Source organism: Triturus cristatus, chromosome 8, assembly GCF_964204655.1.
Source record: "Triturus cristatus chromosome 8, aTriCri1.1, whole genome shotgun sequence".
NCBI lineage: Eukaryota > Metazoa > Chordata > Amphibia > Caudata > Salamandridae > Triturus > Triturus cristatus.
The window spans coordinates 571358876-571430964 of record NC_140591.1 but is presented as its reverse complement, the minus strand read 5'-3'; positions in this window follow the sequence as shown (position 1 = coordinate 571430964).

The following is a 72089-nucleotide window of genomic DNA, read 5'->3' as shown; positions in this document are numbered from 1 at the left end:
TAGATAATTAAATAAGCTTGGCTGCTAAACTGAAAACGGCCTGCGCTGTAAATTAAATAATTAAATAGGTGTGGCAGCTATAGTTAAAGCGGACATCGCTATAATTTAAAAATAATTAATATAAAAGCAGGCAGCTGGCTGCAATCCTGTGGGTGAAATATGGGAAGATCATTAAAGGAAAAAGTGCTCACCGACTTATAAAGCAGACTGTGTAACAACACAAGTAAAAAGTAAAGTCGTTATTGTAGGTTACAAATGCAGACAAGGCGGTACTAACAAGAGACTACTACGCCTATTCACAAAGGAAAATCAACAATTTTGCAAGGACAGTAACAGGAGCCAATTGAAAAGATGAGCAGGAAATGGGCGGAACTTCTATGCCATGCCTCAATATAGCATGCCTCGCAGAGCAGCGTATGTGCTGCCCAGGCTCAACATCACAATGAAGTAGGATTTGAGCTGTGTGTGAGCACCTTAAAAATATGAAGTTATGCCAACAAGGGTACAGATCTTGCAGTGCCAGAGCAGCTTGCAGTACAACCAGTGCCAGATAACCTTCAAACCGAGCAAACCCCTACTTTTCAAGTGACTTACCTTGGGACTGTATTTCCTACCTGCCCTTGCCTCGGGTTCCTCCTTGGCTGTAAAGAGGGGTAGGGGGTGCTGCTGGGATATCAGATTCCCCACCAGCACTCCAGGCAGCCACACTCATGCCACTACAGCAGAGCAGTTACAGGGGGCCTACATCATCAGGTCCCCTCCCCATTTTCTTCGTTTCATGCCTCATTGTGATTCTGAGGCATGTATTGAAACAGAAGAAGGGTTGTACGGTCTCATGCTACAGAGAGTGGAATGCTGGACAAACATTTAGTTTTCAGTTGAGTTTTGATTAATTAATTAATTCTGCCTGTGGAGTGGCGGATTTTATTAGTAATTCCACATTACATAAGTAAATTGGAATTACTAATTTTCTCCAATTCTGCCAGAGGAAGAAATATTTCTCCCACCCCTAATTTAAACCTTTTAAAATTACTATCTCCAGGTCCCTTTTTGGATGTCCGTCATTTTGGTGTCATATTTATTAAATATTCTAAATGTATTTATTTTGGAGTGGGAAATTTATTGTGTTGTGTATTTTACTTTTTTAATGTTTTGGTACTTATAAATGTGTACACATTTTTTGGAGTAAAGCCTGCCTGCTGGGTGCCATAGCTACCAGTGGATAAGCTCAGGTTTACATTACATTTACTGGACCTAACAAGTATAATGACATTATTACTTGTGGTGGACTACCTTCCAGCTCAACTAAAATCCACTTTCTCACTAGTTGAGGGTTAGAATAATGAAGGTAGAAAATGAGTGTTTTGTATCCCTGTGTGAATTGTGGTATATTGTGATGACATATGTTTCTATCCTATGGTTAAAAACTATTTATTGTGTTGTGTTTTTTACTTTTTTAATATTTTGGTACTCATAAATGTGTACACATTTTTTTGAGTAAAGCCTGCCTGCTGGGTGCCATAGCTACCAGTGGTTAAGCTCAGGTTTACATTACATTTACTGGACCTAACAAGTATAATGACATTATTACTTGTGGTGGACTACCTTCCAGCTCAACTAAAATCCACTTTCTCACTAGTTGAGGGTTAGAATAATGAAGGTAGAAAATGAGTGTTTTGTATCCCTGTGTGAATTGTGTTTTTTTGTGATGACATATGTTTCTATCTTATGGTTAAAAACAATTTAAAACGTGTTTCTAGAAAGAACGTTTTAGATCTAAATCATTGGTGAAAGTAGAGTTTTGACAACTTCAGCGCAAAAGTAAATTTAGAATTGTGTACTCTGTGCTACCTGAAAAAAAACCGCTTTAAAACTGTCTTACATTCAGCTCTCTCCAGAGACTGTAGAAACATCCTTGGCAAATTTGCTAACATTTCTCATCCTGGAAGAAATTGGCCTGGCCTCTGCCAATGAAGTGGTGGTGTAAACAAATGGTAATTTATGAAGAATTAGACCTCTGGATCTGGGAGGGGTGAATGGCCAGCCGGCAGAACAAAATACATTTAATGCAACAATCATGAAACGACAATTTATAGATATGGTCATTTATCATTCGCAAAGGATTCACAACTTTAAAACTTTCCTTGGAAAACTTGAAGTACATTTAAAGAAATCCAGTCTTGATATATGTACGTGCTTCTATGGCAATATTATCAAGGATTAACAAGCATTTTCAATGCAATATGTCTCACGTTTGTGAGCGTTTAAGCTTTTGGCATTGTAAATAACAATGCCTTTTCATTTATTGATTTTTAAAAGCAACAACGGGTTGTAGTTCCAGATAATGCAGCAGGGACAGTCAGTCAGAATTCCTTCCTGATGGTGCAAATCAAGGTTCCAGCTCAGCATCCACTGTTTATTCCTCTTGAAGCAAGGTACATCCAAAGTGCTGCAGCTCCAGATAAATCAGCAGGTGCAGTCTTTTCAGAGTGCAGGGCCTAATGGTGCAAATCAAATTTCCAGCTAGGCAATCCTTCTTCTTCTCTCAGTTGCAAGCAGCAGATCTTCGAGGCTCCCCCCTCTCAGATACTTATTCTAAGTTATCGGGGTCAAGCAGGAGGGCACTGCTGTCCAATGAGGTGCAGGGGCAACACCCCAGGGTATGTCCACATTCTCCAACGAGTGGCACTATAGTCTTCCAGATAGCACCATTTATCCAAAACTCAATATAGCTGATTTTCTAGCAGAGAGAGAAGCGCTAGCTAAACCAGCACACAGGATGGCTCATCTACATATTCTCCCTCCGCTTTGTATCTGCAAATTCATTCCTTAAGCCTTCCATCTGGTTGTGTTCAAAGGGTAGGGGTGTAACTGGACCTGACTTACACTATCTGCCCCCTCCTCCTCTTGAAAAGTATGTTTTATGACCCCTCCCCTTTCCAATGCATTCTTCGGTAGCAGAACCCTTCTCCTCCTAGTATGGCTCCCTGAACACATGGGATACTTATGCCCTCAACAAAGGAGCCTAGCTGATCCACTTAACTCTGGCCAATGAGGTCAGTGCACCCGAAGGCTGATTTGTGGTTTACAGGCAAAAAAGTCCTATAGCTTCTTGTCTGTACATTTTAGGATAAAGTCAACAAAAGTATATTGTTGGATTCATCAATACCATTCTATTGATTCCTTGAATTATATTTTTATGACACCCCTATCTTTCGTTATTAACCATGTTATCTTATGTGGCTGGGGATCTGCAATGGGAAAAGTGAATTAGGCAATTTGTCCAACACCAGGGCTTATACATCATGTTTTAAGGATCCTGCTTATATCTACAGGACCCCCCACCCCTGGAACACCTAGGGGAGACTTTAGGAGTTCTGAATATGTACAAATATTGTAGATCCTCACTCCACAGTTCTCCTAGCACAAAATTTGATTTTGGGAAGCACATTACTACAATGTGAGGAGTGAAATGTGCACTTTCACTAAGCCCAAGGCATATAAAATGTTTTTTATAAAGGTCCTCATTATAAATACCTGTCCCCCAACCACTGGGACACCTAGTGGAGTCCCTGTGGGTACCTAATATACCCAAACATTTTAGTTTATTAATTTGTAAGTTCCCCGCACACCAAAGACGATTTTGGGCACAATTTGCATTTTAAAAGCAGTCCTGTAACACACAGCGGCTTTTAAACTGACCTCAGGCCTCAGCAGTGCACACATGCAAGTGCAGAAAGGGCTGCTGGCCTCTCAACCACCATACCCTTTTATATACTAGGGACTTAAAGGTAGTTTGGTCCCCCTGCCCTAATATGTACTCGGACCATATTGGGGAGGTCATGCCAATCATAGGGGCAACCTTAACCATAGTGTACCCTAGTGTATGTAGGTGCTTTCACTGCAATCTAATTGTGTTTTCACCATAGCACTGGTCCTGAGCCTCCCTAGTGGAGCCCAGAGCACTCTGAGTCAGAAACATCTAGGGGTCTCAATGGGGTCAAAAAATGGGGGGCACTGCAAACAGGTCCTGATTTCCAACAGTGATCCATTGAGGACTGGACCCTGAAGGGGTCCTGGCTGGCAAGTGGTCTGGTGCCTAGAAGACTGAGCTAAGAGAAAATTGCCCAGCAAGACAAGCTGCTTAGAATTTGCCAGGTAGGGTGCCCCATTGAGAGATAGGAACAATTAGGTTACTTGTCTGTATGTTGTGGGGTGACTGCATACATTAGATGATAGTTTTTTTGGATGTCATGTTCAAGAACAATGAGATGGGGGGTCAATTCATGTAAGGGGTTTCAATATGTTTGATTATTACTGTTTCTGGAATGCTGAAGAATACGTCAAATGTATATTGATACTTTGTTTGTAGGTCTGCGGACAGGTTGACAGAGTTTGTGAGCATTCAGAATTATTATGATGCTTTAAGGTTAATTATCAATGTCATCAACAGTGAGCAGGTTACGATATTTGGAAGATATATCTAATATGTTGTAACTAATAAGGCATATATAAACACTCCATTGCTTGGTGGCAATCTGTATTTATTAGTAATGCACAATAGAAAAGGTGTGTACGTGTGCATCCCAGTAGCAATTATTCTCAGCCTGAAAGATGCTTGCCTTCAATATTTAATGCAACTATTGATTCTTTAAATGTTAGTGCCAGGTCCCTCCACCTTTCTGTTGGTGATTTTGAGCATGGCTTCAATATCCTAGAGGGCTTTCCAAATACAATATTGGTTCAGTGTCTCATTAAACCTGTGTTTCAATAATGAGAAAGAGTTCTACAATTGAAGATTTGTGTCTATTCTTGCTCAATGAAAGTTGTGTTTGCTACTAAGCAGTAAAGATAAGATTGTTGTTGTGTAGGGGAGAGATTCACACAGATAGGTTTTGATGTAAGACCGGTGTTTGATTCTGCATTGTATGAGTGTGAAGCAAGTGGGCGGTGGATGGAGACTGAAGCTGATAATTTATGACTGTTTATCATTTTTGTGGTTGAATGTTGCTAGGGTAGGAATAGAGATATCTATACCAGAGACATAAACAGAGGGATAGCAATGGAATTTTAAGATCCGATTTGCTTGGAAGACTTGATACGTTTTCATACTTGCAGAGATGTGTTCGAGGTATAGGAAATGGGTTAACAGTGTGTTTGTGTGTGGGGAAGTAGAGGCAGGAATTGATATCACAGCTGGTTGTGAGATAATGAGAAGTTGAAAAGTAAATTAGGCATGATTGCTGGATTATGGTGAGACTTGAGTATTGTGAGAGGGAGGGGTACAGTGACAGAATTTGATGGTGGTATTATTGAGTAAGGATGACTGAAACAGAAGGAGGAAGCTAGATACTCATAATTGTGGAAGGGTTAGTGAGACAAAACCTGGATAAAGGGCATTTGGGTAAACTGGGAGAATATGGAGTGAAATGTTGATTTTGGTGGCAAGGGCACAATGCTATCATTCTGTGGGGTATATGTGAGTATTTTAGGACTAGAGGAATGTGTTTGAGAAAGTGAGAATACAGCTTAAAAAAGGATTGAAATTGTAGAGCAAACTATTAGTACAGGTTTTCAAAGTGGGTTCTGCCTCTTAATCCCCCTAAATTTTCACTTTTGACTAACCTTTTTTTACCTTTCACTTTGAGTGAACGTCACTACCTAAGACTCAGTCAAGCAGTCAATAAAACTTTATTCGGTTTTTTACAACCATAAAAGTATACAATAAACAGCATATTATTCAAATAAAATAAGCTATCAGAATCATAGAATATGTAATACATCTTCTTAAGCCTATAATTCACATATTCTTTAAAATAGGAGATAAATATCATCTTAAAATTTATTAAAGCCAACTATTCCATTTTTGAGGCACATAGTCCTTCAAGTATATTTCACACAATACTTCTATCCTTTAATAAATCATTCTCCTGATAGCTTAAAAAATCTAAATTTCATCAGTATTCTTTACATTTGAGGAACACTTTAACGTTATTTATATATTTCCCAATGGCACAGGCTATATCTAAATTCATCATTCCCACTAAGAGGTTTACAGCTTGCATCCTATTTTTAATATCATATTTTTTTTTTAAATCGGACCTAAAATCTCTCTTTGTATACCTAAAATCTTCAAGCGATCTAATAATATATGTAAAATATCACAGATGGTACCTAAAGTGCAGGTGCATTTTCCATTGCGGTTTATCATTAAGTTTTTTACCCCTTTATTCGTGTAACTAGGGTTTACCCCAATTCTCAATCTTAGCACTTCACGCCGTAACAGGCAGGTAGTCTGTCAATATAGGGGTCATGTAGTCAGTCAGTCAAGAAAGCTTTATTCGACGATTGTCATAAAAGCATACAAAGTTTATATATATACACAATTTACATATAGCATTTTAAAAGGTTTAAAACAATAAATAAAGGCATTTGCGGAGAAATTAACGTTACAGAATATCGGGATGGTTATCCCGCCAACATTTTATTCCTGATCACCCAAGCCCTACCTAAAAACTTGGCAACAGATATATAAACAAATGGGATTTCAGCAGTACGCATAATACGCACTGCCACCTTAGCATTTCTGGTACCTAATAGTCGGCACATTGATTTTAGCCACAACTTGCGGGGAATTACATAGGATGGACATTGGAACAGAAGATGATTGACTGATTCAATGGGTGCAGTACAACCTGGACAGTTTAGCACATTAGACACTGCCCACCTAGAAGTGAACTCTCTGACTGGGAGACTGCCAACCCTGAATTGAAAGTAAAGCTTCCTGTCCAAAGGATTTGTAATGTCATCCCAAAAAGGTGCCAGGGAAATAGTGTCCTTAAAATCAAGAAAGATACCAGACAATGAAAGCGGGGCTGTCGAACTAAAAACTCGAATTGCTACTTTTTCCCAATAAACGGCCTTCAATACTTGTTTAGACGGGAAGCTAGCATTTAGAGGATCCTCCCACAAGTTTTTTAGGCCCAGGTCTTGAAACGAGTCACGTATTCTACAAAGCCACTTGACCTTGTGAAAAGTGTCCAATTTAATAATATCCAACAGGCCAAGAGCAAAAAGCCTGAGTTCAGGAGTCACCCATAGGCGTCTCCAATACAAAACTGGGCGAAACAGAGCAATTAGTGCTATTGGCCTTATGCCTAAATCATAGGTCAAGGGACAAAGGGGAGTACTCTGAGGTAATTTAATAAGATTCCTTAAGAACCTGTTTTCAGAGGTAGATAGTTTATATACATTATCAAATCCCCACAATTCTACCCCGTAGAGCGCGGCTCCAACTACTTTACCATCATATACCCGAAGAGCGGGGTTAATGGGTTGAGTCAGGGATTTGGCGTGTTCTTTGCTTAGCGCGCCAGAAAGCTGGGAATGTTTAAGGGATGCCAAATCTACTTGCTTTTTCCATCCCAAATCATGTTGAATGCAAATACCTAAGTAAGTAAAATCTTGGACCTGGTCCAATGGCATGTTATTCATATATATTTTACTTTTAAAAGATTTAGATTGGTTAAAAGACATAAATTTAGATTTTAAAACATTGATTTCGAGGCCGCGGGCTAGACAGAAGTCCTCAAAAATACTTAGAGACTTCTGGAGGCCACTCGGCGTTTTAGAAATTATAAGACAATCGTCTGCGAACATTAAAATAGGAATTTTTTTACCTGCCAAGGAGGGGGCATCTACATTTGCATCTATCAATAATGCAGCCACATCGTTGATGTACAGGGAGAATAAAGTTGGTGCAAGAACACATCCCTGTCTGACCCCCTTCTTGATAGGAAACTGTTTAGTCACTTGGCCGACACCACCCCATCGGATCTGTGCAAAATTGTCTACGTGAAGTCTGGCAATTAGGGAGATTAAAACAGCAGGCATCCCCATCTTGTCTAGTGTGGTCCATAGGGATGCCCGGGGGACAAGATCAAAGGCTGCCCTGAGATCTATAAAGGCAGCGTATAGGCTCCCCCCCCCTAAGTGGACTACTTTCCAATAGAGCATAGCAAAATGTAGCACCTGATCAATGGTGCTTATTCTAGCTCTAAAACCAGCCTGTAGATGTGAAAGGATTGTATTCTCTAAAGCCCAGTCCAACACTTTATTTAGGATCAACCTGCCTAAGATCTTTTGTGTAGTATCAATCAAACTGATTGGACGATAGTTAGCAGGGAGGGACTTATCTCCTTTCTTGAACACCGGGAGGATTTCAGCACCTTTCCAAGAAGTGGGAATCGGGGCACCTCTAGCTATCAAGTTGGCTAAAATTAAAATATAATTACCCCAAGATTTACAATTATCCAGAAAGATATCAGCAGGGACTCCATCCATCCCAGGGGCTTTTCCAGGAATCAGTGTTTTAAGGGCAATGTCAACATCACCTAAAGAAAATGCATCTTCCTTATAAAAAATAATTTGATAAGAAGAGGAGCACGAATCATCTTCAGTAGCATATAAAGCCTCAAAATGTTTGACCCAAGCATCTTGCGAGACCCAATTTTGGGGTTTTTCAGGGTTACCCCCAGCACCCCATTTGAGAACAGACCAGAAACGTCTCATATCCTTCTGGGCACCAGCTTCCCTAAGTTCCTCCCATCTTAGAAAGTCCCACGCTTTCTTTGCTTTAAAGATAGCTTGTTTATAGTCATATCTGGCGTTACGAACTTTCAAGCTATCGCCAGATTTCAATGCAATTCCCAGATTATCACGGGCATCTCTACACTCAGAAGAGTACCAACGTGTTGGGAGATCATGTTTGGGCTTAGGTTGTTTGGAGGGCTTTACAAAAATATTTTTAAGTTCACGGAAGAAAAAATCGTGGATCGACATTTCAGGTATGGAATGTGGATCCAAAAGACACTGGTTGTAAACAACACCTAGATCTTGGGTAGCAAGCTCTAAACTATTTAAAATACGTGTTAAGCATTCTTGACTTTGGACAATCTTTGTCCACTTAACATGGCGCAAATCGGTAGTAACAACTACATCTTGTTGATACTGAGGAGGAGAGTCACTATGGGCGGTGGTAGTCACCCAGTACGAGATAGACAGGGAGAGAGGATTGTGGTCACTCTCCACTCTGTCTATAACCGTCATGTCCCTCAGGGTCTCCCACAGCTCTAGTGATAATAAAATATAATCAATCCTGCTAGTACGGCCTCCGCTCTTAAAGGTAACAGTCCCTAGCTTATCATGTGCGGCCCTGCCATTTGTTGCACGAAGCCCCATGTTCAAACAAAGGGCATTAATCTGGATTGCTATCTCAGTCCATCGAATAGCAGGTTCAAGGTCTAGACTAGGGACACCCCATAAGTCATCCTCTACCACTGATATACTCCGATCAACACCAAGAAGCGGTTCAAAGGTTGTGTTAAAATCACCAGCTAAAATAACATAAGAATGTTGAGAATATAAAAGCATAAGTTCATCCAATCGGCCTATTGTATCAGATTTCTTTCCGCCTGTACTTCTAATGTAAACATTATAGATATCCAGACGCTTACCATCTTTAAACTTTAGTTTAAGCAACTGGATGTCTGGATGTGAGGTAGGAAGTTCCTTTACAATGGGACCAAGATCCTGCTTGATCCAAACAGTGAGACCACCAGAAGGGCGACCCTTTTTGCCCCTGATCGCTAAAACATTATAATTCAGGAAACCCAACAAAAACTGGGCCTCGAGTGACCAGGTCTCCTGGAATAAGCAGATATCATAAAGATTAATAAATGTTACCCAATTTGGATCATCCAATTTAGTTTTTAACCCTGCAATATTCCAGGACAAGAGCATCCCAAACTCTACATATGATGCACTGTCAGTCTTTTGGGACACCGGGGTAATGCTCAATTGGTATGCCCTAGCCGGATCTCTGGAAAGGCCTTCTATTTCCACACAAGCCGAAGTGGCGGACTCAGTATTTGGGATTTTATCAGTCGGCAATGAGCAATCAGGATGGACTATTGGGCTGCAAACTTTATGCAGTCAATCATTTTGTTCAATGCACGACTGGCCCATGGGCAAGATAGAGGCTCGCTCTAGACGAGAGGAGCCAATGGGAGTAGACCTCATTTGAATAGTAGAGTTGTCCGGGGAGCTGCTTCTAAACTCAAGGTTAATTAGGTTGTCTGCTATAGTAGGATCAGTAAAAATGACCTCAATAGAATCCCTCCCACTGCCATCCTGGGGAATCCTACTTACTCTTGCTATATCTGCTCTAATTACAGAGCAACAGCCCCTTACATGTCTAATCCAGTGGATAACCTTGTTGGTCAGGGATTCATTGGTTTCATAAGCAGAGCCAGATGCCGGACTCGGGACATTCACCATATAGATTTTCCGAGGGTGCGAAACACGTGTTTGTAACCCAGAATTTTGTGACAGACAATGGGGGATACTCCTAGGGATGGTGCCTGAACTTACAACATCACGTGGGGGACCTCTAGCATACATAGAATTCTGACAGAAACCAAGGGGACCAGGGAGGATTCTAGTAGGAGCTGGAATATCAGCTAGATGAGTATCAGCCCTAGGTTGAGCTATTGAGCGGGACTGGTTACTCGAGGGGCGAGAGACATGAGGCAAGGTCCTACTACATATGTTAGATGACTTATGTAAACCCTCTACGACTTCAGGAGGGGCTGTAAGCCGAACCCCTTCAGCAGAGATGGAGTCGTGGTAGGTGCCTGAGCCCAAGTTAGATTTTTCCAGTTTTTTAACAACTACCGTTAACAGCTCGATCTTGTTTTGCATGGTTTCAATCAAGGAGCAAAGTTTTTTCACTGTCACCACTAGAGATTTCACAACCTGGTCGCTACCCTCAGGCCCCAAAAGAACCTCTGTTAAATTCATAGTAAGACTTTCACCAGATGCAGAAGCACCCGGATTAGGGACCAAGGGTTCAATGGGAGGTGAAGCAAGGGTACTAGCAACAGTGTCGATTTCACTTAGTACAGAAAACCTATTGCTGCAAACAATAACAGATGGGTCAATAGAAGCATGAGGAGGCTTAGCGGGATGGTCTTGACCTTCAGACAATTCTGCTGTAGAGGTAATAGAAGCCACTTCTTTAACCACTTCCACATTTGGTATATCTTCCCCACCCTTTTTTGGGAGAAAAATGTCCGGAACCGTGATAACACCTCTGGTAATCTCCCTCCTCCCACCAGCGGCATTTTGAGGGGTAGGATTAAGAAGGACCTCACATTCATCAATAATGCCATCTATACGATCCATCACACAGTTACTCCCCGCATGGTGATGACTTTTCTTCATTTTAGTCCTCCTCAGCTTAGATTTAGAGGCCAAAGATCTTGATGGCTCAGACCCGCCTTCCGGGGTTTTTCTCTTACCCATGACTTAGACTTAGTACAAGGGCACATAGACCAGATAACAGTACCTTAAAGTGCCGGATGCGTGGTGTCAGAGACTTGGCCGACCCGACCCTCGTCGACCCCGGACGACCACAGACGGCCCGCCCTCTGCCCGGCGCCGCCCGCGCGCGTCCCGCGACGCGGAGGCAACGGCGCTCTTTTGAACGCCGAGTGGCGCGAACACAGCGTCAGCGGGTCCGGTGGCGCACAGGATGCCGGGAAGTGTAGTCCGCCCCTGTCCCCTCACTGCGGCCGCTGATGGAGATGGCGGCGGCGGGGGATGTCTGCACACAAGGTAAGCGGCGCTGGCGTGGGCAGCAGGATAGCGCTTCAGAAGGTGGCCAGCCGGACACAGGAACCCGCTCCGTCGAGGGAACGGCGCTCTTTTGAACGCCGAGTGGCGCGAACACAGCGTCAGCGGGTCCGGTGGCGCACAGGATGCCGGGGAGTGTAGTCCGCCCCTGTCCCCTCACTGCGGCCGCTGATGGAGATGGCGGCGGCGGGGGATGTCTGCACACAAGGTAAGCGGCGCTGGCGTGGGCAGCAGGATAGCGCTTCAGAAGGTGGCCAGCCGGACACAGGGACCCGCTCCGTCGAGGGAACGGCGCTCTTTTGAACGCCGAGTGGCGCGAACACAGCGTCAGCGGGTCCGGTGGCGCACAGGATGCCGGGAAGTGTAGTCCGCCCCTGTCCCCTCACTGCGGCCGCTGATGGAGATGGCGGCGGCGGGGGATGTCTGCACACAAGGTAAGCGGCGCTGGCGTGGGCAGCAGGATAGCGCTTCAGAAGGTGGCCAGCCGGACACAGGAACCCCTGGGGGTCATGTAAATAATTTTTCCATGCCAAGGCCATATGGGAAACTGAGCTTTTCCGTGAGAGGTACCCCTGGTCGTGTGTTCGAGACACTTCTATTTCCAGTATCCTAAGTTCTTTCTTATCTATCTTTAGATAGAGGGACTGAGGGCACAACTTTAGCTTTAACACACCAATACGCTTCATTTATTGAGGCTCTAGTCTCTTTTGCCCAGGTCAGCTCACTGTTGGCAATTTCATTTTTACACCACTGTGAGATTGTTTGGTCCTCACCTGATCCTAACCACTGCCAGAAACGTAATAAAGCCATGCAGGCTGTTATAACACATGATGTGATTCCCAATTCTAATCTTGCTGCTTGTACCATGGACGATCTAGGCAGCGAGAACAAGCTTCTAAGGATATTTCCCTCCTCTTTGTCCCAACCATTTGTGCCACTTAAATAGAGTACCTCTGCACCATACAGGAATTGTGGAGGGACCATTGCTAGATAGGCCTTTAAAAGCGGTCTATCGGACATTTCTCCATATACACTATTAAATCTTTTTAATCCCTTCACGGAAGCCGATGCCCTCATTTTTAATGCATCAAGATGGGTATACCATTGCAGTCTACTTGCAAACCACATCCCCAGATATCTGTATTCTGTTACTTTTTCCAGCATCTCTTGGCCCAGATACCAGGAGAACTTTGTTTTTCTTCTACCAAAACATAGGATTTTGGTCTTTTCCATGTTCACAACTAATTTTTTAATTTGGCAATATTCTTTAAACATGTTTAATTTTCTTTGTAGACCAATCTCCGTCTGGTCCATAATTACCAGATCATCTGCGTATAATAAACAGGAGATATGGTTTCCTCCTAGTTTCGGGCTAGCCTCTTTAACCTTTCTTAGTTTTAGGGGTAGGTCAGCTATAAACAGGGAAAAAAGCAAGGGGGAAGTATGCACCCCTGTCTCAGCCCATTTCCGATCTGGATCCTCCCACACAATCCTCCATCCTCATCCAAGATTATCTGGGCCCAGTTTTCTGTATGCAGGGCTTGGATCAAGGCCAATAAATCGCCTTGGATATTATACCCTAACAAAGTTGACCACAGCTGCTCCCTGTTCACAAGATCGAATGCTGCGCAGAAGTCCACAAAGCAGCAGAACAAATTGCCTCTCTGCTCGATCGAATTCCGCGCGATGGACCAGAGAGTAAAACAGTGATCAACCGTCGAGTGTCCCTCTTTAAACTCTCCCTGTTCTGGGGGCACTATCTGTTTTTCGTCTGTCCAGTCCTTGAGTAATCCCAGAATTACTTTAGCAAATACTTTTTCACCTATGTCCAGGAGATTTATTAAACGATAGTTTTTAGGGGAATTTACATCGCCTTTTTTATGTATAGGTCTTACAATTGCCCCTTTCCAACTATCTGGCATAACCCCTGTGTTAATTATCCCCTGGAACATATTTGAAAAAAACTCTGACCACCACTCAGGATTCGTTTTTATAATGACAGCCGGCAAGTTATCTGGGCCAGCGGCTCGAGTTAAGTTTTGCATGGATATTATACTCCTAATGTGGCTGGGGGAGAACTGCTCTTTTACTTCTTCCCTTACTTCTGGCCATATGATGGTGTTTATTTCCACCATCCTTGGACACTTCCAATAAATTTCCTCCAGATAATCCACCCACTTATCCTCCGGCACCGAGCACTGCAAAGACCCTAAAACTTTACCAGTGCTTTCTTGTACTAATTTCCAAAAGCCTTTAAAAAAAAATTCTTCAATTACCTCTAGTAACTTCACTCAGCATCTGTCCTTATAGGTTCTTTTTTTATCTCAAATGATTGTTTTATATTTTGACCTTAGTTTCTGAAGGTTAAGTAACAGTTCATCATTGTATTTACCTCTAAGGTTTCTTTCCTTTTGCCTAATGCTGGCTTTTACTTTGTGACAATCCTCGTCAAACCATGGCTTGCTATTAATGTGTAATTTTTCCTTACTTGCTAACTCAAGTTTACCACATTTAATGTTTATCCTGATACATTCTACCAATTGTCTTATTATAATTTCATACCAGGTTATATCCTCCTCTGGTAGTACATTTTCTAATGTGAATGTCAAATGGACTGCACTTTTTATAATATGTTCTTCTGTAATACGAGTTGTAAGTCGCTTTGGGTATTCTACCTGTATTTGTATGGCTCTTTGTCTCCAAGGAGCCCTTTTTGCGTATAATTTCATCAGCAGTGGGTAATGGTCACTACCTTCAACCCTTACTTCTTCAAAATGTTTGATTAGTTAGAAACTCCAAGCATGTATAAGCACATAATCTATTGGACACATTTGCTGCCCTATTGTAAAGGTGCGCTTTGCAGGCCGATCCGCATCCTTTCTTCCATTTACGCAGACCAGGCCCATAGAACCCAACATTTGTCCAAGCGCCACATCTTGAGGTGAAATGTCACAGCTGGGGAACTTAGCGGTCTCTATATTGTAGGCTCTTAACAAATCTCTGTACCATGAATCGATTTTTAAGGGGTTTAGTCTGTGATTATCGCACATCTCTCGGGTAGGTATCACATAAGCCCTCTAAATCTTTTTCTAAGCATTCCAGGTCCACCTTATAATCATTTCCCTTTCCCTTCTGGATATACACACTGACAATACATATACCTTCATAACCTGGGTTATTATTCAATGTCAGCACTCTGATACCTAGCACCAAATTACATTTGAATTCAAGGGATTCTATATTCCTAGCAATCTTTGTGGAAACTAGCGTCAGTTGGTCACCTGATGATCTACCTGATATGTTCTTTCTTGCTGGCTTTACATGATGGGTAAATCCTTCTGTAACTAGGGTTTTATCGCACAGCCAAGTCTCCTGTAAACATGCGATGTCAGTATTCTTAAGAATGTTTTTAAAGCTTTCCTGGAGCACTATTCTTTTGTAACCATTAACATTCCAAGATAATATAGACAGGCTGTGCGACGACCCTAGCTCCTAGTCAATATCGCTCAGGTACCCGTTTTCTTCACATTCCATATATGCAAGCTCTCTACATCTATTCCCGACCAGCACATCTTCATCATCCCACCCTAGATCCTTAGGGGTTATTGTAATTTCAAGCTCTTCCTTCTTACCCCATCCGGAGTTGATCATTCTTATTTGCCGATCTCCCAACCCAGCATGGTTCCTGAGAAAAGGTTTCCCCTGTTTATCCGTCAGCATTTCCTCCCTTTTTATTATTCTAATTCCTTCCTTTAATTCCTCAGGTTCTGCTTTTTCCAGTGCTACTTTTACCAATTCAGAATGAAGCAGAACCTTGGTTACTTCTTCCCCTTTGGTGTTTACTAAAAACCCTACTTCTTTAAGGTCTTCTGAGCAATCATATCGTAGACTTGGACATTTCGAAAATGAAGAGAGGAGTTGGGAGCGATTTTGGGGGTTTAGTTTCTTAACTCTTTTCCCACCTTTCCCCTGTCCTATAGGCTCCACAAAGAGCCAAAGGTCTGCACGTCTTTCTGACTGTAATCCTGGTGGGCAACCATCTATCATATCTTCCCTTCTTTGCCTATGTACTTCTTCGATACCTCTCTTCCTGAGGCCCCTACCGGGGTTGGGGTTACTACGTCCAACACCCGGAGACATACCCAACCCTCTTTCTACGGCTACCTCTTTATTTTCCCTCGAAGGTTTCCTCGAGATATCATTGATGCTCTTTACGGTTCTTTTTCCCTTTGTCCACCTAAATTGTAATTCAGGACAACGGGTAGTTACTCATGTTTCTGCAAAGCTTATCTTTTTAGATTCTGGAGTCGCTATCCTACCAGCTGACCTTTGTTCTGGCGTTACCCCGTTCCCATTAACCTGTCGCCTTAAGGGTTGGCCTTTGGGTGGACCTTTTCTCCCCTTACTTGACTGCGGGATGTATTGTTTTTTATACTTCCTTTCCCCACATCTTTTTATGATCATAGGGCAACGTGATATATATACCATTAGTTCATCCTTCTGTAATTGGCTATTCCTTACAGCTTCTTCCTCCTCACCAACTTTTGTTTCCTGATGGGCTTCTACTGGCTTTACTAACAAAGGCATTAGACCTTTAATTTGTGTCAGTTCCCCGATCATATTCTTAAACTGCTTGCTTTGTGTTTTTAAAATTTCATTATTTAAAACTGAGACCTCTAAAATACCCTGCAAGGTTATCTGGAGCATCAACATAACCTCTAAAATAGATGCACTGGAGGATCCCGTAACCTCCAGGCTATGCAATGATGGACATGTTAAATCAGTTCGAACAACATAGCAATTTTCCAGACTTCCTTTCACGTTGGAACTCTGTTTCCTCTGGTTAGAGTCTTCCTCACATGAGGATTTACTTAGAGGGACTCCCTCTTCCTCCGCCACCTCTGCCTCTATGTCATGAACAAACAGTGACCGAAATAACTTGGGCGAGGAGGATAAGCGTCTTTCGTAGAGATCTCAGCGATTTTAAAATTTGCTTGATTCAGAGATTCCAAGCTTAGGGCTGCCGGGTCCTCTGAGATTAACGGAGTCTCTACAACACTCAGCTCCTTATGAGGCGTCTCCTTCCCTTTGAAGTGTTTCCCTAAAAAGTCCTTGATCGACTTCGACACTGCTGAGCTTCCTTTTATGCCTACTGTCTTTATAGTCGTCATCGCTGACTGTCGGGTTAAGTTCAGTGATTGGATGTGTCCCTTCGCTAATTTTTTACTTCCTGTAGGTGCTGCGTTGCCACCATTCCCCTCACTCATTCATTTTGGTATTTACGTCGAATCCTCCATCCCAGGACTTTTATTTCCTGATTTCTTAGAATTTTTGGGGACTTTCCGGGATTTAGATTTCCCTAAGGCCATCGCTGTTCCTTTTCCTCCTCTTAGGGTCCCTTCATCCCTGAATTCCTTCCTTCAAGTGTAAAGAATGCTGAAATATTCTTCTCCTTAGATTCCTTAAATTTCCTGATGGGCTATGGATACTCTTGAGCCCAACTCCCTTTTTAGATTCTGGAGTCGCTATCCTACCAGCTGACCTTTGTTCTGGCGTTACCCCGTTCCCATTAACCTGTCGCCTTAAGGGTTGGCCTTTGGGTGGACCTTTTCTCCCCTTACTTGACTGCGGGATGTATTGTTTTTTATACTTCCTTTCCCCACATCTTTTTATGATCATAGGGCAACGTGATATATATACCATTAGTTCATCCTTCTGTAATTGGCTATTCCTTACAGCTTCTTCCTCCTCACCAACTTTTGTTTCCTGATGGGCTTCTACTGGCTTTACTAACAAAGGCATTAGACCATTAATTTGTGTCAGTTCCCCGATCATATTCTTAAACTGCTTGCTTTGTGTTTTTAAAATTTCATTATTTAAAACTGAGACCTCTAAAATACCCTGCAAGGTTATCTGGAGCATCAACATAACCTCTAAAATAGATGCACTGGAGGATCCCGTAACCTCCAGGCTATGCAATGATGGACATGTTAAATCAGTTCGAACAACATAGCAATTTTCCAGACTTCCTTTCACGTTGGAACTCTGTTTCCTCTGGTTAGAGTCTTCCTCACATGAGGATTTACTTAGAGGGACTCCCTCTTCCTCCGCCACCTCTGCCTCTATGTCATGAACAAACAGTGACCGAAATAACTTGGGCGAGGAGGATAAGCGTCTTTCGTAGAGATCTCAGCGATTTTAAAATTTGCTTGATTCAGAGATTCCAAGCTTAGGGCTGCCGGGTCCTCTGAGATTAACGGAGTCTCTACAACACTCAGCTCCTTATGAGGCGTCTCCTTCCCTTTGAAGTGTTTCCCTAAAAAGTCCTTGATCGACTTCGACACTGCTGAGCTTCCTTTTATGCCTACTGTCTTTATAGTCGTCATCGCTGACTGTCGGGTTAAGTTCAGTGATTGGATGTGTCCCTTCGCTAATTTTTTACTTCCTGTAGGTGCTGCGTTGCCACCATTCCCCTCACTCATTCATTTTGGTATTTACGTCGAATCCTCCATCCCAGGACTTTTATTTCCTGATTTCTTAGAATTTTTGGGGACTTTCCGGGATTTAGATTTCCCTAAGGCCATCGCTGTTCCTTTTCCTCCTCTTAGGGTCCCTTCATCCCTGAATTCCTTCCTTCAAGTGTAAAGAATGCTGAAATATTCTTCTCCTTAGATTCCTTAAATTTCCTGATGGGCTATGGATACTCTTGAGCCCAACTCCCCATATTCCTAATATACTTCCCCTTGCTTCCTCTTACAGAAAGTTTTTACATGGACTATATAACATTACTCCACTTACCTCTGTTCTGTGGTCATACACTCTCACCTTCACCACTTCTCAGCCGCTGCTTCTCTATTCCGTTCGCTAGGTTAACTCCAGACAACTAATCACCACTCTGCCACCTGAGCCTTATTTCAATTTTGTGCTTTTGCAAGGAGCCATCAATACACAGTTTGGTCCCTCGCGGATCACTTCTCCTGCTTCCTCAAATTCAAAATGCCCCTTAATGCGTCCACAATTTTCACAGGTTGCCGTTTAACTGGAGAATCCCACTGTTTTTCCCTCGCGGCCCGCTTCTCCCGCGACCGGGCTCGCGGCTCGCGTCTCCCGCGACCACTGTTTCTCTGGCCACACATTCTCCCGTTCTCCCGATGTGAGGCAAGTTCAGCGCAGTCCGTATACTCGATGTTTGCTCAGGGAGATATCCGCAGCGTTGCTTGTGCGGCGCTGCTCGTGGCTTCCAAGCGAGGTGAGGGTGGTGAGGGCGGAATTTACTCATAGTAAATTCATGGAAAATGAACTGGTAATGCTAACCACCAGTGTGCACCTTTTAAGATAAAGCTGCTTCTGCTCAGCTAGAGTGGGAAGCTCTGGCCTTGTTACAAGTGGAAACCTGACCACAGATGTGTGCATGTGTGGAGGGTGAGTGTGTAAGATAACCATCTTGTCCAGCCATGTATTCATGCACAGGTAGCTTGTCGCCAAAAGGATCCTTCCAGGATTGATACTGACCAGTGGAACATATTATAATGTGAGTGGGCATTTATAGTGGAGGTCTGTGGTGCTTACTGAAGGTCTATGGTGCCTAATCTGTACTACACATTACAGCAAAACTTGCACTAAATACAGTTTCACCTCACTTAGGCTTAAGGGTCCAGCACGATATCAATCAAGGGAGAGACAGGTGAGATGACAGTAGACCTGGGAGTGACAAATGCATAAGGATGCCCACCTGGAAGGAGAAGACAGCTGTTGCCTCTGCAATTGTGGACAATGGGACTCTGACTCCAGTTGAATCTAAAGACTATGATGTGCCCCTTTAGGTTCTGTCCCCTTTATGTCTCCTGAGGAACAATTGGGAGAATGGACCTGTGGGGGACTGTGGATGGTTCCATTTAAACTTCTGTGGACTGGTCCTGCAGCTGGGTGTCCCACATAATCAAGGTTAATACTGACTGCTGATACACAGATGCCCTGCATAGCAGTGAATGCCATGTTCTACTTGTTGGCAGGGTTGGGGCAGCAGAAACCAAGTCAAAGGACAGGTCTGGTGCAGGGAGTCATAAAACTCAGCTCCCAGAAAGATACATCTTTTTATAGGCCAGACTGCCTTACCTAAATCCTCCTGGTGGATACGGCTCCCCACCAGGAGCAAAGTGAGCCCAAGAAAAGATAAATTGGCTCTACAGGACTGAAATACAGCCTAGTCCCTCTGGAGATTAGGTGAAGAACAAAGTTCCTGGTGTTTTGCTATTTCACTGAAATAATTCCCTGTGGAGAGCAAAGTCCCTGGGGGTCAGTGCAATCTTGATATTGATATTTTAATGGGGATGAGATTTGCATGGGGCCCCACTAGAATTGATGGTAGCCCAGGCAACCCCTGGGGCCCACAGAAATAGTGTACTGTTCATGAAAACCCATGCCCGTGACACAGGAGAAATGTAAATGAGATTGTTTCCCACCCTCTGTGCCCATGACTGACATGCCCAGTTTCTGCTTCAATGCCTGCAACCAGCACTGGCAGGGAAAAGTCTATCACTCCCACCCATGAGCTTGGAGCTCCCACCACAGCCCCCTACAGAAAGCTTGACAGGCAGTGTCCTGAGCAGGACTCGGGCACCTGTGGAAAATTAAAAAGTGTGGTATGAAGCTGTGTAAAATAGAAAACATCCTTGGGTCACAGTGACAAAGATAATAATATAATATTAATGCCTCAGGGCCTAGTAGTAACCTATAAGCCCCTTGGGAATGGACAAAATGTGCATATTTCCCTTGTCATGCTCCAAGGAGGGTCAGGGGTACCATCAACACCAGTAAAGCATGTTGGGGGGGGGGCGCTGAAGGAGTAGAGCAGCTCCCCTGCAAGAGTATGGTTTATAAAGAAATCATCCTAACTCTCTCAGGGGATTAAATCTGAGTTGCTGTGGGAGGTTTTCCCTATCTTCAAAGCATTTCTAGAGCTGGAGGTTTTGTTTTTAGGCTCTGGAGTGTGGGTAATTCTATTAGTTGGACCTACAGTTTAAGCAGCAGCAACTTAGTTAAAGTGAAAATAAAACACTGGGAAACATGTTTTTCATTTCAATGCTTCATCGCTAATGACAAGGTTCCACTGGTTACTGCTGTTGCCGGAGCGCATTTAATGTCAAGGTAGTTTGGGCTCCTATACAGTAGGAGCACCTCTGCAGTAAGACAGAGACACAAAAACTGAACCACATTGCATATGTAGAATGATTGTGCTGGGGTAGCATTAAGATGATGTGAGCTCTTTCTCCTTCCTTTCAGGACATCACCAGTTGACTGTTTTGGGGGCTACATGTCTCAGACTCCTGAGGGCATCTTCCACGTGGTGGTCATCTTTGGCGGGACACATGTATAAATAGGAGCCCTGCCTGATAGCTGATGCCCATTATTCTAGATCCTTGGATCGAGAGGGAGCTCCATCGGTCTTTTGCTCTGTTTCTCCTTCGCCTTTGAAGAGCGCCTTGGGTCGCAAAGAGGATTTGACCGGAGCGCCAGGTAAAGAGTGAATTGCTCTCCTTTTTCTTGTTGAGAGACCCATGTAGGATCATTAATGGTTTGCTCAAGTATCATATGGAAATCATAGGAATGATTAAACTACACAACCTTATGATGTGACTATGACATTGCAATATATGTAAACAACAATTAAGGGAAAGGAATTCTTCATCACCAGAATTTTTATTCTGAAACTGACCTCTATGGTTGTATTTGGTACTTGTTATCTGTATATTTTTGAAGGCAAGATGTCATTCGTTATAGTCTGCTAAAAGCTACTGGTCTGGTTCAAGACTTAAAGACTGAGAGATTCATTCTGGCACCTCCATTATATAACGATGTAAAAGCTGGAGTTGTGGTATGTACGCCAGTATCAAGAACAGCATGTTGTGATATTTTTACCTGTGACCTGTTCAGGTAATAAGTAATACAATAGAACCTTTTTTTTCAGCTGGCAAAATCCAATATAGTAAAAAGACTTAACCACAAACAGTGCAAGGGGAAGAAAATAAGTCCAATAGAAATGAAAGTGCAGAAGTAAAACTCCTTTTCGTTCTTAAGTGAATAATTTATGTTTTAAGCCAGGCAGAGTAGCATATAAGTGTGATAGAAGATTCAGAGAGAGTTTAATCTGTTACTGTTTCTTGTTACAGGTCTCCTACCCTGATATTTCCATCTCCACACCATTTCCTTCACTCATTTACTCTAAGCTTCTGTGACTTAATGGCAATCTGAATTGGAGCTGTCCAGAGGTGGACCATTTGTGCATCGCACTGATCCCGAGGAGCCTCACCTCTGACAGAATAACATGCTCACGAATCATGCTCCTCCTTATTAGTATGTATGCCAAAATGTCTATCTTGGATGATGTTCTACAGGCTCTAGCATTAGTAGAGCAAGAATTGACTACATCCCACATAGAGATGGCAGCCTTAAGAGAAAGAGTAGAAAGACAGCAATGAAATCCTTTTGATGTCCTAATGGGGAGGTTTACTGCTTGGGCCTCGGATGCTGCAAGCGCAACCCCTTCTCTACCTCAGATTCCAGTTATGGTCCCATCTCCCATACCATTAGCAACTCCGGAGCAGAATTCAGGAGATCCTACCAAGGTTCAAGTGTTCTTAACCAAGATATTGTTACACTCCTCTTGTCATCCGGCAGTCTTTCAGACCAGTCACTCCCTGGTGGCTTTTACCATTTCCTTTCTGGTGGAAGATGCTGCTACATGGATGGTGCCTTTAGTGAAGACTAATGATCCTCTTCTGTCTGATAGGGACGAGTTTTGAAAGGAATTTGAAAAGTCCTTTGATAGAAAATCTACCACCTACAGTTTGGATAAAGAATTATTAAAGTTGCACCAAGGAAAAAAAGATCTGATTACTTGTTTGACAACATTCAGTAAGTTAGTGACCGAAACCCGCATGGCCAGAAGAGAAAGAGTAGCCTCTTTTTTTTTACCAAGGTTTGAAGAATGATTTAAAATATGTCCCGGCCCAAATCAACCCACATCCTAGGAGCAACACAGACTTGATAAATCTAACCTTACCCAGGATCATAGGCTTTCCTACAAAGCCGTAGATAAAAATAGTTGAGATAATTTTCCCTCGATTTCATAGAAAAAGTACACCTGTTTCAGGTATTGACCAAGGATCTGAACCCATGGAGACTGGGTTGTTAGATTTCCATTGTACAAAGAAGAAAAGGAAACTCGAAAGCAGAATGGCAGAATGTGGGGGGAAAGGACATTTTGTCTGAGAATGTCCTACAAAACGTAAAGCAACAACAATTTTAGGAGCCCCTAAAAGGTTGCAGTCTCTGCTATAGATTCAGTGGAGAATGATCAAGCTCAGATCTGAAAGAAGAGACAGGTTTGCGCTCTTGGTCTGTCCCTTCCTTAATGCTGTATTCGTAGGGAGAAATCTTTTCCCATGAGCAAATGGCAATTTTGTGGATCACAGAGTAGCTACAAAATTGGGAACTTTAAGACTCAAGAAAAACAACCCAAAAAAAAATTCAGGCAGTAGTTGCAAACCATTGACTTCAGGGCCAATCTCGGAGAACACTGCTACTGTGACACTAGAATACATATGAGATCTAGGGAGACATGAGGAGGAACTTCAATTTAATATACTCAAGGCCCCACAATATGGTTTCATTTTAAGCATTGCATGTTTATGTAAGCATTATACTTCATGAGATTGGAAAAGAAAGAGACTACAGTTTCAGTCCTTTGAGTGTATTGCTACCTATTTTAGAAACAGATCTCACTCAACATTGGCACTAGCTTTCACATTCTGCATTGCCAGTGCAGCAAAGAAGTAAACTAAACTATCAAACATTTACCTGCATCTTGAGGATGTATTTAGAGAGGAATAGGCAGAGATCCTTCCTCCACATTAGCAGTATGATTGCCAGATTGATTTGATTCCAGGGGGATCTCTTCCTAGTAACTGAATATATACCTCTTCAGGGAAGCCAGCCATCATTGCGCTTACCTTGGAAAGTACCTAGCTAATGGGTTGATAAGACCTTCCTGATCACAAGCTGCTTCCCCCTGCTTTTCATTCCAAAGGCTAATAGGGAGTTCCATCCGTGTATAGAGACCTTGTGGGAGGGAGGGATTAGGTGTCCCCGATTGTGAAATGTTGCCAACCAGATGGACCTCGGACACAAGTTTATCCTGTCGCAGTGACAAATGGTCCATCCAATAGGACACTAATGATTTGCAGAACTGCATGCTACTGAGGAAAATTAAAAAGGATGGGTGGATTACTTAAAGTAGGGTGTACCATGACTCATATAGCACACTGAGCACAGGACCCACCTCTGGCCATACCCATTGCACTTAGAGCATCACAGTGAGGAAAACACAGGATGGTTAGCCATTGCTAAAAATGTGATTTCTCCGTAAGCTTATCTACTTGTTCATTAATTTGCCATTGCCCTTATTGCAGCCCTTCCACAGGTGACTCCAGTCATGCTTGAAATCCTTTGCGTGGACGGGCAGGTAACCATGGATTGCCTGGGTCATTCTAACTCTTTCCATCAAACAGAGATAAGGACCTCTACTATTTCAGCGGCCAGGTACAACTTGCACATCATTGGCTTTTTCCTACACAGTTCCAAGACCATACAGCCCCTGAACATGACACAGGTTGACACTGTAGCATGCACTGTCTGGGCATGGAGGGAGCTTCAGCAATGATCCCATCTGCAGTATCTATATGCCCCTTCGGTTTTGCTTTTAGGACATCCCTTATATCCTCTAACCCTTGGCACTGGCACCCGCAGGTGACTGTACAAGGTGGGAGTAACTACAATGGGGTCATTATACCTGGACTGTGAGTTTATATTGCCCTAACTGGTACTGTAGGCCCCTGGCGTTGACCTGCTTTTATACCTCGACATACTATCAGTTTCACGTGGCAGTCTGGGCTTCTCATGACATTTTCCCGTTGGTGCTACCTCTTTTTACTGTACTGTAAGTGATAGTTACCTCTCCCTACCCATGCCGTTTTGTGACCCGCTTGTATTCTGAAATGGAGGAGACTGTGCCTGTGCGCTCTACCCTTAGTCATAGCACTTGGGACACAGACATAGCGCCTCCTCTCACTGATGAGCAATGGGTATACTGCTGCTCCCAGTTATGAGCACTTTCTCTAAATTCCAGACTGCGCCTCGTTCATTTTAAATATGTACACTGGCTATACCGCGCTCCAGAGGCACTGCACAAAATACGTCTGAACAAGGACATGCACTGTGTGTGCTGTGTGGTCCCTTGTATTAATTTTATACACCTGGCTCGAGAGTGCCTGGGTGTGCCACAATTTAGGGGTGAGGATTTTGATGTGCTTGAGGCGATTACAGGGCATTGTCTGGGATGTGCCCTTGGAGGGTCGAAAGTTGACTGCACTATTACTGCTGTTTGCTAAGCACCAAGTGGTGATGAGATGGGGGAGATACATTACTTTGCTCACAGCGGATTGGCTTAAAGATGCATCATATTGTCGAGAGCAGCTTAGTGCATACTGGGAGCTGATGCTGGCACATATGCACCCGTCCTAAGCATATCTGGTATCCACTGGAGGCATACCTCCTGGCCCAACAGGACTCACAGGAGGCTATTGTAGGGATGATTAACCCTGATGTGGAGACATTTAAGTTCCCACAGGAGGGCGTAATCAGCGCTAGCAGTGTAGATATTCCTTCCCAGTGCACTTCAGGACTTATTGAGTGCTCGCAGGACGACTATTCTCCTTAGTAAGCTGAGCGACCCCTCCCCTTGCCTTTCCTATCCACTATCTGGTTACCTTGGTTCAACTTGGAGCAGTGAATCAGAATATGCCATGTACAATGCACTATTGTCACTACATTGTAACATACTGGCTGCACTTTGTCTGCCTTGTTTGGTTGGAAACGTAATAAATAAAAATAACAAAACATAGTTTTTTTCAGTGACTTTCTAAGATTTTTTTCAGTTTTTTTAACGTAAAGTAATACTTAATCGCCATACATAAATGTAACCCCCACCATACAAGGGCCTGCAGGCAACACCCCCCATGCAGCCAACCTCACACGGGCAGGCCCAAGGCCGTGCACAGTTGGGAGTTGGCAATAGGGCATGGCTCTTGCCAACCCATCCCCCAGGACTGTCTGTTTTTTTTAAAATAAAGGAGAGGAGGGTCCCATACCCCTTCCATCAGGCTTGTTAGACCATGGGGACCCTACCCCCAGGGCTACTCTTATAAATAAAAGGGAGGGAGCCCACTTGGCAAGGCTTCCTTCGGCCGATTTTGGCCCTGGGCACCCCATACCCTGGGGCCCTGTTCGTTTGTCAGATGGAGGGTGGTACACAGCCCCCCTCGCTGGGCAGATTTCAGCCCCTGGGACCTTATCTTCCAGGCTCAGCTTAATTTTCATGGGGAGGAGGGCATGTGGACCCCGTCACTGAGCTGAATTTGGCCACAGGGACCCTATCCCACAGGGCCCGGCACATTTTTCAGGGGACGATGCATGCATCTCCCCTCCCCAGACTGATTTTTGCCTCAAAGACCCCAAACCTCGGGACCCAGGCATTTGTCAGGGGAAGAGAGATGGGGAACAGCCATTACAACGCGGTTTTTTGACCACGCGTTTACATTACATCGCATGTGTTACAACACATGCGATGTTACAACACGTGGTAAAAACCACGCATACCATTACATTGCATGCGCTTTTACAACGCATGCGATGTAATGTGTAATGGCGACTATCCAAGTCGTTGTGAGGAAACTGAGGCTGTTTCCTCACAACAACGTGCACCGAAGCAGGAAGGAGGAAGTTGGAACCGGGAGCAGAGACGGCGACGCTGGAGTGGAGAGAGGTAAGGGGGTTTGTGCTTAGGGTGGTGGGGTGGGGGTTACTTTTGTAGGGTTTAGGGTAGTGTAAATGTAGTGTTGTAATGTTTGTGTTGTGTGTTTTTTTTACGTTTTAGGGTTGTAGTGTTTGTGTAGTGTAGTGTATGAGGGTTTAGGGTAGTGTTGTAGTGATTTAGGGTTTAGGGTAGTATTGTAGAGTTTGTGTAGTGCAGTGTTTTAGGGTTTAGGGTAGTGTAGTAGTGTTTGTGTAGTATAGTGTTTTAGGGTTTAGGGTAGTGTTGTAGTGATTTAGGGCTTTGGGTAGTGTTGTAGAGTTTGTGTAGCGTAGTGTTTTAGGGTTTAGGGTAGTGTAGTAGTATTTGTGTGGTGTAGTGTTTTAGGGTTTAGGGTAGTACAGTAGTGTTTGTGTAGTGTAGTGTTGTAAGGTTTAGGTTAGTGTTGTAGTGATTTAGGGTTTAGGGTAGTGTTGTAGAGTTTGTGTAGTGTAGTGTTTTAGGGTTTAGGGTAGTGTTGTAGTGTTTGTGTAGTGTAGTGTTTTAGGGTTTAGGGTAGTGTTGTAGTGTTTGTGTAGTGTAGTGTTTTAGGGTTTAAGGTAGTGTAGTGTTTTAGGGTTTAGGGTAGTGTAGTAGTGTTTGTGTAGTGTAGTGTTCTAGGCTTTAGGGTAGAGTAGTGTTTTAGGGTTTAGGGTAGTGTAGTAGTGTTTGTGTAGTGTAGTGTTTTAGGGTTTAGGGTAGTGTAGTAGTGTTTGTGTAGTGTAGTATTTTAGGGTTTAGGGAAGTGTAGTGTTTTAGGGTTTAGGGTAGTGTAGTGTTTTAGGGTTTAAGATAGTGTTGTAGTGTTTGTGTAGTGTAGTGTTTTAGGGTTTAGGGTAGTGTAGTGTTTTAGGGTTTAGGGTAGTGTAGTAGTGTTTGTGTAGTGTAGTGTTTTAGGGTTTAGGGTAGTGTTGTAGTGTTTTAGGGTTTAGGGTACTGTTGTAGAGTTTGTGTAGTGTAGTGTTTTAGGGTTTAGGGTAGTGTTTTAGTGTTTGAGTAGTGTAGTGCATTAGGGTTTAGGGTAGTGCTGTAGTGTGTGTGTGTAGTGTAGTGTTTTAGGGTAGTGTCGGGGGTCGTGCAGGGTAGTGTAGTGTTATTGTAGGGAGAGGACTGGGGGCAAGAGAGGGTTGTTTAGGGGTAGGGTAGTCACTTGCCTTGCAAACTTTAACCACGAGTATAGCTTTACCACGCATGCCTTTGCGTTGTAATGGCATGCGTGGTAAAGGCATAGTGGTGGTAATAGTTTGCGATGTAATGGCATGTCGTTGTCATTGACATCGCGTAGTAATACCAGCGTTGTAATGGTGGTATTAGTATGCGATGTAATGACATGCAGCCAAGAGAGACACCAGGCTCCCTTCTCCACGCTCAATTTGTCCTTGGGGACCCCATCTCCTGAGGCCTGGATTTTTTTCAGGGTAAGGGTGCACGCACCACCCTCCCAGGCTGATTTTGGCCGCAGAGACCCCATCCCCCAAGTGATGGGTTGATTACATGAATTAATGTCACCCATTTTCAAATACTCTGTTTGCCAATCAGGTCTATCGTGCCCCAGACTACATTCTGACACCTCTTCCTGGCATTGCATACCAACTGAAGATGTTCCTGGTGCAACACTAGTATCCCATGATGTATATAGATCTGGGTCTATGTGAGCGTGTTTTGTCTCTTCATGATGCTGTTGTGGCTTTGCAGTTGTTCCTTTAGCGTATCTAGGTAGATGTGCATGAATTGTATGGCCCCCACCACGTTATAGATTCTCTGTCTCTTTGAGAACTGCTGGTTTAAAATGTCCTCCTCCCAGGGGGCGGCCCTTTCTGAAGCTAGCTCCTCATGAACTATGACGATCCCACTCTTCCACCTGTTTTATTAGAAGTTCAAGAGCTCCCCTTAGGAGTGCACAACACAGTGAAAAATGGATGGAGTGTACACCTGAGAATTTGCAATTCACAAGATTGCATGATGAGAGGAAATGGTAATATGAAGCAAATTGGTGGTTGGTGGGTCAACCTGCCCAGGTGTAACATTCTCTTTATCCACTGCAAAGTTGTGTGTCACCTTGATGATGGCCTGCTGCAGCAAGGGGATTATGTTCTCGAATTGCATATTGTCCTTCTCTCATGGATGGTCAATCAGCCTCTTGCTCTTATTCCTCAGGTGTTGAAAATGAGAGAGAGAGAGAGAGACACACTTATTGGCCTATTCCCATCCTGCCAATTTATGTTGATGTCTTACACAATATGTACTGTAACCCAATATACACCAGCATATTTGTTTGTTTTGGCTGGTGTATTCTGATGTACTTGTGAGTTAATTGATTCAGTAAGACCATGTTTGCAATGTGCAAATTCAGGTATTTGGCATTAAACAACAAATTAAACCGTTCATTGCAAAAGTTTGCAACAAATACCATCTTCATTTTATGTGATCTCTATTCACCACTTCTGTTTTCTGATTTTTTTTGTTTGTGTCAGGATGTGCACTTTACCACTGCTAAAGTGCTCACTTTTTTAAACATGGCAAATTGGCCTACGCTTGCTTGGCACATTAAATTCCCTTGTAAGTACCTGGTAAAGTGGCACCGCATGTACCCATGTACCAATGAGTACCTGCAGCACTCATTGTGCCACTTACTAAAGTAGCACTTTAAAACATATCTCAGGCCTGTAGTGCAGTTTTAAACTGCCAGTTCCACCTGGCAAGATAAACAGTTTGCCGTGTGTAAATCTTCCTTTTTAATATATTTAAGTCACCATTAAATTAGGCCCTAAAGGCCAATAGGGCAGGGAGAATTGTATTTAAAAAGTGGGACATGTGGGTTTATGTTTTACATGTCCTAGTAATGAAAAACGCCTACACTATTTTAGGGCCTATCTCTCTCATTGGATAACATTGGTTTACTTTATTCCATTTAATAATTGCTAATGTTTGATTGGGAGCAGGCAGTAAAATCCTGTTTGGACTCAAAGGAATTGTAATTTATAATCCTCTTTAGTGGTTAAGCTGAATTTGAATTCACAATTCTGAAAATTCAATTTATAGAAAGTTAGCTTTATATTGCCCTAACCATTTGATGCATGTTGCCAGTGTCCTGGGTCACTTGACTCTGAATGACTCTGCTGCTGGGGTTTATATATTCTTGCCAGGCAGTGAGACAAAAGGGACTAGTGTTGTTAGGAAGGGCCAACCTGCCTAGATGGATGGGGCCTCCCTGCCCCCCTAACACTTCACAGAGGTAGTCTCAAGCACACAGAAAGGAACCTAACACCTGCCTTTTGTCACCCAGACTTCTTGGTGCCTTGGCAGCACTGCACTGCCCTGCTGCTACCAGAGGACTGTCCTGCTGCTTGAAGGCCTGCCTTGCTGCTTGATGGAGAACTTGACCATTTCTTTGAACCCAGGACCACCAGAAGTGGCACCAAGGGCTAATTGGCCGACCTCCTGTATGAGCTACAGGGACATAGCAAGCTCCAGATACTTTAAACCCTGTACCTGGCCTCTGGTGGACTGGGTCCTAACACCCAAAAGGTGTTCCCCAGGTCCTTGGCCTTTGGAAGTGGTACTAGGGTTTTTGTTCCTGTCTAACCTAGAACTTAGGACTTTTTCAAATTTGTCTGGGAGTTTCCTTGTGTGATGTTTTCACTTTATTACTGTTTGTGTGGTGCAAAAATACTTCATACATTGCCTCTAAATTAGCCAGACTACTTTTATGCCCGACTACCAAAGGGTTAAAAGCAGGTTAATTTAGTGACTTTTTGGGTTCACCCTGACAAGGAGTGTGGTTGTTGGTTGAGTAGAGTTTTCATGCCCCTTTACCAATAACCCAATTTCTTACAGTACTCTATCAATGTCTTTTAGGAATGACATGTCTGACTTCTTTTGGTGAAGTAGTCTGTTCAAACATGATTTTTGAGGATTAAAACAAGCTCATTTTGTAGAGAATTGAATGTTTTATGTATAAAAGCCTGAAATATGTATGTATGTGTACAATATATGTATAATACAAACATAGCCGTAAAGCATTGGAGCACTGCACAGTAACAAAATAAAGGAAACAGTTAACAAATGATTGAAGAGTTAGCTTGGCTCTTGGAAAAGAGGGAGACTGTTGCTGCATAGTGATGGTGAGTTATTTAAAGAGGTGTGTTTTGATTTGTCATAATCAAAATATAAACACCTCAAAATGCACACTGGATAGGCTACTTGTTTACGTAATATAATCATCATGCTTATAAGTGTTTCTACATCTGATATTCTATAATCATTATGTAATAAGACAATTAGGGCCTGATAATGAGTTCAGCAGTCCAGGAACCACCGTACCAGTGGTTGTGGTGTAACCACCGCGAGTTCGGTGGTCTGAACGCCGTATTATGAGATTGTCGGATTGCCTTTGCAAAGACTGCCTGTGAACTGCCAGCACCGCCAGCCATCCACATACCACCGTGGCTGTGGTCGGGGAAAAGCAGCGCCATAGGGAGGTACTGAGGAGTTTCACTGCTGTCCATATTATGAGTTGGCTTTCCAACAAGCCGACCGTGCAGTGGGACCGTTATCTTCAAGTCTGTGGAAAAGAAGGATTTTCGGTGAATACTCACCCCTTTCCTGTTCTTTCCATCAGAGTTGGATGTGGACCCCTTTCTCCAGGTCCCCCCTTCACCGCAGCATCTTCACTATGAAGAATATAACCCTATTTTTGCCTATATATAGGTAAGTTATTTTGTACCATATACCAATGCCTGGACTGCCCACATATGGGCCAGACTCCTGCGATGGGAGGTAGTATTTTTCCACACGTATCATGCATATATGTGAATGCGAGACATGTGCAGTTGAAATGCTCACACAGGCATCAATATTTATATATATATAAAACCGTTGACCACTGCTGCAAGACTGCCACAGCCACACCGCGGGCACCATGGTCAACTCATATTATGGTAGTTTGAAGACTGCCGGCACTGCGTTCTTCTAGAGGCCGTGGTGGTCAGGCGGTCAGTCTTCCGAACTCGTAAATAGGCCCTTAATGCCAGATGTGCATAGTCATTTTGCTCTGGGAAAGCTTGAGATTCCTAAAATACCTAGGTTTGCTAATGAGAAATTACTTTTTCTATTTATTACATCCACATTGTGAGTCTTAATATCTTTCTATGTCATAGAACAACTTTTGTGATCATTCCCGAATTGAAATTATGAGGGTTGGGAAAGGGAGCCCCTTCCTGGTTGCGAGCGGCAATAGTATATCAATGATATGGTTGCGGTTACAAAGAGACCAACACCTTGATTCTGGTGGTAACTGATTCACAAAGGTGAAGGTGTCCTCTTAGGTCACCTTCCACTTTGTGAATTCTGTTGGTCAACTGCGGGGGAGCAGACTGTTATTCAGGCAAGGCACAAGTCGGGGGTGCACGTGGGTAGACAGCATCCGACCCCTATTTTCACAGGGTGAATGCTGTCCACCCTGCCAAGAAGTTGGGCCCACTGAATAATGTGCTGAACTTATCCCGGTGTAATTTTAACACCGGGACACATTCAGTTTCGTCTGCACGTTGCCTGCTTTTGATCCGCAGCAACGTGCAGGAGGGAACAGGATGGGGCTTTCCTATTTCACTCTCCTTGTGGGCCTATAACAAAGGCCAAATTTGAGTGGTCATCAGGCCTCTTTTTGTCCGAGTCTCCTGGCTGAGAGCAGTAAGGAGCCTCACACCTAGAAGCAAATGCAGCAGAGGGGAAACAGGCTCACACCTTGTTAGCTAGCACTTCACACCTATTTAAGAGAGGCAGCTTTTCACTTTGTTCAGGCTCTGTTTACAACATTTGCAAGCACTGTAAGAATGTCAGCTGTGTTGGTCTTTCCCAGTATTTACTCAAAATATATTTAATTTATATAGCGCTGACTTCCCCTGAGGGGGTGTTAAAATAATTTAAGTACCACTATTTTTTCTTGTATAGGGCTACTTATCCCAATGCAGGGTGTCAGAGCGCTTTAAATCACACGCACATATTACATACAATAAATTATATGCATTTGTAAATCATTGTATAGGGTGTCTTACATAAAACAGTGGGCGAGTACAAGGTGTAGAAGTAACATATCTTCTATAGCTCACTGTGCTATATTAGAAGGATTACAATGTAACTGCAAGTAACATATAGATCTCTGTGTTCTAAGCAGTAACCCACTTATCTACATAAAATAAAATGTGTAATTTGCATGTAACATGATGTGCTTTGCATTGACCCTCTATGCTATTTTGAGTCAAAACTAAGGCTAGACAAAATACAGATCTTTCCAGCAAGTGCATTAACCTTCAGCGTTATCTTACGATTATTATTCACTCAGATTTACTGGGAACACACAGATCTCTGTAGCAGGTGCCTTAACCCCATAAGATATTTTAAAATACAGTCTTTGCAAACAATTAACCAGAACAGATTTACTGTCAGTTTTCTTCTTTGTGCCACTTTCTTTATGGCAGATTAAAAAAAAAAGTATACGTTGAGGACCAGATTTTGTGTCAGGGTTAAGTCACTTTTCTGGCACAACCCGGACCCAAAATCTATTTTGGGATTTACAGTACCACACATTGACCTGCCTTGCATTACCTAATGTCTGGTAGGCATTATATGAATGGTGCTAGGGTATTCCTGTGTCTCCATCAATGTATTTTGACGCAAAAACCACATTTACAAAGACTTGTAAATATAGGTTTGTACCAAACTGGTGAGTCTACCTGAGACTGGCGTAGAAAAGAAATATATCCATTTCTCTTCATTATTCCATCTTTGCATGTACTCTGCAGCACACATACAAAGAGGAAATAGCCTCATAGGATAGTTTTTGAGTGGCTTTGGGGGGGACTATGCAAGGCAGCCCATTTCACTGCCTTGTGTTACCATGCGTCAGGTAGGTTTTACATAAGTAGTGCATTGGAGTTCCCGTATATCCACCCGTGTGTTTTGTGTGCAAATAATATACGGCAGGAACACTAGCTCTCGAGTTCTACTTCCCTGCAAAACAATCAAGGTTATTATCTATTTATGTGAGGCGGCATTTCAGCTAGGGCCTATGTTTGTAATGGAGGTCTCTAGTTGGCAGAGGTGGGTACCTTTATCCAAATAGGGACCCTTGCTTCTAGTCAGGGAAAGGGGATACACTCCTAAAATAACCCTTGCTCACCCCCTTAGTGGCTTGGCATGAGCAGACAGGCTTATCTCAGAAGCAGTGTAAAGCATCTGTGAACATATACAGTAATACAGTGAAAACACTACAAATGGACACCACACCAGTTTAGAAACATAAGTAATCTTAATCTAAACGAAAACAAGACCAAACGACAAAAATCCACAATACAGTAATAAAAATATGACTTTCAAATGGTAGAAATAGTTCAGTTCAAAGCAAATTGCGGATGCAAAACTTTTCTCTCAAAGTGCCTTGGATGCATAATGCAAGCAAACAAAATGGGCCACAGGGAAGGTGATGCGTCGGTTACTTACACTCAGGGGAGGTGATGTGTCAGTCCCTTACCAGAGAGGAGGTGATGCTTCGGTTTCTTACTGCATGGGGAGGTGATGCATCAGTTTCTTACTGCGTCCCCCAATGACGCAACAAACTTGGCGATGATTGCAAGTTTACTAGCACCACACTTGGCTTAATTTCTCGAGCTGCGGCAGGCTCTGCGACGATTTCTTCGGCAATGCATCAGAAACAGGTGCCTGTGGATGCGTCTTAATTCTTCGAAGTTGTGTCACTTTTCCAGCTCGCAACGGAAAACAGTCTCTAGAGGTCCAAAACAACAGCAGGCACCTCTTTGCAGGTCAGAACTCCCAGCAAGGCAGTTCAAGGGAGCTGGTGCTGAAGTCTTTGTGTCCCTGAGACGTCCGAACTGGAGGCAAGTTTAGTTTCAACCCCTTGGAGATCTTCTTCAAACAGGGGACACAGCAAGCAGCAAAGTCCTTTTCTCCTTTACTTGGCAGCAAGTAGACACTGCAGGCCAACCCTAGACAGCAAACAGCACAGGGAAAGTATTCCTCCTCAGCTTCACTGGCTCTTCTCCTTGGCAAAGGTTCCTCTTGATTCCCAGAAATGATCTAAGGTTCTGGGTTCTGGGCCCCAATATTTATATCCCAAAATCCTTTGTTCTCTGGTGGCAGAGAAGCCCTGTGCTCAGTCAAAACCGGTTATGTCCTTTCTGGTGCAGCTTACTGGCAGGAGGTGGAGACAGCATTGTCCTTGGCAGGCCAGGCCTAATCAGATGAAAGGAAATCTCCTCCCCATATTCTAAATGCAGCCCAGGTCTATTCAGACGAACCCTGACTCATCAAGCTCTCTGGAGCCACTGCTCTTTCCCAGCCCCTCTCATCCAAAAGTCAGACATGCAATACACAAACCGAGCAGAGGCACATTGGATGGCTAAGCAAGAAAATACCTACTTTCTAAAAGTGGTATGTTCAAACACAGAATGCAAAAATCACCCTCACTAAAAGATGCCTTTTAACATTTTGAGTTCAGGCGTACTAAACTTTACTTTCCTAACTTGTTCCCAGGGGTAGTTATGTTTATAAGATGTTATATGCAAACTCCCCATTCTGTCCTATGGGAACAGGTAGCCTTGCAATAGTGAAAAACGAAATTGGCAGTAATTCACCATCAGGACATGCCACACACATTAGGGCATGTCCTACCTCTCACATACACTGCACCCTGCCCACAGGGGTACCTTGGGCCTACCTTAGGGGTGACTGATATGTAAGAAAAGGGAAGGTTAGGACCTGCAAGTGGGTGTACTTGCCAGGTCGACATGGCAGTACCAGACTGCACACAGGCTCTGCAATGGCAGGCCAGAGTTACATATACAGGCTGCTTAAGTGCTTATGTGGGTGGCACATTTAGTGCTGCGGCCCATCAGCAGCATTTGATTTACAGGCCCCGGGCACACTTGGTGCACTGTACTAGGGACTGACTAATAAAACAAAACTGCCAATTATGAAAACACCAATCCACAACACAATTTACAAAGGGAGCACTTGCACTTTGGCACTGAAAAGCAGTGGCAAAGTGCCCAAAGCATCTAGATCAGCAAAACGGAGTTCAACACACAGCAAAAACAAAGGAGGCTAAGAAAAAAAGTGCATGGGAGACCCACGCCAATGATGCCAGGTCTAACAGCCTGCTAGTGAGTTCAAGTCTTAGAAGTTCCATGATGGATTTGAGAAAGTCAAAGTGCCTGCAAGCTGTAGCGTGTCAGTCAGAGCAAGCCGAGAATTGGCGCTACAATATTCAGTCTTACCTGCTTTCGCTGGAGTGGAGGGTCGGAGTGCCCAGTCTCGCATCTGCTGCCGAGTGGTGAGCAGAACTGGACGGTATGGTAGAGGCAGGAGGCCTCCACACGCTCCTCTGCCTATGTAGTAAGCCTCTCTGAATCCAGCAGCAGGTCTTGGGTCCTCTTGGATTGTTGGATAGTTGAATCGTTGCTCTTCCTCTGCGAGTGATGGCTTGCTTCTTCTTCAAAGCTCAGCGCTGCTACAGGCTGACAGCCCTCTCACTTCACCCCAGCCCCCCTCCTGGTAAACAGGGTTTGTGACAGCGCAAACAGAAAAAACACCCGTACAGGTCACAGCATTGAACAGTGCAACTGCCCTCTTCTCAATAGAGCATTGCACCAGGACAACAGCCCTCAATCATCACCGCAGCCCTCACCTGGCATACAGAGGTCATGGACAGCACACAGGTTTTCTGCATTCACCTTGTGCAATTCAGCCACTAAACGGACATCTCTTTATTTCTCCTAGTTCACATCAAAGGTCAATGTTTTGCCTTTAATTCTTGGTGCAGGAGGATAGAGTGTGGCTGGCAGGCAGAAGCCACTTGAAAGCCAGGTGTCAAATGTATTAAATATGTAGCTTAGATTCTTATTACTGTATTCCAAGGAGTGACTGAGAAGTGATACAGGATTTGCTCACCTTCCCAATCAGTATGTTCCTCCTGTTTATATTCAGATTGATTGCTCAGCCAAAACATGTTTCGTCTGGTAGTAACCCAAGACTTCTTCAGGGCTTGCAGGCAAAATTGCAAGAAGGTGATCGATCTCTCTGCCAGTTGTAATTCCGTCCCGGCTGGTCTGGGAAAAGGTACTTCTTGAAGATAATAAAATGGTCCGGAGGTATGTGGACACGTTGAAAGGACCGAAGGGGTGTCCTTCCTGATTGGAGCCACGAAACTCACAGCGCTCTGGGTAGTGTGAACAAAGCCAATGGGCAGAGTAATGTCAGGAGTCCTGAGTATATGTTTGTCTCACAGCGAGTACGCTGCAAGTCCTGCTTGACTTCTAAGTCTGATACACTTGAGTGTTCTTGATATATACAACATTGTCAATCGTGTTTTTGCTACATGTTCTAAAGTACTAAATACGCAGATACTTTTCTGCATACAACGTTGACTTGTGCACAAGCTATTTGTAAACAGGTTAGCTTTGTTGTTATGATGTTCTTAGGTTTGGTAGACTGATGTAATTTGGAGTTTTGCTAATTATGAAATGAAAGATAATTTATACTTAACTAGGACTGGCTTCTTCAGGCCGAGCCTGCAGTGAATAGGTGATCCCACAGGTCAGTGTTACTGTAAACTAACCCTGGGCGTAGTTCGCGAAGTAGCACTTCGCGAAGCAATGCAAAGTGCAGTTCGCACTATGCGAGCTATGCATAGCACTTCGCGAACTGCGTAGTACCTTATTCGTACTGTGCCAGATGTCGTTTTCAATGATTGCACAGTGCGGACAAGCAACCGGCACTGTGCAATCATTGAAAATGGCATCTTGCACAGTGCGAGCTGTAGTTTTCTGCTGCTCGAGTAGATTTTTACTGGAGCGGCAGCTTTCTCAACGCGAACTGGTAGTTTCTTATCGCAAGCAGTCGCGAGCATACGCGACCACTCGCAATGAGAAACCTGACCTCCTCGCGTTGGCAATCTCGCCGGGAGGTTTATTTTCCATGCTCGCGATCGCCAACTTGATGTTGCTGATCGCGAACAAGGAAAAAGTCTCGCCGGGATGTCATTTTGCTTGCTCGCGGTCGCCAACTTGACGTTGAGGACTGCGAACAAGCATAAAATGACCGCAGCACTACGCAACACTACGCTACGCGTGTTCACACTGTGCTACGTGCAATTCGCGTAGTGCGAAGTAGCGCGAACTTCGCAAACTACGCGCGCATAGCGTAGTGCTTTGCCCATGCTTACTGTAAACAAGTAGGCCGTCTATGGTGCACCATGTTGGCAGTGTAACATGTCTAGAATATGCAGAGGTCTTATTAGCGAGCACAGTCTAGTGTAGATTCTGATTACTGGCGATAGTGTGTGGTGTCTCTAGCTGTTCCTACAGCTCCCCACTTGGGTAGTTTTTCCATGCAAACTAGTAATATTTCCATCGGAAGGCCAATATTTTCTTGAAAGTGCTAGTTGCTTGCCTTTTTCTTGTAAATTACCTTTGTCAGAATTTCCTTTTCATCCTTGGATACCGTGCAGCTTGCACTTATTTTGATGTGGCGCTGATACCTCTTACTTTGATATTTATGGTCCATTCTTTGTGTGCTCATTCTGGTGGTACAGATTCCAGGGTATGCTGTCGGGTTACACTGGTAAATGTGAGGGTTGTTTGGCTATAGTTATGCCAACAATAAGAACAAGAGAGATATCTGCTGCTAAATGTGGATGTGGCATTTTAGAGGCAGTGTGTAGTTTGTAAAAACATAAATGCAGAGCTCCAAACTTTTTCTTAGGGTCCTATTGCTGAATGCCAAGGTTGCAATAACCTTTTTCTTTCACTACAATATTGTTGCTTATTCTTTTAGGTTTTTATTCAGCCCCTTTTATGCACACATCATTGTTTTCTTATCTCTCTCCTTTCTTTCTTTTCTGTCTTTCTCTCTTGCTTCGGGTCATGGTCAGTTGGCCAAAAATGAGGCCCAATCTCCTAAAATGAGTGCAGGTGGCTACGGCTGAGTAAAAATACTTTGCATTGGACAGTGGTCTAACCTCTGAAGAGTGCAGGCAGCTAAAGCAATCACATCTACATGGAAATGTGTTGCATATTGAATTTTATGCCTGGGTAAGTAGGCTGGCGGTAGAGTTAGTTTGTTCAATCCTTGGGTAAAGGAAGCTTTACACTGACAAAAGGCAACACTGTTTTATGTGTAGCTTACAAAAATGTGAATCTTCTGCCTAAATCAGGAGGGTTTGCATGTATACTCTAACTGCGCTCAAATGTAGTCATGATGGACCTGCTAAACATATATGTGAGGGCTTTAGATCTGATGTCACTTCTTGTGATGCCACTTCCTGTAAAGTTGTGGCTTGTGATGCCACTTCCTATTATGTCAATTCCTGTGATGCCACGTGTGATGTAATGCGCTGTAATTTCATCTGCCGTGATGTCATGCGCTGTGATGTCACGTGCCGTGATGTTTAATCGCCGTGATGCCACTTGCATACTGCCAATGTTAGTCCCCCCACTTCTTTTATTAGGACTTGTGCCCTGTGTCCAAGTAACCACTGCCTGCTCCTCCAGAGACATTTGTAAACAGAAAGCATTTTTTTTAAGTAGAACTGGTTCCTTTAAAGATTATGGGATACATATAGCTAACTAACCAAATAAATCAATACGTAAAATGTTTCAAATGCTGAATACAAAGTTGGGGATGGTGCTCTGCTTTTCCCTGCAGGCTACTGTGCCTGTGTTTTAAGCCAATAACGGGTGGTCACAGGTATTGATTATGTAGGTCACTCTGCGGCACCCTTCGACTGGGTATTTTATGACAAGCCCTTTTAGTTCATGGGTTACTTTGCAAACTGAAAGAGAGGCAGCAACACGTTGATGTGCAATTTGCGACCTGCCTTTTATTACATTAGACCCCAAGTTCCATTTTAGACTCTGAGTCCGGGCTTTGGGGGCAAAAGGCTCATTGTTCTCCTGTGTGCAGCTAATGTACTAAAAGAGGATTTCTAAGTTAACTGTATGAACTTTAGACAGAGGGCACAGTCCATCTCTGCACCAGCGCACCTGTTTATGATATGGTGTCAGTTGTCCGACCTCCTAGCCAGGATGGAGAACAGTGTTACTCTTTGAGGAAATATAGTGAAGGGTGTCCTCTGAGTAATTAACATAAAACAAGTCATTTTGGGGATGTATTTGTGAACACTGCACAGTGAATCACGGTTTAGTTTGCTTGCCTGATACTAGGAGACTTTAAACCATTTTACATACCTATTTGGCTACGTGCGATTACATTATTTTACGTTGTACCTCAAATAAAGTATATTGTGAAGATTAACGTATTTGCTCAACGTGTGCCTGCAAAATACGTAAACACACATACCGAGTGCAGACATTTGTATTCAACGACGTATCATCTAGTGTACAAACATTTCTTGGCATCCAGAAAATACCCTCACTCAATCTCGCTGATCACAGGCTGTCCTTTTCATAATCGCTATTAGTGTCACAAAGATAGATTGTTTGAAAATATTACGGTTGTCTGAACAGATAAATGGAAGTGGCTTTAAAATCTGGTGCGTGGTTTGGAATATACAATACAAAAGGTAAAACTGTTTCATTTTCTGTCGAGATTCCTCGACGGCTATTTGTTTTCAAGTGCAAAATGAATGATGTTTTTCCATTCCTTTTGGGGTGTGTGTAAAATCTTAAAAACATGGAATTCCCATACCCTCCCTGCTGTTCAGAAACTGATTTATGTGTGATGTTCTCTTTGTTAAATGATGTGCTTGTTGTCGAAAGCCACTGGGGCAGTGTTCTTTGATGTTCAAGATGTATTTTCAGATGACTGGTGGCTCTCTTTAGCATGGGGTGACATGCTTCTACTACGGGTTTTCAACGTTTGCTGTTAGAGCAAATGCAAGACCACCATTAAAGTCTGCCCTTCAGGAATGGATTGTGTTACTTTGTCGAAAAAAAACATAGAAACGGAAGTTGGGAAATTCCGTGTGTATATTCCTTGGCCATCACATTGGCGAATCTACAAAAGAAAGTTAAAGGGTGGCAGGGTCTTGCGAGCTGAAACAATTTAAGGATGGAACATTTGTTCAACGCACAGCTCATTACAGACCAGTTTACATGCGGCTTACAAACCCAGACCTCTGTGGAGGCGAAAAGGCTCTCAAGCCACTAGAATATAAAGAGAAATGCACCAATCAATTATAAGATAGCCATATACCCGATGGCAATTCTACGAGTAACCCTTTTGGAGGGCTATTTTAATATGACAGCAAATCAATTGTCAAAAAAAAACTGAACAAAGAAAAAATATGCTATGTGGAGAAACAGCATTTTTGCATTGGGTTATTCATGGAAAGAATCACCAGGGGCTCTATTGACACAAAGGATCACTCCCCCCACCCCCCCCCCCCCCATCCTCTTTCAGCTCCCCTAGACCACTTTGGTATTAAAGAAGGGGCTGCTGATGCGTCTGTATTAGATTCCCCAAGGATGACCCTTGCAAATGTACTGCAGCATGCAACAATACCTCCAGAGGGCTGCTTTTTTGGGATACCAAAGAATTTACAATTCTTTTTTTTCTGGGAAGCAGTGATCAAATTTATAAATTAAAAAAAACTATTGTGAATCATTGAGAAGTGCAATAAAATATTGCAGGCCACAACCCGGCCCATGCTGTTGGCGTTGCAGACGTAGGGAGAGTATAGGTTGTGAGGTAACAATAACATATGCTTCTTCAGAAGTGCACCACCTTGGTTTTCGTACCTTCAGGCCTGAATATCCACTGCAAAGGCTTGAATGACCGCATCAATATATGTCATACCAAACCTGTCCATATTGTGGACTTTGGGTCCTATATTAAGGGACCCAGATTGTGGTGCATAAATGCTGTGTGGCCGAATTTAACGTTTCCGGTGTTCCTGCTCCTAATTCCAGCTAGTATCAGTTATTCCTTTCTGAATAGGCAATTTCATATACAGACCCTGTGTTATTGGGACAACGTGCCTGTGGATGCCAATTCAGTGTGGAATGATAAGTCTGCTATTGCTTTCATTTTCATTACTTTGAGGAGGTGGTACATATGAGCCGAGGGATGGGATATAGGTATTTGTTTTTAAGTTTAATTTAACGCTAGAGTAGGAAAAATCTATCTGTGTAATAAAGCAAACGTTACAATAAAAGGACTGGAACGAGACACGTTTTTCCAAACTGGTGTGGTGTCCACTTGTGGTGTTTTCACTGTGTTGCTATGTGTTTGGGTACACATACTTTACACATTTCCTTTGGGATAAGCCTGTCTGATCCTGCCAAGGGGATGAGCAAGGGTTATCTAATGTGTGTAATCCCCTTACTCTGATTTGAAGGAAGGGTCCCTACTTGGACAAAGGTGCAAACCACTGCCAATTAGAGACCCCCATTTCTAACGATTAGATTAGCATCCCTGTGTAAAAAGTGTGTGACTACAGGCAGACGCTCCCAATCGCACACCAGTTTCAGAGGATGGAACTGTGAAACTTGGTAAGCGCCTTTTAACATTTGACTTGCCCTATTTCCTTCTCCATGCATGGGTGGGGCTTTAGTGTGGTGCTAGTAAACTTGCAATCACGATTATTTTTGCATGGTCTGAGAGTTTCAGTGATGTGGATGTGCCCTGCAACTAAACGTTCATTATGATTTTTTATGGAACCATGAGTTAATGGGTTCTTTTTTTTTGATGAGGGAAGGGGTCACACATATTGAGGGAAATCACATTCTTTGTACATTTCCATGTTGTGAGTCATTTCAGGAGTATCAGCAGTGTGGTTATTTAAATTACCAGAATTAGTTACTTTTCCTTAACTGGAATTTACAGGTAGGCTGATACCATTATTTTGGGATCTGCAGAAAGGGGGGATGAAGGGGCAATAAAATCCTTTTTTTCATCGCCATCCTTAATCTTTTAGTCCTAGCCATGAGGACTATGATTAAAGCTGTTTGAGCTAGTTTTAAGCACAGTCTTTGTTCGTAGTTCTGCACTATAGATATATGTGTGTATTGTCTTCCCTTGATCTCTTTGCTCCATCCCAGTAGTTGGTCTGCGCAGGGATGTTGTTAGCAAGCCCTATGATGAAGCATTACACTATTAGTGGATGAGAGCAATTTTTACAAACCTTGTGTTATTCCTGTGTGACAGCCTGACCAGATATTATCTTTTTTTTTGTGTGCGGGCTTACCATCCACCTCAACTAATGAGCCACTTTCTCACAAGTTGTGAGAGCACAGTGAGTTCCAATATTTCTATAACAAAAAGAAGAAAAAGCCTTGGGTTTCAGTTTTCCTTCACGCTCTGAACAATTTTCACAAATCATCAAGACTGTAAGAAGATCATGGTTTGCATGCTGGGGTTAAAGGGGGAAGGAGCTCACATAATTTCACTATGTGAAATTCCAGAGAGTTCCACAAAAATGCGGAAAATTCACTTTGTGCTGTGGTTTAACATTTGTAGCACATTCCATGATGATATATCAGTGTGAAGGGCAGTGCATGGCCATTTTGTGTTGCCTGCTCCTGCCTGTTTTTCTGTCTGTTGTTTCCCAACTCAAAGCCAACCCAGTCCACCCCATCAAATCACCCACAACCCAGTCTCAACTTTTCTTTCTTTATTTTGTATTACAGACTTCCTTTGGCTGTGTATTTACGTTTCTGTGTGTGTTTTTTTGTGACTTTTTGTCCTTTGTTTTTTGTTTTTCTTTCCTGGTTTGTCCTCTTTGTCTGTTCTCCTGTTTCTTTCCCTTTCCCATTGCAGTCCAACACCCTCTCATCCCTTCGATTGAAGACCAAGCCTGCAGAACTACCCACATCCCCTGTAGGGGACACAGGTAAGCAGGGGTGCAGTGCCCCCCCCATATTCATCTTCACTCTTTTTCTGGTTACTGCTCCACCTCTCTCACATGCTGCCAAAAGGCAATAGGAGGGAAAAGAACCTGCTCGTCCTGATAGGAATCGAGGTTGCAGCTTGGTGAGTAATATTTTTATTTTCTAAAAATTCTAACATACATTTATTACAAGCAGCATGATCACAGGTAAGTTACATCTACCCGAGGAATATATATATATATATATATATATATATATATATATATATATATATATATTCACTGAAAAAACCATAGGTTTCAGGGGTGTTATAGTTAGCTGGACTTTTCACTTGTACAAAACCATTAAAATTCCCCCGTTATAGTTAGTTCAGCTAACTATAACTTGCGCGCCCGCAATGCACTGCTGATGATGTCACATATTACATCACTCATGACATGGTCAGTGACATCACTCATGACATCACTGATGACATCTCAAATGACATCACTGATGAAATCATCCAGTGAATGTGTGTTTTTCTGAAAATTAAATATGTTTTATATATGTATATCTCAAGGTCGATGGAAGAATAAATGGGTATATCAGTGTCTAAATGGATGATTTGTTTTTGAAAAATTGATTGTGTAACTGACTGATTAAGTGTATCATAGTGAATACATGGCTTAGTGAGTAATGTTTAAATATGTAAATATCTGTATCAGTCTCTCACTTTGTGTATAAGTGGCTGCATAGGTTGGTGAGTAGCTACATGGGTGTCTAAATAGGTTATTAGTTGGTTTTTTGAGTATCAGTCTGAGTGTCTGCATGGTTCGGTGGGGGGTATTACGTAGTGCATGGGTGCATGAATGAGTGACTCACTCTTTGTATGTGTTGAAGACAGCATGTGTGCAGCACTGTATGGGTGGATGAGTGTGTGTATGGGTGTGTTAGTGAGTGAATGACTGTCTCAATAGTGTCTTTATGAGTAACTACATATGTTTTAACCCCTTCAGTGCCCATGACGAGATATTCTCGTCATGGAGCGTGGTTGCGCTGTGCCCATGACGAGACTATCTCGTCATGAACCCTGCCCGCTAATGAAACGCCCGGCACAGGGCGTGGAAAGGGCGGGGCACAGAAGGGGTTAAACTAGTATATGTGACAATTGGTGTATATAAGTGAGTATATGTGAGAGTGAGAGATTGAAAGAGTTCCTGTATGAATAAGTATGTGTTTCTATAAGTGATTGTTTAAAAGACTAAGTATGTGTAAGCTTCCGTAGAAGTAAGTGTGGTGGTGTGTGTATAACTGTTTATGCAACTAAATGTATGTTTGATTCTTTATTAGCATGAGTGACTATGTGTGTGAGTAACTCTATGGATGAGTGGCATTGTGTAACAGGATGTATAGGTGTATGAGTACATATGATGAGTGAGTACATGTATGAGTGACTGTATAGGACTGTTGGTGAATGAGTGGATGTGTATGTGGATCTTAGAATTACTGAAGAGGTTGTTGTAACTGGTATTGGTATGTCCATTGTTTTGAAAAGTTTAGTCTCTATTTTTGAATGTGTGTATCAAAGGTTATATTAGGGTGAGAGGAGGTCTGCCACTCTATCACAAGGATGATGTCATCAGTGATGTCATTTGAGATGTCATCAGTGATGTCATGAGTGATGTCACTGACCATGCCATGAGTGATGTAATATGTGACGTCATCAGCAGTGCATTGCGGGCGCGCAAGTTATAGTTAGCTGAAATAACTATAACGGGGGAATTTCAATGGTTTTGTACAAGTGAAAAGTCCAGCTAACTATAACACCCCTGAAACCTATGGTTTTTTCAGTGAATTTCTGAGGTTTTTTAAATACTAATTCCTAACTATAACGTGCCTGAAACCTATGTTTTTTTCTGTGAATTTCAAAGGTTTTTTAAATGCTAATTTCTAACTATGCCTACAGAGATAGGACATGTGAAGAAAGAAGAAAAAATGCACAGAAAGAAAAAAAAGAAGTGCAGAAAGAAGCAACAGAAGTCCTCAAAGACGAAGAAAAGTGCAGGAAGAAGGATAACGTGCAGAAAGAACAAAAAGAAGAGCAGAAAGAAGCCTTTTTGCAAAATCATCCTGTACCCTCAACTTTTTCAGACGGATACTGGTGGTAACGGAGTCTGGCTAACCAGTCCTCGAGCCAGTGCTATGTTAAAAGACACTTAGAATACAGTGAAAACACCTACATACATTAGGGAACATTATGCGTTGGGGTCCCCCTGTGATTAGCATGACCTCCTCTGTAAGCCCCTAGTATGTAATATGGCAGGGGGATTAAAACTACCTCTTAAAACAGGCCACAGGGCGTTTTGCACACGTTAACTCAGGCCCCGTCCCCTCCCTTCACCACTGTGTAAACACGCCCTGTGTCCGTTTTTAGTTGGGAGATTAAGTTCATTTGAATCCTGAGGGTCCCTAGGGTCCAACTAGCCCACTAGGTACCTCCAGTAAGTGCCACAGAGCTGCGTTGCAGAGAGGCGTAAAAAGTGGCACGGCCTGGACAACCTCTCTGCAATGCAGCTCAGTGGCGCTTACTGGAAGCACTTGGTGGGCTAGTTAGCCCCCAGGGGCCCTCAGGATTGAAGGAAAATTATATCCCCAATTTAAAACGTGCCATAGTGCGTGTTTGCACACGTCACCTCAGGCCCCGCCCCCCTTCACCACTGTGTAAACGCGCCCTGTGGCTGTTCTAAGTTGGAATATTAAGTCCCCTTGAATCCTAAGGGTCCCTAGGGTCAAACTAGACCACTAGGTACCTCCAGTAAGCGCCACAGAGCTGCGTTGCAGAGAGGTGTAAAAAGGGGCTTGGCCTCAGAACACCTGTCTGCAGCGCAGCTCCCTGGCGCATACTGGAGATGCCTGTTGGGCTAGTTGGCCCTCAGGGACCGTCAGTATTGAAGAGGAATTAATTCCCCAACTTACAACTCGCCATGGGGCGCGTTTGCAGAGTGCTGCAAGGAGGGGGCGTGGCCTCCGGCACGATGCCAGTCTTTTATTTATTTTAAGTTTTTTAAGAAGGGGGGCTGTGTGGTTCCCCTTCTTATTCTAATTTATTGGCCCTGATGACCCCATCCCCCAGGGCCTGTCTCCTAATTATATTTATTTGTCCCCAATCCCCCGGGCCGGCCACTGTTTTTTATTATTTTTAAAAAATATATATTTATAGACACACCTAGGACATGCTGGACAAACCGTACGTACCTATCACCATGACGATTTGCGTGATATTCATTAAAAGGTGACTATGCATACAATGAATCCACGTGGAATGTATTTACACCACTAGTGAAGCTCTGACATGTCTGATGCCCTACCGTGCCTAATCCCGGTAGACACCCTTGTCGTTTATTTATACAAACATGGGTAGCTATTGACGGGCACATTTAATACACATGCACACCAAGCCATTCAAAGGGGATTCGACAAAAATTCGACCAAAACTATGCAAGAAACCCCCCTCACGGTTAATAAAACACGCATCCACTGCCGGATGTGTAATACTTTTTATTTTACTCTCTGGAAAGGGGACGAACATCACTTGAGAGTCACAGCGCGCTCCTGGCAGAGCCCAATGCTGTGTTACACCCACCATTGCCTGCTGAGTGCCACACACCTCTGTGTTGTATTCCATTAGCTAGTGCATATGCTATGACACTCTCTAGCCCATGTGCACTGTAACACCACCCCGTGAATATGTCATGCAACACTTGTCTTCGCACGGGTTATATTGCCCCATCTAACGTGCTTCCTCGATGCCTATGTTATAACGCACAGTGCTATGCCATACATATTACAATCTGGGATCCATATCTTTGTCACAGTGCATATGCAACGTTACACTCCCCAGCACATATTTTATATTACAACTTTAGAGACTAGTTAGGTTACACAACACTGCCCTGTGCATATTACACTCCAAGGCGCATATCGCATAGCATGCGCTAGTGCCTGTGCTATCTCGCGCTCGCCAATGAATCTGTCATTGCACACAATGTATTGCATATTATATTTCACGCCCGGTTCATCTTATATCACACTTTTTGGTGCATAGTTTATACCATACACTATATCTAGTTTTCATTTTCAAGCGTGCTCTCAGGACTATGTTCTATATAACACTGTGTTCACCTACCCTTTTCACGGGCATTACATTTTGCGATAGGGGGTGGAGGGTCAGGGGGTGTTTCTTAGGGGTGGGCGGAATTTGCGGAATTAACCTTCGCAAATTATCGCGAAAATGTTTAAAATTATCGCAAACAAGCAGAAATATCGCGAAGATGCGGAAGTTTTTTTCCGGCATGTTCGCGAGATTTTCTGCATGGTTGCGGGTCGCCAACTTACCCATGTGGTTGCTTGCGGGCGCGGCCATCTTGTTTTGAGTTGTTCTCGCGGTGCATGATCGCAAGAAGAAAGACGTGATCGCGCGACGCATGATGTCACTGCGGGCGCGAACTGTCGCGAGACAGCGCAAATGGCTAAAAACAATACAACATCTCATGGAGAACGCGACCGGATCAAGAAAACTTGTCGGCGAACGCAGGGATTCAGGTAAGGCGATCGCGCGCGCGCAAGAATGTATTATTTTACAGCGCGAGCAAGAAACAAATTATCGCCAAGCTGCGGAAACCGGAATTTTTGACATTTTCGCGCTCTCCGCGGAACGCGAAAATGTCAAATTATCGCAATTTCCGCGAACGGAACGAAATTTTCGCCCAGGCCTAGTGTTTCTGCCAAGTGAGCCTGGAGTCACAGTCACAAACGTCCTCTTCTTCCTGAATAAAAGTGAGATTATGCTGCATACTTGTTCATATTTTAAGTAGTTCGCACAGACACACGTTTTAAAAACAATAAAGTTCCTAATACTCGCCTTCTCTGAACAGTTAGCTTGCTGCCCCATCCCCCTCCTCCCTATCCTCTGTTGTGTGAATCCATGGACTAGCCTCCTCCCTCCTGCCATGCATGGTCTGATGTGCTGCCACTGCCCTCAATTTAGTATGATGTACCAGTCCACTCCTCCTGCCCTCCATTGCCCAATTCTATGCCCCATCATTGACCTCCTGCTTAAACTCTGTGCTTAGCTTGCTGTACCTATTCTCCTTCCCCCTGCCCTCCGATGTCTTTGTGCATGCCCCTGCTCCATCCTTTTTGCCCACCATGTTCCATGGACCTGCCACTCCTATCTACTCTGAGTGTTCTGTTGAGCTGCCACTCCCCTCCCACCTGCCTAGCATTGTCAGATGACTGTAACCTGTCCCTGCCACCTCCACCCTGCCTGTCCACATGCCATGCCCCTATCCTCTTCCTCCTGTCCTACATGGTCCATTGTACTGCCACACCCTTCTGCCCTCCCTAGTCTGTTGTGCTGCAACTGCTCCTCCTGCCTGCCCCGTGCGGTCTGTTGTGAGGCCCCTTCCCCTGAACTTTCTTGTCTGTGCACAGGTCCTGACCCTCCCTTCTATCCTCCATCGTCCTTTGTGCATGCCCCTGCACCCTCCTTCTTGCCCATCATAGCCATTGTGCTGCCACTAACCCTCCCACTTGCCATGCATGGTCTTCTGTGCTGCCATGGCTCCTCCCACCTTCCCTGTGTGGTCAGTTAGCTGCCCCTGAACCCGTCCCACCTTCCCTCCATGGTCTGTGTGTATGCCATCACAGTCTCACTGTTGCTCTTCATGGTGTGTCTTGCTTCTAGTGCCCATCCTGCCTGACCTCCATGGCTATCTTGCTGCTCCTGCCCTGCCCCCTTGCCCCCAGCCCTCTGTTTACATGTGCAGACCCCTACTCCCTTCCTCCTGGCTTGTCTGTTCCATTGTAATGCCCCTGATCCGTCCCTCCTGCCCTTTATGGTCTGTTATGCTACAGCTTTCTCTCCTGTCTGTCCATTATTGTCAGCTAGCTACCATTGCCACTTGCCCCCTCTGTTCTCTGTTGTCCATGTGCATGGTCCTGTCCCCTCCCTCTTGCTTTCTATGGATTGTTGTGCTGCACTCCCATCCCGCATGCCCTGTGTGGTGTATTGTGCTGCTGCAAACCCTGATGCCTGCCCTGCAGGGTCAGTTTGGTACACCTCTCCATGTCCCTCCTGTCCTCTGTTATCCAAGTCCATGTCCCTACCCCATTTCCTTCCATGATCCAATGTACCATACTTGCGAACATTCTGAACTTGGTAAGAGGGAGATTTTGAAATAAAACTGGGGTATTTATTTTCCCCTTTGAGTTACATTGAAAAAGAGAAGATTGTAGACAGGAGCCAGATCAAATAAAGCCCATTTGAGCTTAAAATATTGGACATTTCCTGGCTGAATCGGGTCTGTTGGCATGTATGGTTGTACTACCATTGCCTCTTCCTTCTGCCCACAATGGTCTATTACATTGCCACAGCCTCTCTTGCAAGTCCTGTGTTGTTGGTTTGTTGCCCCTGCCCCCCTTTCCACTGCCCTCCATAGTCTGTTGTGCTTCCACGGCCCTTTCTGCCTGCTCAGTGTGGTTAAATTGTTGCCTTTGCACCCTCCTACCTGCCTTCAATTTTCAGAGTCCGTGCCCCTGGCCTCTGCCTCTCAACAGTATCCTAATGAACAACTAGATTGCTAACATTCTATATTTATTACAAAAGTGTGGAACGCCTGACGTCATCTTGATGTAATCAAAACTGTAATACCTAGAGCATTTCCTTTAGAAATTACATATATGAGAGGGTCTTATTGGCATCAAAATTATGGTTAGTGCTCTAAAAGACTAAAATAAAGACATATTTTCTGAGTTTTCAAATAGCGGCAAAGCACTTTTAAATTATTTGTTACCTTTATGTTTTTATATCCAGTTGACCACTTGATTAAATGTTGCACTTAGGGGAGAGGATGTGGTGTTACTTCCAGAACTGCAGACTTTGCAACTGGGGAACCAGGTTGGAGTTTCTGCTTCAGCTCGACATTCTGTGACTCTGGTCAAATCACTTAGTCTCCCCATGTCTACAACCAAAATGAATTTGTTCTTGTGTGATGTAACCAATGCTCATGTAAAGCACTCCAATACCTGACAAGTCTGCACTATATAACACTGCAAAAACACAAAATAATAAGTGTTTTGCACACTTCTGTCATTAGGCTATATTTGGGCTACATCTGGGTGATTTTGGGCTACATTTGGGCTCTTTTGTCTCCGGTGGCCATCTTGGGAGATTTATTTATTATGAAGTTTCCTAATTTCCTCATGTACTGCAGTCTCCTCAGTAGGAAATGCTTTCAGTTTTTTACTTTGATTCCATCATGAAGGTATTCAGATATGTCACACATTTGCCATAAATTCTGAATGTTAGCACTCTAGTTTCTCATTAGATCACTGTAGTAAAACTACTGTTCACCATGGAAGTCTGCTCCTGGTATTAAAAGTGCATGTTTCAGTCTGCATGTCAGAATTTTTTAATGAAATAGAAGAGGATTTGAGAAGTCACTCAAAATATGCCCTCGTTTTCTTTCTTCAGCATTAATCATAATTTCTTTGGCAAAATGAACCCCCTCATTGTGTTCCTTTTTAAATTAAATGTTTTAAGTGTTACCAGTTTATTCCAATCAAGATGGCTTCAGGTGTGCCATACTTTTATCATAATGAAGACAGTAAGCGCTCTAGTTGTTTTTAAGAACACTCTGGGACATTCTGTAATTGGGCTATACTTGGGCTACATATGGGTGATATTTGGGCTACATTTGGGCTCTTTTGTCTCTGGTGGCCATCTTGGGAGACTTATTTGTTATGAAGTTTCCTAATTTCCTCATTTACTGCAGTCTCCTCAGTAGGAAATACTTTCAGTTTTTTGATTCCATCAAGAAGGCATTCAGATGTGTCACACATTTGCCATAAATTCAGAATGTTAGCAGTCTTTTTGCTCATTAGATCACTGTAGTAAAGCTACTGCTCAGCAGGGAAAACTGTTGCTGGTATTGAAAGTGCATGTTTCAGTCTGCATGTCAGAATTTTTTAATGAAATAGAAGAGGATTTGAGAAGTCACTCAAAATGTGCCCTCATTTTTCTTTCTGCAGCACTAATCATACTTTTTATGGAAAAATGAATCCCCTCATTTTGTTCCTTTTTAAATTAAATGTTTTAAGAGTTACCACTTTAATCCAAGCAAGATGGCTTCAGGTGTGCCATACGTTTATCATAGGTAGGACTGTTAGCGCTCTAGTTGATCTTTGGAACACTCTGGGAAGCTGCAGTAGAACACAAAGGAATCAACTGACAGTCTCTGCCCTTGTTGGATGTACATGTTTTACTGAGAATGTCAGACTTCATTCTCACATGACTGAGAAAGATAATGTGAATTTACAGAATATAAGCTCTCAGTTTAGCTTATAGATCACCTTCCAAACCTCTGTGGGAAAAGCATGAGAATTTTTTTTTCTCTCAATCATGATATCCCAGCAGAAGGCTTTTTCACATGGTGAAATCACCTTAGAACATACCACAATTCCTAAAAGGAGTATGGTACCATCAACAAATGATTTATAATGTAACTAAAGTCTTAAAACCTTCTATTAACTACAATGCTTTTTAATGAGGTGCTATCATGTATATTGGTCCCAAGATGGCTGCCAACACTTCTTGGATGAAGTGCTGACAGCCAATCAGATCTCAGGATGAGATGTGTGGTTAGGCTCCGCCCACATATATATATCATTTTACTTTTGATCTTCTCAGGAACTACTGAACAGATTGACACCAGACCTGCAAAAGGCACATCCCTGACCTGAGGACTACCTCTCTGCCAAATTTCAAGTCATTCTGTTCAGCTGTTCGGGCTGTACCTTGGTCTAAAGGTCCCTATGGAAAATTGCATGGGGAAAACGTGTCTTGGGACCCCCCTTTTTTCTCAGCCCCCGCTTGACGAATCCCCCCGAGACTTTCAGGGTACCACGCCCACTTTACGCAGTTAGTGCCGTGCACGCACGGTGGGCACGCGGTGCGCTACGCGCACCGCGTGCCCACGTTACGCTAGATGGGCCATGTACGCACGATGCGCTTCGCGCACCGTGCGCACATAGAGGACATATGATGCACTTCGTTTTGAAAGGTAATATTTTAATTTTTCGTAAATTTTTTATAAGCCATGCACAAATGGTGCCCTTCGGGCACCATTTGCACACGGGGTGGACAGAGTGTGGATAATTTTTTTTTTTTTTTTTTTTTTTTAAATATTATAGTTTTTCTCTTCAATTATAAGCCATGCACAATTGGTGGACTTCGGCCACCAATTGCACACATGGTGTTGGGGAGAGTGTGGATAATTTTTTTTTTTATATAATTTTTTACCGTACGCGTACGGTAAGCGTAATCGGCGAAATTAGCGAAAAAAAAAAATTCCGTTTTTGGCCTTGGGGGATCTTTGGGGACACCCACACCTTGGCTATGTGTGTGGGAGCTGTCTAAACAGCCCCTTTACATGTTTTTGTGCTTTGTATTTTCATCATCACTCTCAGTGCGAGAGAGAAAATGGCGGCCGCCGCTTCCTGGTTTCGGCCGATTCGAATGTTTACTAAGATCTAAGAGCCAATCAGAATCGCGCTCGCGCACGCCACCGTACGCGTACGGTAAGCGTACCGTAAGCGCACCGTAAGCTGGCTCAGATATATATATTGATTTAAAGGCTATTTTCTCAGAATCTACTGAACAGATTTACACCAAACCTACAAAAGGCACTTCCTTGACCTGAGGACTACCTCTCTGCCAAATTTCAAGTAATTCTGTTCAGCCGTTCGGGCTGTAGCCCTGTCTAAAGGTCCTATGGAAAAATGCATGGGAAAAACGCGTTTTGGGACCCCCCTTTTATCTCAGCCCCCGCTTGATGAATCCCCCCGAGACTTTCAGGGTAGGAGCGGAGCGGAGCGCCCCACCTATTTTGAAAAATTCGCGAGGATTCGTCGACCGGCGCCAAAGTTATTCAAAATAGAATGTTGCGGATTTCCTATGGAAACGTGGTCCTAACTATAACTACCTACTGGCGACCGCCAGTAGGTAATATATATATATATATTCACTGAAAAAACCATGGGTTTCACACACGTTATAGTTAGGAATTAGCATTTAAAAAACCTTAGAAATTCAGTGAAAAAAACCATAGGTTTCACACACGTTATAGTTAGGAATTAGCATATAAAAAACCTTAGAAATTCAGTGAAAAAACCATAGGTTTCACACATGTTATAGTTAGCTGGACATTTTACTCGTAAAAAACCAATGAAATTGCCCCGTTATAGTTAGTTCAGCTAACTATAACTCGCGCGCCCACAATGAACTGGTGATGACGTCACATATTACATCACTCATGACATGGTCAGTGACATCACTCATGACATCACTGATGACATCTCAAATGACATCACTGATGACCTCACTGATGACATCATCCAGTGAATGTGTGTTTTTCTGAAAATTAAATATGTTTTATATATGTATATCTCAAGGTTGATGGAAGAATAAATGGGTATATTACTGTCTAAATGGATGATTTCTTTTTGAAAAATTGATTATGTAACTGACTGATTAAGTGTATCATAGTGAATACATGGCTTAGTGAGTAATGTTTAAATATGTAAATATCTGTATCATTTTTTCACTTTGTGTATAAGTGGCTGCATGGGTTGGTGAGTAGCTACATGGGTGTCTATATAGGTTATTAGTTGGTTTTTTGAGTATCAGTCTGAGTGTCTGCATGGTTCGGTGGGGGGTATGACGTAGTGCATAGGTGCATGAATGAGTGACTCACTGTTTGTATGTGTTGAACAGAGCATGTGTGCAGGACTGCATGGGTGGATGAGTGTATGTATGGGTGTGTTAGTGAGTGAATGACTGTCTCAATAGTGTCTTTATGAGTAACTACATATGTTTAAAACTAGTATATGTGACTATTGGTTTATATATGTGAGTATATGTGAGAGTGAGAGATTGAAAGAGTTCCTGTATGAATAAGTATGTATTTCCATAAGTGATTGTTTAAAAGACTAAGTATGTGTAAGTTTCCGTAGAAGTAAGTGTGGTGGTGTGTGTATAACTGTATATGCAAGTAAATGTATGTTTGATTCTTTATTAGCATGAGTGACTATGTGTGTGAGTAGCTCTATGGATGAGTGGCATTGTGTTACAGGATGTATAGGTGTATGAGTACATATGAAAAGTGAGTACATGTATGAGTGACTGTATTGGACTGTTGGTGAATGAGTGGATGTGTATGTGGATCTTAGAATTACTGAAGAGGTTGTTGTAACTGTTATTGGTATGTCCATTGTTTTGTAAATTTTAGTCTCTATTTTTGAATGTGTGTATCAAAGGTTTTATTAGGGGAAGAGGAGGTCTGCCACTCTATCACAAGGATGATGTCATCAGTGAGGTCATCAGTGATGTCATTTGAGATGTCATCAGTGATGTCATGAGTGATGTCACTGACCATGTCATGAGTGATGTAATATGTGACGTCATCAGCAGTTCATTGCGGGCGCGCGAGTTATAGTTAGCTGAACTAACTATAACGGGGCAATTTCATTGGTTTTTTACGAGTAAAATGTCCAGCTAACTATAACATGTGTGAAACCTATGGTTTTTTCACTGAATTTCTAAGGTTTTTTATATGCTAATTCCTAACTATAACGTGTGTGAAACCTATGGTTTTTTTCACTGAATTTCTAAGGTTTTTTAAATGCTAATTCCTAACTATAACGTGTGTGAAACCCATGGTTTTTTCAGTGAATTTGCAAGGTTTTTTAAATGCTAATTCCTAACTATAACGTGTGTGAAACCCATGGTTTTTTCAGTGAATTTGCAAGGTTTTTTAAATGCTAATTTTTTTTTTCTTCTATTTTTTCTAACATATTTTTATTTTAATTTTCTTACCTTTTATAAAGACTATGATTAAATTTTTAAAATTCTTAAATATGTTTTTTTTAATATATTTTTTAAAATAAACATGTAAAATTTATTTGCAGTACTTTTTTTCTAATTTTTTTTTAATTTTTTTAGTACGCGTACCGTAAGCTCACGGTAAGCGTACGGTTTACGCAACGTCCGTAATTTTCCTACGCTGCTTGCGTATAGTTACGCAATTTGCGTAGCCGCGCGTACTCCGCGTGGGACGCGTACGCGTGTACGCTACACGCGCACGTTACGCGGAAGTCCCGGGAGTCACTGTTATGCGCATGCGCGCAAGCGCGTGTCTTTTTTACGCGCATGCGCACTTTTGCCGTAAGCGTACCGTAAGCGTACCGTAAGCGTACGGTAGGTCATGTGCTCATGAAACACAACTTTTGATTGGTTGAAACTACTTTCAGTTCTAGAACTCTCCTACACCACACCCATTCCCCTCATTTCTGCTTGTGATCCCTTGGGAGAAGGAGCTGGTTTGTCTTTGGGATACGATGGCAGAACAGCAGAGCTCTTCTGAGAGTGAGGCTAGCACTAGCAGCACTGTCTTGAGGCAGAGATCGAGGAAACAAAAGCCCTCTTATGTATGGGATTATTTTACTTTTCCTGAAGGCCAGCAAAAGGTAAATGCACCCTTAGTGACTTGTAAGCTGTGTAAGCGTGTACTTTCTAGAGGTAATCCTAACAGGAAGTATTCCTTTGGGAATCACACCATGAAGAGACACCTCCAGGATGTACACAGAAGGACACATGGTCATCTTTTTGGAGGTAACTCTTCAGAAAGACAAGCCAGTACATCCACAGCAGCTCAGCCTGAACCATCATCTGCAGGGCTGACTCCTTCTTCTGCAGGTCAGGTGAGCCCTTCATCTGTGGGGGGAGAATCTCCTTTTGCTGGCCCTCTGGAAATCAACCCTCGATTTCGGAAGGTTGATATTCGATGCACATTTTGTCAAGATCTAATTTGCTATAGGGAGACCAGTGTTTCCCTAGTGAACAACAAAATAGATCAACACATTTGTCGCTTTGAATAATTTTCCCATGCTTCCTTTCCTCTGTCCCTGCATGAACACAACGGTTCTTTTAAGAGCCAACCTTATCTTTCATCTTTTTTTTACATGTTTTTAAAAACTTTTTTTTATTTTTTTTTTACCGTACGCGTACGGTGCGCGTACTTTTTTTTTTTTTTTTTAAAAAAAACACTAAAAATCAATAAACACATTACAAGGTCCTTGAGAGACTACAATTATTATTATTGACTTACCATACTCACTGAAAAAATATTTATTCATTTGTTTTTTTTAAAAATAGTTTTAAAAATGTTTGTAGTTTTCGAAAATTTTCTATATCTATCTGGAAAAAAAGAAAAAAGTATTAATATTTTTAAAACATTTTATAATACAGTACACATATTTACATTTTTTTCCATAAAATATTTTTGCCTTATTTTTGCTGTTTTCAAAATATATTGCATTTCACTATAAATTGTGAAAGCAATTGCATTCATCATTTTACAGCGGGCAAAAAAAAATAACAATCACAAAGATTGTATTAAAAAAGCCCTGATTCTTTTTTTACTTAAACTTAACATTATAGAAATGCATAATATTCTAAAAAAATATCATCTAATACCAATACTTATTTCTTTAAAATACCGTCTGATATGTTTGTTTCAGAAGTATAATCACAATATTATATCTCAAATAACTCCAAAATACATCTGATTTCATTTCCTTTAGACCAAATAGTAATTTTAAAATTCTTTTTTGATTAAATTTCCAATGGTAATCCAATAAAATTCTAAAGTTTTATTTGTACAGATCTCACCGATTCTCTGTAACAATTCCTTTATTGTATTTAAATATATTACTACATTTCTTTTCACAATAGTCACAAAACGAAATTTCTATGCCAATTTGAATGCACACTAACTGCTCTTTTTTTTGGGCAAGTGAAAATCACTTTTACAAACTGTCACATTATGAAACCACTTTTCAGATTTTTTAAAAAGCCCATGTCCAGACTGCTACACTACAGCAAGGGCAACCAGCCTTAGTGATGCTGAATGTATTTGCATTACAGACTGAAACCTGAAAACCCCACTCGCTTGTAAATACTGTGCATGACTATACATGGCAAGCACATGGGTGTGTGCTAAGACTCTGCTTCTTCCCCCAAAAATTCGCTCCCCCTTTCCATCTAATGCAACTGTGAAATCACCAGAGCAAGACGCAATAAATCTCTGCCTATAATTCCTCTCTGCACACAGAGTCATGTTTTCACATTAGTCCCAAAACGAAATTTCTTTGCCAATTTGAAAGCACACTTACTGCTCTTTTTTTTTTCGGGGCAAGTGAAAATCACTTTTACAGACTGACACATTATGAAACCACTTTTTTTGATTTATTTAAATGCACATGTCCAAACTGTTTTTTCAGACCACCACCATGTGTATTCTCGGTGACTGCCTACACTCCAGCAAGGGCAACCAGCCTTAGTGATGCTGAATGTATTTGCATTAGAGACTGAAACCTGAAAACCCCACTCGCTTGTAAATACTGTGCATGACTATACATGGCAAGCACATGGGTGTGTGCTAAGACTCTGCTTCTTCCCCCAAAAATTCGCTCCCCCTTTCCATCTAATGCAACTGTGAAATCACCAGAGCAAGACGCAATAAATCTCTGCCTATAATTCCTCTCTGCACACAGAGTCATGTTTTCACATTAGTCCCAAAACGAAATTTCTTTGCCAATTTGAAAGCACACTTACTGCTCTTTTTTTTTTCGGGGCAAGTGAAAATCACTTTTACAGACTGACACATTATGAAACCACCATGTGTAACTACAACAAAAACAATTTCCATTTCTATTATTCATTTCTTAAGTTACCACATACATCCCCTCTCAAACTGTAAACTCACCTTTAAAATTAGTTAGTTGTGAAAGAAATGTGACACTCAAACAGCAGATTATCAGAGCCAGGATCTCTGTTGTGTTCACCTCTCTCCTCTCAGCAGAACCAGATAATGGCAAACTTTCCCTCTATTTTTCCACACATATACATGTAAGTTTCAAATCTCAGTGCTTCCCCCTTTTTTTCAAATGTAATCACACATTTCTATTGGTTGAAAACCAACCCTTTTCCAAAAGTACCCTTCCCCCAACTTGACTTCTGCCTAGTACCCTTCCCCCAACTTGACTTCTGCCTGCTACCATAGCAACAGCTCATGGAACACTGCTGTGTAGAGTTAGGTCAGAAGTTCGCCAAACAATGTTTCAATTCCACAGAGCAAGAGTGCTTGACTTTTCAAACCTTACAGCAAATCCATAGTACTGTTCTTTGGTTACACATTTTTTTGTACCAATACAAAACATGCTTCTATTAATTTACACATACAGCCTAGTTTTTATTCTAGAATGGTATGAAACAGCCAATCAGTTCTTTTTGTTTTGTAAAAAATATGTATGCCTCCATTTCCAAACTGTCTTTCTTTTCATATTGCCATTCTACTGAAAGACACCTCCTGAGTGCATCCAGTTCTCCTTTGAAGATGTTCACAGTGTGGATTGTAGGGCACAGCTATGTCTTCTGGAGTGAAAAGTTTGCAGAGAAAACAGGTATGGTGAGAGACCTTGCTTTGCCAAATGTAGACATTAAATGGATTGGTCAGAGAGGGTTAAAGTGGCACCAATTGATGCCATTGGTGAAATCCTTCATTCAAATCCAACACCCTGACCTCATAATAGTGCACTGTGGTGGCAATGACCTAGGCACTTTGACTGGGGTAGGTCTGGAAATGCTTATGAAGGACACCTTTGCACAACTGTTTACACTTTTCCCTAAAACTGCCTTTGTGTTTTCCAACATATGCCAAAGGCAAAAATGGAACTGGTCCAATCATTTCTGTCCAAAGATTGACAAAGCAAGAAAGCACGTCAACAAATCTGTTTCTGCTTTCCTCCGTGACTATGGTATGGGTGCCATTTACCACAACAACTTGCGTTATGACATGCAAGACATTTATAGAGGAGATGGTGTGCACTTCAATGATGAAGGGAACAGAGTCTTCCTCTTGAACCTTAGACTCTGCATCGGTACTTACTTGTAGGTACCACTAAAAAAATGACTTCATAAACACAACAGCTCTTTTTAGAGCTCCCTAATTTCTAAACTCTTAAATCTGCTTTTCATTTATTTATTTTTTTTTTTTTTACCGTACGCTTACCGTAAGCTTACCGTACGCGTACCCCATGATTTTTTTTAAAATCAATAAATGTTTTTTTTGTACTTTTCTGTCCTTCTTTGACCCCCTTACAAATGTTAGGGGGTCTGTAACTCTCCTCATTGCCCCCTTTCCTTGTTTTCACTCTTTTTTTTCAGAGTGAAACACACAAAATGGCGGCCGCCGCTTCCTGGTTTCGGCCGATTCGAATGTTTACTAAGATCTATGGGCCAATCAGAATCTCCTTCGCGCACGCCATGTTTCTTCCGTACGCTTACCGTAAGCTTACCGTACGCGTACCCCGTGATTTTTTTTAAAAATCAATAAATGTTTGTTTTGTACTTTACAGTCCTTCTTTGACCCCCTCACAAATGTAAGGGGGTCTGTAACTCTCCTCATTGCCCCCTTTTCTTGTTTTCACTCTTTTTTTTTCAGAGTGAAACACAGAAAATGGCGGCCGCCGCTTCCTGGTTTCGGCCGATTCGAATGTTTACTAAGATCTAAGAGCCAATCAGAATCGCGCTTGCGCACGCCACCGTACGCTTACCGTAAGCGTACGGTAAGCGTACCGTAAGCGGGCTCAGATATATATATTGATTTAAAGGCTATTTTCTCAGAATCTACTGAACAGATTTACACCAAACCTACAAAAGGCACTTCCTTGACCTAGGGACTACCTCTCTGCCAAATTTTGAGTAATGCTGTTCAGCCGTTCGGGCTGTAGCTCGTTCTAAAGGTCCTATGGAAAAATGCATGGGAAAAACGCGTTTTGGGACCCCCCTTTTATCTCAGCCCCCGCTTGACGGATCCCCCCGAGACTTTCAGGGTAGGAGCGGAGCGTAGCGCCCCACCTATTTTGAGAAATTCGCGAGGATTCGTCGACCGGCGCCAAAGTTATTCAAAATAGAATGTTGAGGTTTTCCTATGGAAACGTGGTCCTAACTATAACTACCTACTGGCGACCGCCAGTAGGTAATATATATATATATATATATTCAATTTAATCCACACTTCTTCTGAACTCCTGCGGACCCGTGGGGGGTGGCGTGTACTCCGGTGAAGCAAGCCGGCTGTAGCAATCCTACTTGTATACAACAATAAACACGCTCTCAGGAAACGAGGGACTCTGTACAGATAGATGTTATCTTCGTTTATTCACAACGCGTTTCACCTCCAAAGAGGCTTGATCACGTGAATGTAACAACCAATGTGCAAACCATAAAAAGGCAAACGTCATGACCATAGAAATAGGGCTTGCGCGCACGCTGGGTCGGACATATTGTAACGTTCTAAGTTATACCATAAATGTCACAAATATACATGTGAGCACCACATTTTGAGAATGACAACTGACATCTCTCAGTAACAAAACGAATACACCCATCTTAGCAAACAACGATGTTGAAGCTGACATGCGCTGTATACGTTCAGCGCGTCCTGGTACAGTCTGTCCAAATTACTGAAATATATAATATTCTGACAACAAACTGTATCATAGTTAAAGAAAAGACTAAAAACAAGTCAAACCAAGTGGCATACATATTGTGGCTGCAACTGTGCGCGGATTGCTCTTATCAGAGGCTGGGGTCTCAATAAAGTTACAAAGCGTCAATGGTTGCCTAGGTGACGAGTCATGCTGCGAAAACCGTTGTTGCATGGGATGTAACAAGTGGTGAAATCTATATTTCAGAAGGCAATGTTTGTGGTGTAATGTAGATATGTCCGCTCATCTGAGTGCTGCAGTCTGTCTGTGTTATTAAGGTAGTGTCGATCTACTTCCCTCTTGGCAATCGTGCATGTGCGAGAACCTGGAATAGCCAAGTAGTCCGCTATCAAGAGTGTAGGCATGTGCCAGATGTTGCTGTTAAGTCACAATCTCTACACAGTAATGTTGCGCTTGCCGTTTGCATAAGTAGCAGACGGAAAAACCTATTAATGAAACATCCATAAATAATAACGAGATTCTGTACATGATATTGAGTGCCATAGTGGCATACCACTGTCATCTCGCTTGTAATATTGACAGTCTATTGTGCATGTGGCAGCGACATTGCAATCAGTTAATGACAGTAAACTCTATCGCATAGGCCAGTGCCTAGGGGCTATTCACAATTCATGGAAAACAAAATTGCTCAAGTCATGACAGAGATGCCCAAGAAATGTTACCACCATAAGAAAGATGTGCCGAAGTGCTCTTTTATCCATGAAGAAGAAAAAAAGGGTAGGTGACCCGTGCAGGTGAGTACTGGTGAGTGGGTACCTTCCTTTTCTCCTGTGGAATAAGAGAGATAAAAAACAGTGATTAAGAGCAGGATCAACTGATCCTGTGAATAATTAAATACTGCCTATGCAAATGAATAGGATCAATAGGAAACTATGGTGAATAGATAAATGGCAAATCGCACATAGGAAGAAAACAGGAGAGCGGAAATAATAATGCGAGCATGATCAGAAATGATTCCAATAATGAAGACAACTTGATACAGTCAATAGCATGATATGACAGCAAATGAGTGGAGAAGGAAAAACGCCCCCTGCACAAGTTATTCTTTCAGGTGTATGGACAATTTTTCTTCTTGATTCAATCCCCTTGGGGCCTTGGTTTGAAAGTCTATAATGTACCTTGATTCTTTTGTCGTAGCATAAGGGCTCTATTGCCCCCTCTCGGATGTTTGTCAATCTGTTCCAAAAAAAAGTAGCTTATTTCTCTAATATTAGAGAAAAGTCTTTCCCTGAAGTGTCTTGCTACGGGATACTTGGAGTCAAAATTAGTAACTGCCCAGCAGTGTTCTAAAATGCGCTTTTTGGCCATGCAGGTGGTACTGCCAATGTATCACAATTTACATGAACACTCAATGGCATAGATGACATAGGTGGTGCTGCACGTCAGAAATTGTGTCAAATCTTTTTTTATTTTTTTATGCCATTGTATTTGACTAAGCCTGGGCAAAGCACTACGCTACGCTCGCGTAGTTTGCGAAGTTCGCGCTACTTCGCACTACGCGAATTGCACGTAGCACAGTGCGAACACGCATAGCGTAGTGCTGCGGTAATTTTTTGCTTGCTCGCAGTTCTCAACGTCAAGTTGGCGACCGCGAGCAAGCAAACTGACATCCCGGCGAGACTTTTTCCTTGTTCGCGATCAGCAACATCAAGTTGGCGATCGCGAGCATGGAAAATAAACCTCCCGGCGAGATTCCCAACGCGAGGAGGTCAGGTTTCTCATTGCGAGTGGTTGCGTATGCTCGCGACCGCTCGCGATGAGAAACTACCAGTTTGCGTTGAGAAAGCTGCCGCTCGAGTAAAAATCTGCTTGAGCAGCAGAAAACTACAACTCGCACTGTGGAAGATGCCATTTCCAATGATTGCACAGTGCCGGTTGCTTGTCCGCACTGTGCAATCATTGAAAACGACATCTGGCACAGTGCGAACAAGGTACTACGCAGTTCGCAAAGTGCTACGCGTAGCTCGCGTAGTGCAAAGTGCACTTTGCGTAGCTTCGCGAAGTGCTACTTCGCGAACTACGCCCAGGGTTATATTTGACATGTTTGCGAGAAATACTGTTATTGCATGCTTTGCAGTGGCCACAAGGGAAAAAACCCTTGAGCCCATGTTGGTTTCTCTGTGTATGGATGGTGATGTCACTGTGTACTAGCATGTCTCTGATGTTACTACCTCTCCTGTAAGTGATGCGTGGTCGATCAGAAATACTGTTGCCTATCACATTGTCACACTTGAGCATATCCCAGTTCTTAGAAAGAATTTTTTTGATATTATTGGCATCTGAACTGTAAGTCATAATCATTCTGGTTTGACTCTCTGCACTGCCAATGTCAGGCTCGTGTTTGTCTGCAATCGTTTCTGCCCTGTCCTTCAGCTTGTCTCTTTCAGTAGCCTTTTTGAGTACCCACTTGAGGTATCCTCGCTCGCGGAAGTGGTTAATGATGGTGGTACTCTTGAGTAAGTATGCTGCTTCTGTATTGCAGTTTCTCTTTGCCCTCAGCAGCTCCCCATAGGGAAAACTCCACTTAAGGGTGTCCGGGTGACTGCTGAGGGCATGTAGGATGCTGTTACCTACAGTAAACAAGGATGTGCAGACGGATTTGTTGGCTATCTCAAGTCTCACATCTAAGTACTCTGCCTCTGTGCTGCTGATCCTACAGCTCAATATGATGTTGTAATCATTCCTATTGAATTTCTGAATGAAATTTGTGGCTTCTTCCTCAGACCCCCTCCAGACAATAAACAGATCGTTGATGTAGCGAAGCCACATCTGTACCTGTGTCCAATCTGATCGAAAATCTGGTTGGAATCTGATCTCTTCCTCCCAGCGACCCATGAACAAATTGGCGAAGCTTGGAGCGAAGCAAGATCCCATCGCAGTACCAGTGACCTGTCGAAACAGGCCACCGTTAAACATGAAAATGTTGTTTGTTAGACAATATTCCATCATCTCCAGCATCATATAAGTGTGCTCGCGGAATCTGATGGGTCTGGGGTGCAAAAAATGTCTGCAAGCATAGAGTCCCTGTTGATGGTTGAAAATGGTATAGAGGCTGTGGACATCTAATGTGATGAGCTATAAGTCATCATTCCACGTAAGATCCTTGATCTTATTAAGGAAGTCCTTGGTGTCCCTTATGTAACTGGGAAGGGTCACCACGAAATCCCTCATTTGAGATGTCATGAGTGATGTCATGAGTGATGTCACTGACCATGTCATGAGTGATGTAATATGTGACATCATCAGCAGAGCATTGCGGGCGCGCGAGTTATAGTTAGCTGAACTAACTATAACGGGGGAATTTCAATGGTTTTGTACGAGTGAAAAGTCCAGCTAACTGTAACGCCCCTGAAACCTATGGTTTTTTCAGTGAATTTATAAGGTTTTTTAAATGCTAATTCCTAACTATAACGTACCTGAAACCTATGGTTTTTTCAGTGAATTTCAAAGGTTTTTTAAATGGTAATTTCTAACTATGCCTACAGAGATAGGACATGTGAAGAAAGAAGAAAAAACCCTCAGAAAGAAAAAAAAGAAATGCAGAAAGAAGCAACAGAAGTACTCAAAGACGAAGAAAAGTGCAGGAAGAAGGATAACGTGCAGAAAGAACAAACAGTAGAGCAGAAAGAAGCCTTGTTGCAAAATCATCCTGTACCCTCAACTTTTTCAGGCGAATACTGGTGGTAACTGAGTCTGACTAACCAGTCCTAGAGCCAGTGCTATGTTAAAAGACACTCAGAATACAGTGAAAACACCTACATACACTAGGAAACACTATGCGTTGGGGTCCCCCTGTGATTAGCATGACCTCCTCTGTAAGCCCTTAGTATATAATAGGGCAGGGGATTAAAACTACCTCTTAAAACGCGCCACAGGGCGTGTTTGCACACGTCACCTCAGGCCCCATCCTCTCCCTTCCCCACTGTGTAAACATGCCCTGTGGCCATTTTAGGTTGGGAGATTAAGTTCATTTGAATCCTGAGGGTCCCTAGGGTCCAACTAGCCCACTAGGTACCTCCAGTAAGTGCCACAGAGCTGCGTTGCAGAGAGGTGTAAAAAGTGGCACGGCCTGGACCACCTCTCTGCAACGCAGCTCAGTGGCGCTTACTGGAAGCACCTGGTGGGCTAGTTAGCCCCCAGGGGCCCTCAGGATTGAAGGGGAATTATTTCCCCAACTTAAAACGTGCCATAGGGCGTGTTTGCACACATCACCTCAGGCCCCGTCTCCTCCCTTCCCCACTGTGTAAACACGCACTGTGGCCGTTTTAAGTTGGGAGATTAAGTCCCCTTGAATCCTGAGGGTGCCTAGGGGCAAAATAGCCCACTAGGTACGTCCAGTAAGCGCCATTGCAGATAGGTGTAAAAAGAGGCACGGCCTGCACCACCTCTCTCTGCAACGCAGAGCAGTGGCGCTTACTGGAAGCACCTGATGGGCTAGTTGGCCCCCAGGGTCACTCAGGATTGAAAGGGAATTATTTCCCCAACTTAAAATGCTCCACAGGGCGTGTTTGCACACATCACCTCAGGCCCCGTCCCCTCACTCTGTAAACGCGCCCTGTGGCTGTTCTAAGTTGAGAGATTAATTCCCCTTGTATCCTAAGGGTCCCTAGGGTCAAACTAGCCCACTAGGTACCTCCAGTAAGCGCCACAGAGCTGCGTTGCATAGAGGTGTAAAAAGGGGTGTGGCCTCAGAACACCTGTATGCAACACAGCTCCCTGGCGCATACTGGAGATATCTGTTGGGCTAGTTGGCCCTCAGGGACCCCCAGTATTCAAGGGGAATTAATTCCTCAACTTACAACTGGCCAAGGGGGCACATTTGCAGAGTGCTGCAAGGAGGGGGTGTGGCCTCCGGCGCGATGCAGGTCTTTTATTTATTTTATTTTTTAAGGAGGGCTGTGTGGCCCCCCTTCTTTTTCTAATTTATTGGCCCTGGGGACCCCATCCCCCAGGGCCTGCACCCTAATTTTTTGTTGTTAAAAAAAATTAATTTGGAAGGGGGCTGCGCGGCCCCCCTCCCAAGGCCTTAATTGGCCCCGGGGACCCCAACCCCAGGTCATGGGCTTTTTTTTTTGTATTCTTTAGGAGGGGGGCTGCGTTGCCTCCCTCCACAGGCCACTTATGGCCCCGGGGAACCCACCCCCCGGGGCCGGCCTTTGTTTTTTATTATTTTTTAAAAATAGATATTTATAGAAACACCTAGGACATGCTGGACAAACCGTATGTACCTATCACCATGACGATTTGCGTGATATTCATTAAAAGACGACTATGCATACAATGAATCCACGTGGAATGTATTTACACCGCTAGTGAAGCTCTGACGTGTCTGAAGCCCTACCGTGCCTAATCCCGGCGCCCCCGCCGGTGGGTACTCTTGTCGTTTATTTATACAAACATGGGTAGCAATTGACGGGCACATTTAATACACACGCACACCAAGCCCTTCAAAGGGGATTCGACAAAAATTCGACCAAACTATGCAAGAAACCCCCCTCACGGGTAATACTTTTTATTGTACTCTCTGGAAAGGAGACAAACCTCACTTGAGAGTCACAGTGTGCTCCTGGCTGAGCCCAATGCTGTGTTACACCCACCAGTGCCCACCGAGTGCCACACACCTCTGTGTTGTATTCCACGAGCTACTGCATATGCTATGACACTCTCTAGCCCATGTGCACTGTAACACCATCCTGTGAATATGTCATGCCACACTTGCCTTCGCATGGGTTATATTGCCCCATCTAACGTGCCTTCTTTGATGCCTGTGTTATAACGCACAGCGTTATGCCATACAGATTACAATCTGGGATCCATATCTTTGTCACAGTGCATATGCAATGTTACACTCCCCAGCACATATTTTACATTACAACTTTAGAGACTAGTTAGGTTACACAACACTGCCCTGTGCATATTACACTCCAAGGCGCATATCGCATAGCACGCGTTAGTGCCTGTGCTATCTCGTGCTCTCCAATGAATCTGTCATTGCGCACAATGAATTGCATATTATATTTCGCGGCCTGGTTCATCTTATATCATACTTTTTGGTACATAGTTTATACCATATACTATATCTAGTTTTCATTTTCAATCGTGCTCTCAGGACTATGTTCCATATAACACTGCGTCCACCTACCCTTTTCACGGGCATTACATTTTGCGATGGGGGGTGGAGGGTCAGGGGGTGTTTCTGCCAAGTGAGCCCGGAGTCACAGTCACAAACGTCCTTTTCTTCCTGAATAAAAGTGAGATTATGCTGCATACTTGCTCATATTTTAAGTAGTTCACACAGACACATTTTAAAAACAGTAAAGTTCCTAATACCCACCTTCTCTGAACAGTTGGCTTGCTGCCCCATCCACCTCCTCCCTATCCTCTGTTGTCTGAATCCATGGACTAGCCTCCTCCCTCCTGCCATGCATGGTCTGATGTGCTGCCACTGCCCTCCATTTAGCATGATGTACCAGTCCACTCCTCCTGCCCTCCATTGCCCAATTCTATGCCCCATCATTGACCTCTTGCTTAGCCTCTGTGCTTAGCTTGCTGCCCCTATTCTCCTTCCCCCTGCCCTCCGCTGTCTTTGTGCATGCCCCTGCTCCATCCTTTTTGCCCACCAAGCTCCATGGACCTGCAACTCCTATCTACTCTGAGTGTTCTGTTGAGCTGCCACTCCCCTCCCACCTACCTAGCATTGTCAGATGACTGTAACCTGTCCCCGCCACCTCCACCTTGCCTGTCCACATGCCATGCCCCTATCCCCTTCCTCCTGTCCTCCATGGTCCATTTTACTGCCACTCCCTTCTGACCTCCCTGGTATGTTGAGCTGCAACTGCTCCTCCTGCCTGCCCCCGCACGGTCTGTTGTGAGGCCCTTTCCCCTGAACTCTCTTGTCTGTGCCCAGGTCCTGACCCTCTCTTCTATCCTCTATGGTCCTTTGTGCATGCCCCTGCACCCTCCTTCTTGCCCATCATACCCATTGTGCTCCCACTAACCCTCCCGCTTGCCATGCATGGTCTTCTGTGCTTCCACAGCCCCTCCCACTTTCCCTGTGGGGTCAGCTAGCTGCCCCGACCCCCTCCCACCTTCCCTCCATGGTCTGTGTGTATGCCATCATAGTCTTACTGTTTCTCTTCATGGTGTGTCTTGCTTCTAGTGCCCATCCTGCCTGACCTCCATGGTCATCTTCCTGCTCCTGCCCCCTTGCCCCCAGCCCTCTGTTTCCATGTGCAGACCCCTATTCCCTCCCTCCTGGCTTGTCTGTTCCATTGTAATGCCCCTGATCCGTCCCTCCTGCCCTTTATGGTCTGTTATGCTGCAGCTTTCTCTCCTGTCTGTCCATTATGGTCAGCTAGCTACCATTGCCTCTTTCTCCTCTGTTCTCTGTTGTCCATGTGTGTTAGACCTGGCACCATTGGCGTGGGTCACCCTTCCATTTTTGTCTGAGCCTCAATGTGTTTTTGTGTTGGTGTTAGCTGCTCAGGGCACTGTGCCACTGCCATCCAGTGCCACAGTGCAAGTGCTCCCTATGGTAAAATGTATTATGTGAATTGACTTCCACGTTTGGCATATTTGGTTTACTATCAGTCCCTAGTAGAGTGCACCAGGGGTGCCCAGGGCTTGTATATCCAAATGCTGCTAGTGGGCTTGCAGCACTGATTGTGCCACCCACCGAAGCAGCGGGGTAAAATGTGTCCAGGATCTGCCACTGCAGAACCTGCGCGCGGTCCGGTACCGTCGCACTGACCGAGCAAGTGTCCCCACGTGCCAGTCCCTAAACCTTCCCTTAACTACACGTTAGTCACCCCTCTGGTAGGCCTAAGCGCAGGGTGCATTGTAGGCATAAGGTAGGACATGCCCTGATGTGTGTGGCATGTCTTAATAGTGAATTACAGCCATTTTCGTTTTTCACTATTGAAGGCTACCTGCTCCCCATAGGCCAGAATGGGCTGCTGGGATCGCTACATGCTGTGACCCCAGTGGACTCAGAGAGCATGGTAGAAAGTCATGTTTAGTATGCCTGAACTCGGGATAATAAAATACATCTTTTAGTAAAGGTTATTTTAATATCCTGGGTTTGCAAATGCTACTTTTAGAAAGTTAGCCTTTGCGTGCCTGACCATCTCAGTCCGCCTCTGCTGGGGGTGTGTGTTCTACCTAGCAACAGTACAGGAGCAGGGCTGGGGGATTCCGGGAGACAGGTTGGCTGCCAGGTGGTGGGTAGAGAGATTACACCAGGATGGGTGGGAGGAGTACACCTTGACTCTTGAATAGACCTGTGCTCTGCCACCACAAAGCCGGCTCCGCCCCCCTGTGGAGCGGCTGATGTCTCTGCCCTGCTGCTGAAAGGAAAGAGCAGAGTCACCAAAACAAAGTACTCCAGAACTGGACTGAGCCAGGCCCAGGCCCCCTGGTGCTAAAGAACAAAAGAATCACTGTATAAAAGTAGGAGCCTGGTACCTAAGAAATCAGATCCAGATTGAACCACGAAGGAACTCTGCCCGACTAGAAGGACCTGGAAGAAGCTGAAGGAGGAGTAACTTTCCCTGACCTGAGGGACTGGCCTGCAGTAGGTGCCTTGCTGAGGAAGGAGAGGAAAAGACTGAAAGAGACTTTGCACTTTATTTTCAACTATCTCCAAGGGCTTGAAAGAAGAGCTTGCCCCCTGAACTGAACCCCAGGACCAGTGGGTTCACCGTGTCTCCGCTCGTCTGAGAACTCGAGCCGTGTGCTTTCTCCCGCCGGAGTGCTCTGCGCACCTTGCCACCCCTTCTAGGGCCGTGACACCCAGAAGCCTGGCCGCCACCCCTCGCCGAGAGACCCGCTCTACCTGAGTCGCTCTGGACCCATCGAGGCTGGCCGCCCCGCTTCCCTGTCACCTGCCTGCCACTGGAGCGTGCCTGGTGCCCTCTCGCCCTCCCGCCGGATTTCTAATTGGGAAGTGAAATCAAGCCTCGGACGGCCGCCCGTACGTCGTAACGTATCCGGCCGCCCCGATTCACCTCCCAGCCTGAGTCTGACCGTGCCGCCCTTCGCAGTGACCTCCCACACAGTCCGTGTCGGAGGCTCTGGGCCGCACCTGTCTACCGAGAGCCGCCCGCTGAATTCTTGATCCGGAGACCCACGAGGTGCAGAACCTGCATCTCCCCCGAAGACTCGTCCAAGCACATCGCACGTTCCCAGGTACAGTGAACTTTCTATCGGACTCGGGGTCCGCAACGTTCTGATTTCCCCGTATCACTGTATCCCGGGTGCCTTGCGCATCATCGTGACTGGACCGACTCAAACCGAGCCCTGCGAAGCGCTCGTGATCAAATAAGTTACTAAAGAAAACAACAGTGCCTAATTATCATCTTGTGGCTTCCATTTCGCATCCGTTATTGATGGTCTTGTACATGCCTGCGTAACCAAGAATCTTTTATATAAAGCATCCGTATTTTTGATACAACTTACGCCTGGTGTCCATTTGTGGGGGATCATTGTGGTTTACTGTGTGTGATCATAAATGCTTAACTGACTAGCGCCCTGAAGTTTAGCCCTGACTGCTCGCGCCACACTACCTATAGGGTGAGCAGGGGTTGTTCTGAAGGGGTAATTCTCTCGCCCTGAATAGAAGAAGGGACCACTGCTTGTCACAAGTACCTACCTGTGCCAACCAGGGGTTCCCCATTCTAACATTGGTGGCAGCGGTGGGATCTCGAATTTGCATTTATGATTTACCTACAGTGAATTATTGATCACCACGTAGAGCAGACCTATAACGCAGCCACAGATTGATTGACAGTTGTTGCTAAAGAAGAATCTCCACCTTAAGAAACCATGCCTAGCTCAGTCGGTGGAGGCGGAGCGTCCTCTGTATTCTCTGGAGTGGATGACATCGATTGAGAGCCCGAGGCACTGAGGAAGTGCACAAATGATGTCCTGAAAGGATATCTCTCAAAGTACAGAATTAAGCAAAGTGGACTAACGACCAAGGATCAGTACGTGAAGGCGCTGAGAGCCTGGCACGAATCAAAGTTTCCAGAGAATGCACGAGAAGTGATACCCCCAGAAGGTGTTTTTGAGCCTAGCAGAGGCCTGTCGCCCGAGGAGATGGCCGACAGGAGTGCTGCACGAGCACATGAGGTGGAGATGGCAAAACTGCAAATGGAGATGGAAAGGCAGAAACTGGCCATGGAGCATGAGGTAAAAATGAGGGAGTTGGATCTCAAGGCCAGGAGTTTAGACAACTCACCCTCTGGTGGCAGCAATTCAACAGAGTCAAGGGTGCACATTCCTAAAGATGTAGTCAAAGAATATTATAAGCAGGATGATATTGGGCAGTGGTTCAGGGCCTATGAAGTAGCCATGTCCTCCCACCGGGTCCCTGAGAAGGATTGGGGAGCGGGGTTGTGGGGAAGGTTCCTGAGTGAGGGGCGGGACACACTGCTAGACCTCCCCTCTGATGTCCACACATCCTATCCACACATGAAGGAGGCTCTCATGACAAGGTATGGGTTAACTCCTGAATTGTACAGACAGAGATTTAGGGATTGCACCAAGAAACCTGGTACCACTTATGTAGAATATGTGACCTTTTTTTGCAGAGCGCTGGATGGTTGGGTGAAGGGTAGCAAAGTGAATGATTACCAAGGGCTGTTTGATTTAATTGCATGGGAGCACTTGTCGGATAATTGTTTTCCTGAGCTACGCCAGCACCTGATCGATAGCAAGCTGTCCAACCCGAGGAAGCTTGCTGAGGAGGCGGACCGCTGGATCAGCACCAGGGTCCACAAGGGTCCCATGGGAGGCCCGGCCAAGGGTGTTCAGGGTCCCCAGTAGAAGAGTGGGGGGGACAAGGGTAAACAGAGGGAGTTCTACAGAGGGCCCCAAAGTAATTCCCAAGGGAACCAAGGGAAAGGTTCTCAGCCACCCCCACCCCCGAAGCAGACCGGGGCCCCGACAGGTAA